The sequence below is a fragment of the Lactuca virosa genome, chromosome 3 (assembly GCF_052849685.1).
Source record: "Lactuca virosa cultivar CGN04683 chromosome 3, Lactuca_virosa_CGN04683_v6, whole genome shotgun sequence".
Lineage (NCBI taxonomy): Eukaryota > Viridiplantae > Streptophyta > Magnoliopsida > Asterales > Asteraceae > Lactuca > Lactuca virosa.
In genome coordinates, this window is record NC_136428.1 from 286,626,229 (window position 1) to 286,698,317 (window position 72,089).

Genomic DNA, 72,089 nt, shown 5'->3' on the forward strand with positions numbered 1-72,089 from the left:
GCGCTCATCCTCTCATCAAGGACCTCTAAAATGCCCTCCTTGATCGTACCGAAGATCACCAGAGTCTGGTCAATGATACTGCGTGTAATCTCAGCTGGAATAAATTTCCTCATCTGATCATCGAGCTGTCCGGCTCCAGAGTCCGAGCCTGATCCCTTGCCGGCACCAGAACTGCCATCTGGTAGCGTCATCATGTTGGAAACATACCATAACAACCATCCGAATACTCATCTAATATCGAGGGATCACATATGCACTACAAGTTTCCTGGTCTCATCGTAACCCTCCTTGAATCGAGTACGGATCCTCTGCTTTAGTAGTATGGACCCATAATACCTTCCACATCTATCCGTACTTTCCTCAAGAATTGCCTTGACTCCACCAAGCCCCTTTCACTACTACCGTTCTCTGCACTATTCTCATCCTAGGCTTACCCTAGGGTAATCTCCAACCCACTCTCCGCTATCAGCTACATAAGAAGTCCCTGCTACCTTTCCCTAACTAGCTCGCAAATACCATTACATATTACTAAGACCATATAATTCTTCAAATGAGTGGTCCTACCCAACAACGGTTAGACTCAGACGAGAGCTGCGCAATAGGGCTAAACCTAACCTTCTGAAATTATTTAGTCCCCGTAATATGTAACTTAGCGTATTCGTTTACTAGTTAGTTAAAGATAACTAGAACTCCGAAAAGCACAAAGCAAGAAGCATTCGAGCATTAAGTAACTCAAAACCAAGCATATCCTAATCAGGCCATCATATTACTGACCAATCAATACTAGCATGCAGTTCAATAAGCTCATACAGTAGGCATACAAGGCATCCTTCCTAGATCCTTAGCCCTAATCTAGCATGCAGTTCTCATAATCATATCATACATCATAACAAACATGTATGGTATCTTGGGGAAACTTACTTGAGCTCGGCCGATTACACGCATCACACTCCTTGTTCTTTCTCAAAAGCCTTAATTTTAAATTTTAGAAAAGTTATTTTTTCTTGTAAAAACCTTTCAAATTCTTAATTTGAGTACATACACCCCCGAAAGTGTGTCTGAATCCCTCAAACCAAGGGTCTGATACCAACTTGTAACATCCCAAAATTTAGAACCAGAAATTTCATTTTTAAATAAGTAATTATAACAACCAGTAGTCTAAAAACATCGATAGTGTCATCCCATATCATAATCAAAACCAATACATCAATAACCAAAACATGTCATAAGAAAACAATATCATAGTACAACTCCCAAAGATCTCACATGCAGAAAACATAGTGTGATGCGTTGCGATCATGTTGGCTCCTTTCCTTTTGAAGAATAAGTACCTAAAACCAAAAATGAAAATCGTAAGCATGAAGCTTAGTGAAATCCTCCTCATACCACATACCATACAATACACATATTGTCTATCATATTTGGGTGTTGGCCTACCCTTTTGGTCTCTTTCAACCGGATACTGTCGAGCATATCTGCGTGTTGGCCTACCCCTTCGGTCTCTTTCAATCGGTAACCGCCTAGCATATTAGGGTGCTGGCCTACCCCTTCGGTCTCTTTCAACCGGTAACTGCCTAACATATCTGGGTGTTGGCCTACCCCTTCGGTCTCTTTCAACCGGTAACTGCCTAGCATATCTGAGTTCCGCCCTACCCCTTCGGTCTCTTTCAACCGGTTATAGCCTAGAATATTTGGGTGTTGGCCTACCCCTTTGGTCTCTTTCAACCACTTACGGGGTCTATTTCGCCCCTACCACTACCACATAACAGCATACATAATCATACATAAACATATTGTCAGGCATATTTGGGTGCCCGAACTACCCCTTCGGTCTTATCAACCGGATACGGGGTGTATTTCACCCCTACCACTACCACATAACAGCATACATAATCATACATAAACATACTGTCAGACATATATGGGTGCCCGACCTACCCCTTCGGTCTTATCAACCGGATACGGGGTCTATTTCACCCCTACCACTACCACATAATATCATAGCATACTAGCATATAAATCATAACAGAGAGTGGCATACCAAACAATTATCACAAAGACAATCATCTAACTACAAACTCCTACTAGTGCGCCGGCCTTGGTGCCTTAGACCCACTACTACCAGGAAGGTAACTCACCTCACACTGTTGGAGTTCACTACAAGAAATCCTTAGTTGCTGCCCTGGTAACTCCGCGAACTATCAATACCAAGATATCACCCAATTAGCAATTGGGTCACAAACCATGATCCATAATCCATACTTGGGGTAAAATGACCATTTTACCCCTGGCCCAACAAGATTCATAACTAAGGCCCAAGCCCAAAACCAAACAAGTCCAAAACTCCAAAATCCATATAAGCCCACTAATGGCCTAATTTTCCAAATTGTGCCTAAACACTTGCATGGGCCTTACCCCTAAGCCCAATAACTTATTCCTAATCCAAACATACATCCTTAGCTGGTCCAACAAAATTCATGCACTTACAAGCCCATAAGAACGCCCGAACCCAAAATGGCCCACCAGACCTAATAAGGCCCAAATCCATTATGGACCTAACCCAAGAAGGCCCAATGTCCAAAAAGGCCTGAAATACAGAATGGTCAACCCTAGTCAACTCCTCGTCCAAGGTCCAAAACCAAAAGGTCAACAATCCAAGAAAGCCCAACCTGGTCGAGTAAGTCCTGCGTACTCATCTGGTACGCTAAGCGTACACCTGTTGGGGCTAGTACGCACCGCGTACCAGGTGGTTACGCCCAGCGTACTCCCCTGTACTCCAAACTTCTCCAATAAGCACTTAATCACTTCAACCCTTGCTCCAACTCTCCAGTCTGACTCCTTAAGGTGACTTTTCAAGTAAAGTTGGCAACTTTACTAGCATGCATGGCTCAATGGGACTCTAGAGCTCAAAAGATCTTAATGGATGGTCTTAATTCATGATTCAACTCAAAATCTCCACAAATCTTGCACCTTTATGAGAGAGCGAACCTTAGAATGTCCTGATCTACAAGATTGAGCCCCTAAAACGACCCTAGCTCATCAAGACCAAGCAAAAGGGGCTAAAATGGCCAAAAACCAACCCAAAAGTAGATATATGAAATGAATAGCCAAGGTAGAGACTTTATACCTTTAAAGTCTTGAAATGGAGATATTAGTACTGGATCTCCAAGCTCTTCTCCAGAGGTTGAGTCTTTCACCTCCTTCTCCTCTTGCACAAACCACCAAAAGTTTTCTTTCAAGCTCCAAGCTTCATCCAAGGCAATCTAGGGTTTTATGGTCGTAAGAAGGGGTGGTGGATGACTTAAAATGACCTTACCATTGGTTTAATGTTGCTTATATAGGGTAGGAACCCTGAAATTAAGGTTTTGGTGTGAAGGGAGTACGCCCCGCGTACCCCTTTGTACGCCCGACGTACTCATGAGCCAACCACGACCAATCACCTTTATACGTTGGGAGTACCCCAACTTACGATGGGTGTACCCAGCCAAGCACGTGCATGCATCCTTGCATCCATGGGACTGATGTGCAAGCTTTTCCCTCCAAGGGTCAATTCTGTCAATAACTTCAAAATACCATAACTCACTCATCCTAAGTTCGTTTCCAACGAACCATATATCCATGAAAAGGTGGCGAGAAGTCCTACGCTCCTAACAACACCCCCAAACCTTAAAACCCTCCGAATAAAATCCAAAACTCGTAAAAGACCGAGATATCTATTTACAGTCATACCCTTGGCTTCCAAAGACACAATCGAGTACATGGATCACTTAAACCATGACAACTATATCCGAATTGGGCCAAATCCTTCATTTCCGGAAGCCATTAACTCCATGACAACTGATGATTGGGTCGCAGCCCCAAGCAACAAGGCAAATCTGAAACCGAGTGTTACAATATATATATATATATATATATATATATATATATATATATATATATATATAATTAAACTTTTAATTTTATAATAGTATAAGGGTGTATTTTAAACTTTTAAAATACTAGGGTTCTAGAATTTAATATTTCAAAATTAAACTTTTAATTAAATTTGAAATTCCGAAACCAAAGGGGTATTTTAAAAACTTTTCAAAAATACTAGATCAAATTTTAAATAATTAAATTAATAAATTAATTTTGTCTTTATCTTAGAATTTGACCAAATCACTTAATTTGATAAGGATATATATTTACCTTTTCAGAAAATTCAATTTTAAGCAACATAAACGAATTTAGGTAATTATTCTAATTAAATCAAGATATCAAAATCGAAAAATCAGGGATCTGACGAGTCAAGTCGTCGAGTCAGGCAGTGAACTCGTCGAGTTGAGCCAACTCGTCGAGTTCCAGTATGAACTCGTCGAGTTTGTTGAACAGATTGACAAATCTGCTCCCTTCTCCTTTGGACAATTCACTATGGCATCAAATTCAACTGAAAAACATCCTAGTCTCTGATACCACTGATGGGTTTTGAGCATAACTACAACCCATGTGTTCATGCAACCCTAATTGCTTTGGAGCTAAGTTTTTCACTAGTTGAACATGCAAATCGAATACCAAAGAAAAACCCTAGATCTAGCATATATAAATCAAATCTATATATGATTAGGGTTTAGAAGTTTACCTCACTTGTTATGTAGCAAAAACAAGAAACCTTGCAGATCCTTGACTCTTGAAAGCAAGTGCCTCAAATGTTGCACCTCTAATGACTTACAAACAGTACTAGCAAAAGGATGAGAGAAGAGAGAGGAGGTAATGCACTTGGAATTTTGGCTAGGGTTCACTAATGCAGGCATTGGCCGAAATCCCTAAGTGGTGGGGTTTTATATAGCTGTGGGCTGCTAGGGTTTGTTGGAGAAAACCCTAATTTTCTGCTTAAGGCTTAAGCAGCCCATGGACTCTTATTAAGAAGTCTTGGATGAAATCTATAGGGCCTCCCTATAGTTTTCGTCCACTCCCAACTAAGGAGTCCAGTAGCCCAGTTTCACAACTATCAATGATTTGCAAAACAGCCCTGTTCCTTTAATCCCAAAATTAATTCCAAATTAATTTTTTATTAAATACTAATTAAATAACATGATTTCTAATTAATATATTATTCTCATAATACATTAATAAATCATTTATCAACCTCTCTCTCCTAAAGTCATCCTGATAAGTTGCTAAAGTAAAGGCAACCCAAAAGGACTATGCTACTATCAAATCAAGTACATACCAATTATAATTATGGGCTTAGACACCTAATCCAACAGATGCATCATCCCATTCTGACTTGAGGTCTTTAGCAGTGTGAGGAGAATCAGCGTTAAGGATCCCAACGCTGTCATGTGAAGTGTCAGTGTAAGATTCAACAATATGAGCCATGAGACACTTAACTTCATTGTCTGAAGAGCTTTTTCTATTTCAAAAAGCGGATGATAGAGTGATCATCATCTCTTGAGCAGTTGAGTAGTTTTGAACCAAATGATAGACGTAAAAAGGGAGTGAGTTCCCAATAACACTTCTAGCCTTTACATTGAGATTCAAAATCCTTTTTTCTTGCTTGTTATAACTGGGAATAGATTTCCCTTTCAGCTTACTGCTAGATGCACCATCATTGGATGATTTATGCATAACAACTATAGGACCTTTGTTGACGACATCAAGCATACCGAAATCCATGAACTTTAAAACTTCCATGGACTTTGATTTCCAATCAGAGAGGTTGTGTTTGTCAACCGGAGGGATCTTGTTACAGATAGTTGACATTGGAATGAAAGAGGTCGACATGATTACTTGAGTGTATCAAAAACCAGCTCTGATACCAATTGAAGATTTGTATCGATCAGATACACTTCAAGTATGAATAATAAACGTAAAACTAATATAAGAAAAATAATAAATAGAAAGTAAAAGACACAGAAGTTCTCCAAATTGTTCTTTCATCAAGAAAGAGTTGTGTCTTCACCAAGAAGACGACGGTTGACACAAAGCCACGATCACAACATTAGGGTTTGCCCTAATGTTGTATATATACTAATCTATACATGTAAATGAAGGGTTTTGAGCATTCTAACACTCTTATGGTGTACATGCAACCCTAGATGCCTTGGATCTATATTTTCTCTATTATACATGCAAACTTTTAATTTTCCAAGGCATCATCCTAACTAGCATACTATGGACTATATACACTACAAAAATCTAGTTAGATGACTTACCTTTGTTGTAGCTTTGAAACCTTAAGCCTTCAAGAGCCTAGCACCCCAAGTGTGATGCTTCAAATGATTCACACAACACCACCAACAATGGAGAACTTGAGAAGAGATTGTCTTGCACACACAAAATCGGCTAGCCCTCTTGTATCTCACTTAAGTGCCGATTTTGGTAGCCATGAGGTTTCTTATATAGTGTGACACAACTAGCGTTACACCATGTAAACCCTAATGTGAATGACTTTCCACATTCCTTAGGCTCCATGGGTTTTAACCTCCATGGAGTATCCATGGGTCACCACATGGGTTTAGCCCAACATAAAGAACTATGGATCATAAGCCCACTTTATAAGAATGAATGATTTACACAATCAATCCCCATATATTTAATTAGTCTCTTTTGATCACAAAATTAATTCCGAATTAATTTTTGATCAATACTAATTAAATAATGTGAATTCATATTAATATATTAGAACTTATAATATATATTAATAAATCATAAATGTCCTCTTCTCAAAAGTCCACCCTTACAAATTGTTCCAATGCCATGCAACCCAAATGGACCATGCTACTCTTGGGTCAAGTACATACCAATTATAGTTATGGGCTTAGACACTAAATCCAACAGTCTCCCACTTGGATACGTCTAATAACTATAACTGCAAGTACGACTTAAAACGTCGACTAGCAATCGTGGCTCTTAAAAGCCTCTGTCGAACTGAGACGCTCCATTTTAGATAAGTGATCATATAATCATCTGTTCTTAAGATATCAGCCAGACAAATACATGGAACAACGTCATACTTATTGTCCAGCAGTTTGTTTCCCGATTTCCGATTTGTTTGACATAGAACTTAATCGAACACATCAATTTAGTTCTGACCGATCCCGACCCATAAGTCAAAACAAAATCATCGAGGGGCCAAAGATATCGCTTTTAATCCTCCAAGGACTAAAAGGAACAGATAAACTTCGACTCATATGCTTATACTAACTACTCATCAAATTGTACACAACTGCACGTTTTATAGCATCAAGTTACTGAAGTGGTTTCGTACTATCAATGCACAACCAACTCATAGTCAACAACTCATATCTCTTGGTTTGAAGACTTATATGATATTATTGTCTCACGATCACTCGAGATAAATTCCATGAAGTGATACAAGTGAGCGCGGGTTTAATCCAATACTCAGACCTTATGAGCACTCATGAATGTTGCAACAAACTTTGCTATGTATAACACAATTCAGACAAATCTACAAGCCAAATTCATGACAGTGTTGATTCAACACCTACTTCTAACGTATGATCGACTGTGGATAGTTTGAATAATATAATTATTCGGGAAGTCAAAACATGCAAAATGAAACAATAGTAAATGGTTGACACAAGACAATACCATACTAGTAAATAAAAAGCACCTTTTATTTAAGCATCAAATGTCAATTACATTTCAACGATTACAAGTTTTGAAAGCTATCTAATCATTAAAACTAATATCGTCCTTCAACCCGATGCGCCTCGCATGCTGTAGATGCTTAACCCTACTCAGTCCCTTCGTGAGGGGATCTGTTGCATTCTCATCAAACGATACCCTCTTTGCCACGATGAGTCCTTCTTCTATTCGATGTCTTATGAAGTGGTATTTTCTGTTGATGTGCCTGGATCTGCCATGATCCCTTGGTTCCTTGGCTAAGGCAACTGCACTCTCGCTGTCACAGAAAATCTCAATAGGCTCCTTTATAGCTGGTACAACTCCAAGGTCTCCAATGAAGTTCTTCAGCCATATTGCCTCCTTCGCCGCCTCGCTTACTGCTATGTACTCTAATTCGCAATTTGAATCAGCTATTGTCTCCTGCTTGGCACTTTTCCAAGTTATTGCTCTGCCATTCAGGGTAAAGACCCAGCCCGAATGAGAGCGGAAATTATCTCTGTTGGTCTGAAAGCTAGCGTCACTATACCCCACCACTCTCAAGTCATCACTCCCACCGAGGGTAAGGACCCAGTCCTTAGTCCTCCGCATGTACTTGAGAATGTTCTTTATCGCAGTCCAGTGAGCCTTGCCAGGATTCCCTTGATATCTGATGACTATGCTCAAAGCAAAGGCCACATCGGGGCGAGTACAAGTCATATCATACATGATCGAGCCAACAGCGGAAGCATATGGTATTCAACACATCTCAGCTATCTCAGCCTCTATTCTCGGACTCTGAGCTTTACTCAGTTTGGCATTGCACTGCATCGGTAAATCACCTTTCTTGGAATCCTGCATGCTAACTCTTTTCAACACCTTATCCAAGTAGGTACTCTGACTAAGTCCTATTAGTCTCTTACTCCTGTCTCTCAGTATCCTTATCCCCATAATATAGGCAGCTTCTCCGAGGTCCTTCATAGCGAAACACTTCCCAAGCCAGGACTTAACCTCCTGCAAGGTTGGGATGTCATTTCCTATAAGTAGAATGCCATCCACATACAATACCAAAAACCTAACTATGCTCCCACTAGCTTTGACATATACACAGGACTCATCCTCGCTTCTCGAAAATCCAAACTCTTTGACTTTTTCATCGAAACAAAGATTCCATCTGCGAGATGCTTGTTTCAATCCATAAATGGATTTCTCAAGCTTACACACTCTATTAGGGTACTTTGCATCAACAAAACCCTCTGGCTGACTCATGTTAACATCCTCAACCAACTTTCCATTAAGGAAAGCGGTTTTGACATCCTGTTAGGGTGCAAAGTCACTCTTGGATGTAGTGTTTTAGGCTTACCCTCTTGTATGTGTAAATGGGTTGAGTCTTTCCTATAAATAGGAAGTGAGTGACTCCCATTATGTAAGAAACCATTTGGAGTGTTAGACTAGAGAGAGAAATTGTGTACAAACCAATTTGTATATCCTTTCTAGATCTAATATGAGCTTACAAAGATTTACTTACTCCTTGTGTTCTTGAATTTATATGATGATTTACTAGATCTTTTCTAATTCCGCACATGCCATCATAATCAACACCACTACAATTGGTATCAGAGCGGGTGTTCTTGATTTCATCAAGAATTGATCCATGGTGGAAATCTTGATTTGGTGATTCATTTTTTGATCTTTGATCTTCATGTTTTAGAGAGTTTTTGGATTCTAGAAATCGAATTCATCTTTGATTCTATTCATAATTCGATTTTCTTCACTAGAATTCAAGTGATTTTTACTTTCTCTCTCTAGAAAACCCATTTACAATCACTTTCTCTCTCTAGAAAATTTCAAGGTTTTGTGATCATGGTGGATTTGCCATATGATTATTGGATTGTGATCGTTGAAGATATCAAATACAAAGTCAATGAAGATCAATTTTATGGGTTGGTGTTAAGCAAATTGATTTCATGGGGTAATTTGGTTTCTTATGGAGATTTGAAAGATGATAATGGAAGCTTGCTTTTTCAACCACTTTGTAAGATTGTATGGTTGAATAAAATTGCATTGTCCATATTAGTTCGTAGTAGAAATCAAAAGGAAGGAGAAGAAAGAGATTTGTTCAATACGAAATACATTTCTCTAATTGAAAACCCAAATGATCTTCGTGCTCTTAAGGTTGTTGAAGTTGTTAACAATGGAGTTCAATGTGATGTTCTTGATGTTCTTGAAGTTCATGATAAGAAGATTCAAGTTGATTCTCAAGATGAAAAAGTTTTTTGCTCGATTGGAGTTCAAACCGATGATATTTTGTGTTCTTGTGATTCGTTTGAAGGAATGATTCCTTATCGGAAGCCGGTGATCCAAGAAATTCACAAGTATCAAACTCCAAAAGATTTGATTCAAACTCATAAAGTTGAAGTTGTGGAAAGTGGGTTTGTTCATGAAATCAAGTCTTCACGATGCACAAAGATGAGAAAGAAAAAGAAGAAGAAAATTAATCGGAAAAACAAGCGGGTTTACTCACAAAAATTGTCAAATATTGAGAAGCTGAAATCCGTGAAGCAAATTTGGGTTCCAAAGCAACAATCTCCAAGTGTTGCATTGAATTTGAAGTCAAAATCCAAAAGTGTTGGTGGTTCTTTTGAAGATGTTCTTGGATCGTTGAAGAACACGAAGAACGAGTTGTACATCACGCATAATGGGTGGTACAATGTTCAAATTGGAGATTTTCTCGTTCCAACTAAAGAACCAAGATCTTTTAAATTTGATTCGTTTGTTGCTAATGGATCTCGATTCATCAAAAAGGTATCTCAAATTCTCAAATGGATTCCAAAACGTCCATGATTTCGATTCGTATTTTGCGTTTTTCAATTTTTGATCGATTTGCCTCATTGGATCTAATCCGTTTCGAACCCCTTTGTTGATCCAATTAATTTTTGTTTAGATCAAATTCAAACCAAAAAGAAAATAAATTTTATTGTTCATCACATTGAATTCAAAAGCCCAAACAAATGTTTTAATCAATGTTTGTTACTGTTCATAAATCCAAATTTAAGTCCAAATCTGAAAAAAAAAAAAAAAAAACTCGTTACTGTTCATAAATATGAAAATTTAGCCCATAAAATTTTCAATACTGTTCATCAGCGACCCAAATTAGTTTCAATAATATGTTCTAATTCATAGTTTCTTGATTATCCGATCTAATCTTGATACCTGATCTCATCTTAATATTTTCTATATCACTTTGTCGATTAACTTGTAGTCGAGTATCCTACAATTTCTTAATGTTGAAATCGTTCTATGATCAATCTCATAGACAGTTTAGATCTAATCGAATTGATGAAGTGAAATAAAAAGTCCAGTAAAAGTCAAAATCGACTTTTGACCATGTGATTTTGACTCAGTTGAAATTCGATTCATGTTGTTTGAAATTAGAATTGAAAATCGGGTGTGTTACTGGTTATTGAACTCGAATATATTTGGATTATAGTCGAGTGTTCAAATCGACTGGTATAATTCGAAATCAATTTCAATCATAGTGATTTTGATTATGATCTTTCGCATCTGATAATAGTAATGGGAATGAAATCGAGTATGTATGATAGTCTGCTGAGAGTCGATTTTGAATGGATTGTTTGGGAATCAATTTCGAAATATTGATGCTTTCGCATCTGATTTTGGAGCAGTTCGAATTTTGTACTGATGGTGAATTGTAAAGATGAATTTGATTGAGAGTGAGAACTTTGATTTGAAAAGGAATCATTCGATAGTAGCAGATCGATTGAATGGTCAAAGATGAATTTTTTTTTTAGGTCAACGTCGAATGATCAAGATGATGAACAGATTCGAAGGATTGATTTGGAGTCAAGTACTGAGGATCGATTGGGTGTTCAATGGTTGTTCGATGGTTTGGGTATCTGTAATCCTCATTGTATTCAATTGTTTTGAAAATGAGTGAAGATTTTGGTTTGGGAAGAACTGTAAGAACGAAGGTTGAGAATCATGATTTGGGATCGATTGACGAATTGACAAGGTTAATAGCTTGATGTCGACTTTGGATTCAATGTTCGAAGGATTAATGAGTCGTTGTTGATGATGTAGCTTCGAAGATCTGTGATTTGGGAATGAATATTTCAATGATTGTGGGTTTGGACTAAAAAGCGAAGGGTGATTGATGATTTGGGTTGATCACTGAAATACAAAGGATTTTGGAATCGTTTGTTACTGGATTCACGATTCGTTAATGAACAAGTGAAGGTTGTTTGCTGTTGATAATTTTGATTTGGAAAGAATTTGGGGTGAATGTACGAAGGGTCTCTGTGTTTGGATTTTGAAGATACTATGGGTCGATTCAGAGGTTGGATGATTAAGAGGTTACTGTTCATTAAGAGGCTTCGAATTCGTGTGTTTGGGAAAATTTTCGTATGAAGAGGAGAGAAAAATTTTGGGGAAGATGATTTTCATACGAAGGGGAGAAAGAAGAACAAAATTTCATATGTTTGGATGCAAAATTTTTGTATGTTTGGAATGGAGAAGAAAAATTTTCGAATGTAGTCCCTCAAATTTCGAATGGTTGACAATTGGAAAAAGGCTTCGTATGATCGATCAAAATTTCGTATGTTTTGATCAAAAAGCAGATTTTTCGAATTCAGCCCCTGAACTTTCGAATATTTGGCAACCTCCACAATTAATTGAAGTTTCGAATGTTTGACACTTTTTACCCAAATTCGAAAATTTTCTGAATTTTCGAATGTTTGGGTCAACTCTTCGTATGTTTGGTGCACAATGGCAGAATTTTCGAAAATAGTCCCTGAGGCTTCGAATGTTTGGCGGTTCATACCCATTTTCGAAAAAGGACTGTTTTTGCTGAAAATTGAAGAAAATACATTTCAGGCCCCTGCAGTTTGTGCAAATTGACGCTTTCTACCCAGCTTTGGAAAAGGGGGAGAGTTTTGCATATTTGGCTGTTTTGGGCGCAACGGGTCCCTACAGAATTCAGAAAGTGACGATTTTTACCCGGTTTTTGAAAAATCTTGCAACTTTCACCCAAAAAGTCAAAAATTTTCATAAATTGGAAAAAAAATTTTGGTTTTTTCGTGATTGTTTTTCCGTGCAAGATTTTTGGTGATTCATTTTTGGTACATGTCAAGGGGGAGTATTGTATTGTTCATTCCCCGAGCGCTTCTCACCCTTAATGGGTTTTATAATCATTTTTTGTTTATAAAAAGGGGGAGAATGATGGGTATTCGAAGCGGGTTTCTCGGATATTCGTTTGCGGATTTGAAGACCGGTGTTACTTCGAGGGGGAGTTTGGTCTTGATCGCGCTAGCTCGTTGAAGATTGAAGTCTGACATCCAATCCTAACTTTGAGGGGGAGAATGTTAGGGTGCAAAGTCACTCTTGGATGTAGTGTTTTAGGCTTACCCTCTTGTATGTGTAAATGGGTTGAGTCTTTCCTATAAATAGGAAGTGAGTGACTCCCATTATGAAAGGAACCATTTGGAGTGTTAGACTAGAGAGAGAAATTGTGTACAAACCAATTTGTATATCCTTTCTAGATCTAATATGAGCTTACAAAGATTTACTTACTCCTTGTGTTCTTGAATTTGTATGATGATTTACTAGATCTTTTCTAATTCCGCACATGCCATCATAATCAACACCACTACACATCCATTTGCCATATTTCATAGTCATGAAATGCAGCTCTGGCTAGCATAACCCTAATAGACTTAATCTTCGCTACTGGAGAGAAGGTCTCATCATAGTCAACTCCCGGAGATTGAGTAAAGCCCTCCGCAACCAATCGCGCCTTATAAGTGTGTACCTTACCATCCATGTCGGTCTTCTTCTTGAAGATCCATTTGCACCCGACTGTCTTACGACCTGGTACATTGTCAACCAAGTTCCAAACTTGATTGTCATACATGGACTGAATCTCGCTGTCCATAGCCTCTTTCCATTTAGCAGACTCGGGGCCTGCCATGGCTTCCTTGTAGTTGTTAGGTTCATCCAAATTTACCAGTGTGCTATCACTGATAAATGTATCACCTTCAGTAGTAATATGGAAACCATAAAACTCAGGTGTATTTCTAACTCTACTGGAACGCCTCAGAGGTATAGACTCGTAAATTGGATCGACAAGAGTTTCCTCCTCAAGTTGATCGCTAGTGTTTGAGGTTCCTTCACCGCTTGACTCTTGAAGTTCTTCAAGGTAAATTTGCCTCCCACCGTCTCCTTGGCCTATGAGCTCTCTCTCGCGAAAGACTCCTATCCTCGCAACGAAGACAACATTGTCACTCGGTCTGTAGAAGAGATAACCAAAGGATTTTTATGGGTAGTTGATGAAAATACACCGCTCACTTCGAGGTTCGAGCTTATCGTGAGTCTCACGCCTCACGAAAGCCTCGCAACCCCAAACCTTGATGTGGTCTAATGTGGGAACCTTCCCAGTCCACATCTCGTGAGGTGTTTTGGCAACCTTCTTAGTTGGGACTAGATTAAGGATATGGGCGGCAGTCTCAAAGGCATACCCCCAAAATGAGATAGGTAACGAAGCTCGACTCATCATGGAACGAACCATGTCTAACAAGGTTTGATTGCGCCTCTCAGCCACACCATTGAGCTGTGGTGTCCTAGTTGGCGTCAATTATGAGACAATCCCACATTCCTTAAGATAGTCTAGGAACTCGATACTAAGATACTCACCACCCTGATCGGATCGGAGCATCTTTATCTTCCTGCCCAGCTGATTCTCCAATTCTTGCTTAAACTCTTTGAATTTCTCAAAGGTTTTTGACTTATGCTTGATTAAGTAGACATACCCATATCTATTGTAATCATCAGTAAAAGTCACATAGAAGCGGTTAGCATCCCTTGTGGCGGTTCTGAAGGACCCACACACATCGGTGTGTATGAGATCCAACAAACCTTCACCCCTTTCACAAGTACTAGTGAAGGGTGATTTAGTCATCTTTCCAAGCAAGAAAGATTCACAAGTGTCATCCGACCTTAAGTCGAATGACTCCAAAACTCTAGCCTTTTGGAGTTGGCCTATGCGCTTCTTGCTGACATGTCCAAGACGACAATGCCACAAACATGATTTATCCAATTCATTGGAAGAATCAATGTGCAAAACATTATTTCCTAAGTTGTCAATAACCATCACAGTTTCATATACACCATTACAAGGTAATGCTTTAAAATAAAAGACATCATTATAATAAGCATTAATAGCACCACATTCATTATCAAATGAAAAACTAAACCCTTGTTTGTACAAACCATGAAAGGAAATAACATTTCTCGCCATTTCAGACGAGTAGCAACAATTATTCAAATCTATTTCTAACCCACTACTAAGTAATAAAGAGTAAACTCCAATCTTGGTGACAGGTGAAACCTTCTTGTTCCCCATGATCAAGTTTATCTTCCCGTGCTCCATATCCTTACTTCTTTTTAGTCCCTACAAATCAGAACAAATGTGAATTCCACAACCTGTATCAAGGACCCAAGAACAAGAATGTGATGAGTTATTATATAGAATAGTATAAATACCTGCATGGGTGGCCTTAATCTTCCCATCTTTGACATCTTGCAAGTATTTGGGGCAGCTTCACTTCCAGTGCCCTTTATCGTGACAATAGAAACACTCTGCTTCCTTAGGAATGGAAGAGGGAGCAGCAAAACCAACTTTGGTCCCACTTGAAGAGGATCCATCAAGAGACTTTCCCTTGAGGCTCTTTGAGGGAGCCTTCCTCTTCTTCCTTTTTCCTTGCCCAATTGCCAGAACAGGGGCGGTGGTAGGAGTAGTAACAACCGATTTACCTTTGAGACCACTTTCGACAGTCCTCAAAAGCCCTTGAAGTTTGCTAAGTGTGACCTCCTCCTTGTTCATATGACAGGTCATGCGGAACTGATCATAACATGGAGGTAAAGAGTGTAGAATGATATCTATAGCCAGCTCCTCAGGGAAGTTCACATTCAACTTTAGCAATCGGTCCACAAACCTTTGCATTTTCTGCAAGTGGCCCGTGATGGGTTCACCATCCTTCATCCTGGTTGTTATCATGGAAGAGATGATTTCATACCTCTCTTGACGAGCACTCTGATGGTATCTTTCCATCAGGTCCTACTGCATCTCAAAAGGGTAGAAGTCCTCATAAGACTTTTGGAGTTCAGCTGTCATGGTGGCCAACATGATACAAGACACCTTGGTGGCATCCTTCTCATGAGTCCTAAAGTCAGTGATATCCTCAGGAGTAGCATAAGATTCATCGATTTCCTTAAGCTCCTTGTCTAGGACATATTCCTTGTTCTCATAGCGAGTGACCATCCTGATGTTCCTAATCCAATCATTGAAGTTGGAACCATCAAAGATGACTCTCCCACAAAGGTTCATGAGAGAGAAAGAGCCAGTAGGGTTTGAGCCAGAAGCAGTGTTGGAAGATATCTGAAAAAGAAGAGAACAAAGTTTAGATTAGATAAAGAGTCCTCAATATAACACCCAAAATGAAATATTAAGGCTAGGACCCAACACAATATTTTACAAATTGGAAAAGGGATGCCGTAATCCAACTTGCAAAATATTTGAAGGTAGGTAAATGACGATTTACCAATTTCCACCATGAAAAACGAAATTGTTGTTAAGTTTTAATTGGATTGAAATTCCTAGATCCTTTGAGATTCATTGAACAATTCAATGACATGTTTAAATCTCGATTATGCCCTTCAGGTTTATGACTGGGATACCGAGGATCACAAACAAGGTGTGAATAACCATGCAAAATGTGCTTGGTACTCTCGACTTTATCACCCAATCAATGTGACGGTCAACCACACACGCTCCATTGATCTTATGATAAACATCGAACCACCCTTTTCCATCCTTACCAGTCGTAGTTAATGTGCCGGTTAACCACACATGCTCCATCAACGACTTGGCAAGGTGCAAAGTGCAATTTTCAAGGATTAGCATCAATTTCACATTTTTCTAAAGTAACTAAGATTTGGAATTTATAAAAGGTTTAGTTACTTTATTACTATCATTATACTTAATGAGAATTATAGTCATATCCTACCCGTTCGACTAACGAACCTCCACCAGTCAAGGAAGCGGTGGGTGAGAGTGGACACCCATTAAACTGCCATTTTATAGGCAGTAACCTTATACCCCCCTTATAGACCGGCTTCGTGAATGAGGCCTACTAACGGTAAGACTGACTTGATCTTACATATATATATATATATATATATATATATATATATATATATTATTAACATATAATACTATAAAGTATAAGGGTTGAATTTTAAACTTTTAAAATTCTAAGGTTTGGAATTAAAGTATGCAAAAGTGTAACTTTACAAATTCCAAAACTCGAGGGCAAGTTTTGAAACATGTCAAAACTTTTCATTTCCATAACATATGAGTTTAATGATCTCTTAAAAGAAAAACCTTTCATTTTCCATAACTTGAGGACAAGTAATGGAGTCAATTAAAAGCATTTAACCAATAATTTTAATTAACACAATAATCAAATAATTCATACATAATTCAATTAAACTTATATGAACAAGATAATTCATATCAAACAAATTTCATGAAATTAGCCTAATCATATAAACTAATACAAAACATGAAACTTTGACAATTATCTTTGAAATTGGATAAGTACAATCATTACCACGTCAAAAAACAGGTTTATTTGTTCAAAAACAGTTTAGGGTAATGATTCTAGTCAAATTTTGGCTTTAAGACTCGAAATTCTACATTTTGGAGCACCAACTCGTCGAGTGCATGAACTGACTCGGCGAGTTGGTCAGTTTTTTAGGGTGGACTCGGCGAGTCTGTCAGTGGACTCGGCGACTTCACTGTCCACAAAGCAGAAAATCGATTTTTTCAAGCATTGAAAACAAGTAGCATCAAGTATAATGGAAAACAAGCCTATGCTCTGATACCACTAAAGGGTTTTGAGCATTCTAACACTCCTATGGTGTACATGCAACCCCCTAGATGCATTGGATCTATGTTTTCTCTATTATACATGCAAACTTTCAATTTACCAAGGCATCATCCTAACTAGCATACTATGGAGTATATACACTACAAAAATCTAGTTAGATGACTTACCTTTGTTGTAGCTTTGAAACCTTAAGCCTTCAAGAGCCTAGCACCCCAAGTTTGATGCCTCAAATGCTTCACACAACACCACCAACAATGGAGAACTTGAGAAGAGATTGTCTTGCACACACAAAATCGGCTATCCCTCTTGTATCTCACTTAAGTGCCGATTTTGGTAGCCATGAGGTTTCTTATATAGTGTGACACAACTAGGCACCATGTAAACCCTAATGTGCATGACTTTCCACATTCCTTAGGCTCCATGGGTTTTAACCTCCATGGAGTATCCATGGGTCACCACATGGGTTTAGCCAAACATAAAGAACTATGGATCATAAGCCCACTTTATAAAAATGAATGATTTACACAATCAATCCCCATATATTTAATTAGTCTCTTTTGATCACAAAATTAATTCCAAATTAATTCTTGATCAATACTAATTAAATAATGCGATTTCATATTAATATATTACAACTTATAATATATTAATAAATCATAAATGTCCTCTTCTCAAAAGTCCATCCTTACAAATTGTTCTGGTGCCATGCAACACAAATGGACCATGCTACTCTCGGGTCAAGTACATACCAATTATAGTTATGGGCTTAGACAATAAATCCAACAGTAAATCCCTTGATTCAAGGGATTACATCTAATATATAGTATATACTAAGAACCGATCTTATCACAAAGATACCAGATTTGTGATATATTCTATGCTTATCTATATCATTACCTAATATACAAAGATATCTTCTTAATATACAAAGTATTACAATCAGATAACTAAACTGTAAGCTAACGCTGATAAGCTTGATATGTTGGCGATGTCGATGTTGTAGTCGCTAACGCTAATCTATCAGTGTGTCGTGTGTTAGACTCATCAGATCATAAGGTGTGACCTTACAATACATCCTTAAAATAGTGGGATCCCCGTTTCTATAATCGTATATATTGTACCAATAGGGTTAAACCCTAATAGAGCTTGGTGTCTCGCTTTGTGCGACTATTCTCTTTGTGATAACCTTTTCTTAGTGAAAGTATCTTTTTTATCATCCTTGTTCTTCTATTTCTGTTTACTTTTGTTTTGTTTGTTTGTTCTTTTTTATTCATACTTGAGTGTATGCAATCGATACAAACCTTCAGTACCCTTTGTATGCGTCCAAGAAGCACTTCCACTTGATGCCTTCCATGGATTCTACTTTTTGGTCTATTCTGGGCAACAGAGAACAGTCCTTTAGGCACACTTTGTTCAGGTCCGTGTAGTCAATGCATATCCGCCAGAAACCGTCGTGTTTTTTCAATACGACGGGGTTGTCTATCCATGAGGGGAAGATTGATTCTCGGAGAATCTCGACTTAAACATGTTTTGTTACTTCGTTGTTGATGGCTTTGTTATGTTCCCCTACTTGCCCTCACCTTTTTTTTATTATGGTGCTTCTAGGTGAGATGTAGTGGTCGTGTTCGATTATCTATGTATCGAATCCTACCATGTTTGTTGGTTCTCATGCAAAGATGTGTTCGATTATCTATGTATCAACATTGTTGCCTTTGTAGGTATTTATAGCTATTTCCTTGATTCTTGGAGATGGTCTTTACAATCTAGTAAAGATAGTTGCCATTTTCGTTAAGGCAATCTGGAACAACACCACCAAACCACAAGATCTCCCTACAACAAAACAGATCCTAGGTAAGATTCAACTTTAATTTCCAATGTGCTATCAACCTTTTCTTTTTATCATTCAAGTGTATATATTTGGAAACCTGTGGAAAAAGCTCCATAACCTTATCAATAAGCTAAATACGTTTTAAATACCCTAAAATTTTCTTTCTAGACTCCGAAAAAACCAAATCACAACTAGAGGAACAAAAAAGAGACGTCGTGTTCCTAAAACACAGTATCCCATCATGGTTGGCAGCCTCAGGCTACGTAGCCCAAGTCGCAATATCCATGGCCACAATGCCTTTAATCTTCCCACCTCTAAAATGGTACCTCGTCCTTGCCTCATACATCATCGCCCCCGCCCTCGCCTTCTGCAACTCATACGGAACCGGTCTCACAGACTGGAGCCTCGCGTCCACGTACGGCAAAATCGGCCTCTTCATCATCGCGTCAATCGTCGAATCCGACGGCGACATCATCACCGGATTAGCGGCGTGCGGCGTCATGATGTCGATCGTCGCCACCGCCGTCGACCTAATGCAAGACTTCAAAACCGGTTACCTAACTTTATCATCCGCCAAATCGATGTTCATGAGTCAGTTGGTTGGCACTGCAATGGGATGTGTGATCGCGCCGTTGACTTTTTGGATGTTTTGGAGCGCGTTTGAGATCGTAACACCCGATAGTCCGTATAAAGCGCCATACGCGGTTATATATCGAGAAATGGCGATTCTTGGGGTGGAAGGGTTTTCGAAGCTTCCGAAACATTGTTTGGCGTTGTGTTGTGGGTTTTTTGTGGCGGTGTTGGTTTTGAATTTTGTTAGGGATTGGAGTCCGGCGAAGGTGGCGCAGTTTGTTCCGATTCCGATGGCGATGGCGGTGCCGTTTTATATCGATGCGTATTTTGCGATTGATATGTTTGTTGGGACGGTGATTTTGTTTGTGTGGGAAAGATTGAATAAGAAGGATGTGGAGGATTATGCGGGTGCGGTTGCTTCCGGTTTGATTTGTGGGGACGGGATTTGGACGATTCCGTCCGCGATTCTCTCGATTTTGAGGATTGATCTGCCGATTTGTATGTACTTTGGACCTTCGGTGAGCTCTTGAGGGGAATCGTTTAATTTTAGATTTGTAAATATAATTTCGGTTTCGGTTTTCATTCGGTATTTGATTGTTTAAAAGAGATGTAGATCACTAGTGTAAATGAATGTAAGTTCTGTTTATGCTTATGTTTCTGTATTGACGATGACATCCGAAATGTTTTAAAATGGATAAAAATACATTTATTTGGAAATGCTTTGATAACGTATTTATCATGTTTTTCTGGGAACAATTTACGCAACATTTTTGTTAAAAGAGGTACTCTGATTTTTATAAAGCATAAACAAAATCGGTCTTTTCTGGTCGTGAAAAATGGGGATGTCACAGTTGGTATCAGAGCATTAGTTTAAGCGAACTAGGAATAAGGATTTATTTCTAGACTTAAACTTAGAATGCTAAGCGATGATTGTGAGGAGTGTGTCTAATATATTTTAGGTAGTACACCTAAATAGACACAAGCACTAGCTTATTTAGGGAAAATGCCTAACATGCTTTTATGTGCTAAATGATTTGTGATGCTTTATGCTATCGTTTGATCGGATCTATGGTTTGTTGCCGACTAGATCTGGAAATCTTATGTGCTCAGGTTTCTAAACATTTAATTACGATATTAGAACTGACATGTAACTTTTTGGAGTAATAAGGAGGAATACGCGTGTAAATCTTCCTCTATCTATATTCTCGTCTCGATACACCGAACGCCTGCTTTGGTATATAGAATGTCATGATAAGGACTCATAGCAGACTGAGCAAATGGAGGAAATGAGAAGGCTTACGATATTGAATGATACCTATCGAAAGATATTTTAAGAGTGATATCTTGCCTTTAGAACGCGTCTAAGAAATAATATGTCTAGTACGGGAGAAGTAAACTTTTGATTAGTAGAAAGAAAGATTTTTTGTATAATCCATGAAGTTATCCCATCGTCTGACATTTCCATCACCTACCGAGTTGAAGCAGAATTGACGATCAAAGATACGCATGGAAGAAGTCCTAGTAGAGTCTAGGAAAAATTATATGATTGTTTGGACATATTTGTATGTGTTAAAATTGTTTTTGTGATAGTAACTTGGAAAGCTGCGAGACAATACTTGGGACGAGTATGAGTAGGTGTGAATGGTAGTAGAGGCCTATACTATCGGAAGCACATGACTCACACTTGGATCGGGGAAAGTCACAAGGTTACCAAGAAGCTAGTAGTTGATTCCGTTTTATTCAAGTATGTCATTACCATCGTTTCGGTAATGATTAAGAAGATGATTGTTGTTTCGACCCTAGTGGTCATATCAAATTGAGTCTGACTAAGATGAGTATGTTACGTGGTTCAGAGAACCAAGTTCGATGTATCATCTGACTTAAGCCAGAAGATTGAAGTGAAAGATAATCGAAGCGGTCAATAGAAGTATCACGCTAGTTAAAGAAGTTGGTAGCTAGAAATGCTACATGTTAAAATGTGATTATATCACATTAGAACATGAAGGAAAGTATATTCCATTCCGGAATTTGACTCTAAGAGACCTGAGTCTGAGCGTTGCAACATACGATGAGAGTTCATTGAAAGTGTGACATGAAGGTCATGATTGAAAGTGTAACAAGACATAGAGAACGGGTGCAAGATCAAGCACCGCTTGCAGTCAAGAAGACCAGGAGTTAGATATGCATTCGAAGAAACATAGAAGCTACGATTATTACCTAGGATGAAGAGATAACGTATGGAGTCATTATACAGCCCTGTTACGTTGATGATTCTGGGACGTAATCATCCTAAGGGGGAGATAATTGTAACGCCCGCACATTCGGGCTAGCCAATTTAGAGACAATAAGCATTAAAAATGAGTTATTGGTGGAATATTATTTATAAGGATTAATCTTAACCAAGTGGTAGTATATGTTAAAAGGGTTCCGTACATATAAAGAACGCCGAAATCCGATTTATAACGAAGAAGTTATGGCCCGTCGAAGTTTTACGGCAAAACCGGCACGACACCGAGAGACGTAAATAGTGAATTTACGATAGAGGACTTTTTGGCCTTAGTGATCTAAACAAAAGTTATATTATACGTTAAACTGAGATCGTGCATAAAAAGAACGCCCAAATCTGACTTCATATGAGGAAGTTATGAATTTTCAAAGATTTGGCATAGTAGTGCACGACCCGAAACTCGAATTTTAGATCGAGCGGTTTTTGGCCTACGTGACCGAAATGCGATTTGAAGATCTCATTAATAGGAAGTCAACGATAAAAAGAAAGACGAAAACGGAGTCTGTATGAAAGAGTTACGAATTTTCAGCGGTCATTTAACAGTATAATCTCCTCCTACTATTAAATTTAAGATCGGTCAAGAATTAGCCTACCGAGTCAAAATGAAAGTTGTAGATCTTATTTTTACCTACACGTGGATATAAAGAACGTCGAAAACAGAGCTCGTATGCGAAAGTTACGGGGTTTAAAAGTCGGCAGAGTGCTGCTGCAAAAGGGGTGACGTGGCACAATCTTGGCCATTGCTTTCTCCTCAAGGCTTGCCACTAGATGGTGACATGTGGTACTAATTTCAGCCATATTTCACCCTATAAATACAACCCCTTCTACCCTCATTTCTTCACACCTCCACCCATCTCTCTATACTCTCTCTCTAAACCTCCCAAAACTCCCCTAGCGCTAGAAGAAAGCCTCGGAGCGCTCGACCGCTCCGAGACGAAGAGCTTTCGGCTCGGAAGTTCTGCCCCTATAGAGCCCGACTTCTAGCCAAACCTCCTCGTATGTAAGATACGCCTACCCTATTTTAAATATAGCTTTTATTTAAATATAGTATTGTTATTAGGAACTTATAACAAATATTTAGGCTATTATTATGAGTTATATAAGTGTCGTTATAATATCTTTTTAACCACTCGCGGTACGGAGAATCTGGTTTAAAGGGCCGCATAGGGTTGTTGTATTTCAGAAGTGCTATATGCCAAAATGGTCATGCCCTCCGGTGTTTTATGTCTGGCTCCTGTCTGTACATAGTGGGTGAAGAGTATTGTTTAACGCTTATATAATAGTAATAATAGCTAGACTATTAATTAGTCTCGGTGAATATTAGACTAAACTCTAGTGGTAATGATACTAGGTTTCGTCGAAAGAAAATAAATTAATAGAAGCGAAGCGCTGTCTGAGTTCGGAATCACCACCTTAACAAGTGAGTGCATAGTTACTTTCATCTTACACATAGATATGAAGTATTTTATATAAATTACGTGGTATGTGTGCATATTATTTGAATACTTGCTTTCTATGCTGGATGAACGATTTTATACATGTTTTAAATAATTTAAAATGTATATGTATTTTATATCTACGAATATGTTGGGTAAACCATGGGTAGATGAATGATGAGAGATGAAAGATGATATGAGTGAACATTGGCAGCTATAGACTTAGTGCCTAACAAATAACATCGGCAGCTATGGACTTAGTGCATATAGAATAAACATTGGTAGCTATGGACTTAGTACCTGTTAAATAAACGTTGGTAGCTATGGATTTAGTACCTATTAGCTGAACACCGGTAGCTATGGATTTAGTACCCGATGAATGAACTTTAGCAACTGTGGAATTAGTGCTTTACGAACAAGCATTGGCAGCTATGGACTTAGTGCCTATCATATAAACCCTGGAAGCAATGGGCTTTGAAATGAACGAATGCAGGATAGATGATTCTTAGGGTAGATCCTTAAGAGTAAGGAAGATAATGGGGATGGGTAATTGGGTTGATTGCTTGATGTTTAAACATAATAATTAAATTATTGTGGGTTGAAAACCCTATGTACTCACCAGGTTTCCCAACCTGACCCACTCAAGCTTATTTGTATCATAGGTGTCGATATGAAGCTACTTTACACTGAGGGATTTAAAAGAGATGTAGATCACTAGTATAAATGAATGTAAGTTCTGTTTATGCTTATGTTTCTGTATTGACGATGACATCCCAAATGTTTTAAAATGGATAAAAATACATTTCTTCGGAAATGCTTTGATAACGTATTTATCATGTTTTTCTGGGAACAAATTCCGCAACATTTTTATTAAAAGAGGTACTCTGATTTTTATAAAGCATAAACAAAATCGGTCTTTTCTGGCCGTGAAAAATGGGGATGTCACAAAAAATAATAAATAGAAAGTAAAAGACACAAAAGTTCTCTAAGTTGTTCTTTCATCAAGAAAGAGTTTTGTCTTCACCAAGAAGACGACGATTGACACAAAGCCACGATCACAACATTAGGGTTTGCCCTAATGTTGTATATATACTAATCTATACATGTAAATCCCTTGATTGAAGGGATTACATCTAATATACTACTAAGAACCGATCTTATCACAAAGATACCAGATTTGTAATCTATTCTATTCTTATCTATATCATTACCTAATATACAAAGATATCTTCTTAATATACAAAGTATTATAATCGGATAACTAAACTGTAAGCTAACTCGGATAAGCTTGATATGTTGGCAATGCCGATGTTGTAGTCGTTGACGCTGATCTATCAGCGTGTCGTGTGTTTGACTCATCAGATCATAAGGTGTGACCTTACAATACATCCTTAAAATAGTGGGATCTCCGTTTCTATAATCGTATATATTGTACCAATAGGGTTAAACCCTAATAGAGCTTGGTGCCTCGCTTTGTGCGACTATTCTCTTTGTGATAACCTTTTCTTAATGAAAGTATCTTTTTGATCATCATTGTTCTTCTATTTCTGTTTACTTTTGTTTTGTTTGTTTGTTCTTTTTTATTCATACCTGAGTGTATCCAATCGATACAAACCTTCGGTACCCTTTGTATGCGTCCAAGAAGCACTTCCACTTGAAGCCTTCCATGGATTCTACTTTTTGGTCTATTTTGGGCAACGAATAACAGTCCTTTGGGCACACTTTGTTCAGGTCCGTGTAGTCAATGCATATCCGCCAGAAGTCGTCGTGTTTTTTCAATACGACGGGGTTGTCTATCAATGAGGGGAAGATTGCTTCTCGGAGAATCTCGACTTAAACATGTTTTGTTACTTCATTGTTGATGGCTTTGTTGTGTTCCCCTGCTTGCCCTCACCTTTTTTGTTTTATTATGGTGCTGCCAGGTGAGATGTAGTGGTCGTGTTCGATTATATATGTATCGACTCCTACCATGTTTGTTGGTTCTCATGCAAAGATGTGTTTGTATTTTTTTCAACAATGCCACGAACTTTATTATTCTTGTTTCTTCCAGGGTTTTCCCAATGCAGATTGTTCACTATGGGAATTTCTCATGGATCACTTCTTTTACTTTGGGTTCAACTTTTATTAGATGCTTCTTCCCCTCGTGATTTCTTTTGGCTTGAAGACTTGTTTGCATTCTGTTCTTCATGGTGCTTCTGCAACTATGGTGACGATTCCTTCATCTGTATAGAGTTTCATTAGGTTGTAGATCGTGGATACAATTGCTCCGTATTGTAATATAGCTCATCGCCCGAGTATGATGTTATGTTCCGACGGTGCCCTAACGATCATGAATTCCAAAACTGTTGCCTACTTCCTTTTATTCCGTTCATCCCATATAGTGAGTGGTAAATGGAGTATACAGATTGGCCAGATGTTTTGCTATGCGAATCCTGTCAACCTTTCTGGTGCTGGTTTGAGTCCTTCTTTCCAGGTGTGCGGTAGTTGCTGGAAATAGTGTCCGTACATAATTTTTGTTGCGCTACCGTTATCGATGTATACCCTGTGTATTTTTGTATTGCCGATGTGAGCTTGGATTATCAGCGGGGTTTCTCCTTCCCATTATGGCGGTGTAGGGTCATCCGGAGAAAAATATAGTTTGTTTATGGTTATCTTATGGTTGGTGAGTCGCTAGGTTGCTGCTTTCGCTCGTCGGTAGTATGACGCTCGTATGGCTAGGCTGCTGCTTTCGCTCGTCGGTAGTATGACGCTCGCTCATCGGTAGTATGGTGCTCGTATGTCCTTCTGTCTTTACTTTCTGGAGTGGTGTGTGTCGACATTCGGTCAGATTCTTTTTCCAGTTTCCGCAAGTTTTCCTTTCATCATTCGTTCCTCTATTTTTTTAGGACGACGCAATCTGTTGTGTGGTGTCCTTGCTTTCTATGGTACTCATAATATTTGTTTTTGTTTGGGAATTGGTGTGTGTTGCGACGTTGGGGTTGTGGTTTGTCAAATACCACTAGGATGTCCGACCTTTTATATCTCTTGTCGTCGCGTGTGTAGGGCTGGAATTGCCTATTTTTCCCGTGTGTATTGATGTTGTTCCTCTGGGGTCTTTGGGGAAACGAGTGTGGTTCCTTCTAGTTATGTACTGACCTTGCTATGCGGAGGAAGGCTTTTTTAGTTGTTGTGCATTCTTCTTGTCTTAGGTATCACTCTACCCTTTGTTTCAGTTCCTATCTGGTTGTAGGTTTTTTCCCGAGGAATTTCCATGGCAACAGTCTTGGCAGCAGACCGTACGTGAATGCCCGATGATTAGCTTTTCGTATTGGCCAATATGTTTAGCGTTGTTTCATTGAATATTTTGAGATTTCAAACTATACATACCATCAAATACTCCGAAATGTACGTTCTCAAATTTCAGATTTCAAACTATACATACCATCAAATACTCCGGAATGAATAGTACTTCTCTATAATGCCTTATGTTAAAAATAGTGGTTATTTTTCTAAATTAAAAAAAATAAAAAATAAAACTAGTTATTATTAATAAGTTATTTATTTATACTAACCTAACGGTATCAGGTGTTTGATCTATCTTTTAAGGTCGATGGTTGAAGTCTCATTGTGGATATAGATGAAATTAAGTATTACATTAGGAATATATTAGATTTACGGGTTAAAAAAATAATTTAGTTAATTTAGATTTGATTATGAGATATATTTATACATAACAATTTTTCTCCGAGAAAATGACAAAAATAGCTAATTATCCTAATCACTTTCCAGAAAATAGCCAAAAAAAATCGAAATTGCAAAAATGGCCTTCAAAATCGCAGATGGGAATGGTCCATCTGCGATTTGACTTTTCCATCTGTGAATGTACAAGTACCTAAAGCACAGTTGTGCTTTAGGTACTTGTACATTCGCAGATGGAAAAGTCCATCTGCGATTTTCACTATATACCTGCGATTTTTCGCAGGAAATTCTATAAAAGGATTTTTTTTCCCTCATTTTTCACTCTTCAATATAGAAAAACTTTCTCTCTCTTGGGGATTCCTTTTGACGATTTCTTGAAGAAAATGGACGATTACTTCAACAATCCCGAAAATATGGTTAGATTTTAACTCTTTTTATGTTTATTATTTTATTATTTATTGTATTAGTTAGTGTAAAAAAATAAATTATATTGTTTGTGATAGGTTAATTTTGTTGTATTTGATAGTTTTAATATTTTCTATTACTAAACTTGAAGTTGAAATGCTATTTTGTTAGTGGTTGTATAAATGTACAAGTAGAGACTGCGTAGAGTGTGCATCGGGTAGTTGTACATTTAGTCAAATGGTTAGAATATGCTTATTTTTTTTAAGTTAGTAGTTAAATAAATTGTTAGAATAATGTTTACAATATGTTTGGTTAGTGGTTTACAATATATTTGGTTAGAATATGTTATTTTATATAATTTGAAACTTAAAAATTGTTTGTATATTTCTCGTATAAGTTGAAAATTTGTTAGTTTAGTTGTCGTTTTAGTTGAAAATTGTTTGTTCTTCTTTATATGGTTAGAAAATGTTATTTGATATAATTAGAAAGATAAAAATCGTTTGTATATTTGTCGTATTACTTGGGAATTTGTTTATATAGTTACCGTTTACGTTGAAAAATTGTTATAGTATGTTATTGTTTTTTAGCGTAAATATATAAATTATTTATTAAATATTTGTATTTGCATTGTTATTATGTTATTATTGCATTTAATAATAAAATATTTTAAAATGAAATAGTTGTTTAGTTTTCTAATATGTTATTGTGTTTTTTGCAGCATAATTCTAATTATTTCGATGTGAAAGCTATTGTAAACTTAAAGGGATCGGGGTGTAACATATGGGAAGTGTTTGAAGTGTTAGATGGTGTGAGACGTGAAATATTTAGAGATACAGTATTTGGTTATTTGTTGGACGTCCCTCGTTTACAAGGGGACGGATTGTTGTTCCACAAAATGTTCCTTCATCAGATACGGCCGGACGCTGTTTTATCTCCAGATGGAATAAAACGGTTATATTTTAGAGTAGCCGATACGAAATTGGTATATGGGCCGGAAGAGTTTTGTTTGATAACCGGGTTGAAATTTGCGGAGTATCCAAAAAACATCAGGAAAAAAGTGTCAGAAAAAATAGTTAGTACTAAAAAAAGATGTTTATTGCGTGAGCGGCTATTTCCGAACCATACAAATAGTTCGGTGAAAACCGGTGACCTGAAAAGTTTTATTTTAAATCAACCATTCTTAGAAGTTGACGATGCCGATGCAGTTAGAGTATGTTTGATTTACATTTTATGTGAAGGTTTTTTGGGAAAAAAAATAAATGATCGCGTGCCACAAGATTGGTTTTTTTTGGCTGAGAATTTGGATGTTTGGAACAGGTATTTTTCTTTACTTTGATACTTTTATATTATTAATGTTAAGTTATATTATAACTAAATTTTTTTTGTTTTGTTAATTTCGCTTGGGGTAGCTATTTATGGGATTTTACGTATGATGACCTTGAGGATACATGGAACAAGATAAATAAATATTTATCACTTCCTGAGCGTCGTCAAACTTTAAAATACACTGTCTCAGGATTTACGGCTCCAATTAGGGTATAAAAATTTACTTATATTTAAATGGTTTTATTGTTATGATAGTTTTTTTAATTTTAAATTTTATTACTATAATTGTAAAAATTGTAGATATGGATATATGAGATGCTTCCGGCTGTTCGTGCGTGTGGATTTGTATTGAGAAAAAATAGAGACATGCCTCGGATGAAACGATGGAGTGGGACAAAAAAATTGAAATGGGTTGATGTGAACAAGATTTTTTCAAAGATACAGGTTTATAAATTTTTTTTAATTATTAATAAAATTCATTATTATACTTTTATATGCAGTTTTAATATGTTCTATTTTTTAGGAGGGACAACCACCAAGAAATAAAATGTCACCGAGTGATGATGAGATGACATCTTTTTATTATATGTCATTTCAAGAGTATGTATATGGTGAACGGAAATCAGTTCCATCCCAGTACGGGACCATTTTAGGAGACAAGACGAATCTTCGTCTAGTATGTCGTCTAGTGGTCGCTCTCATGGTAGAGGTGGGCGCAGCGGAAAACCCAACCTAGAGGAGGTGTTGAAACGGCTACATGCACTGGAGCAACATGTGTTTACGAACCGAGAACCTACAGATGTGTTTGTTGAAGAAGTAAATAATGAAGATCTATGGAATAACATAAGTTTTGAGGAGTCTGCAGTATTCCAAACAAAATTTGATGAACGGGTTAGTTACACGCTACATTATTTTTTTTAATTTATTAACATATATTAATATTTGTGTTCATATTTTATATTTGCAAATTTAGGTTGTAGAAGATGAAGTGATGAATAAAAATAATACAAATGAATATATTTTTGGTGATATTGAAGACGACAAGGTTATTATAGATATTACATTTACGATTTTAATAATTTATTTTTAATGTTTCTTTCGTTAATAACTATAATGTGTTAATTTTAATGTAGGAGTTGGAGGAGAGGAATGAGAATGCGGGTTGTAGTAGGAACAAATTTGATGATGATGTGTTTGATGTAAATGATAATGAAGCTAAAGAGGTTGTTATACTTACATTTATTTTAATATTTATTTAGTAGATTGAAACATGTTTAATTAGAGATTTTTGCTTATTAATTTAGGTGTCGGAGGAAGATGAAATACAAATTACGGGAAATGTAGATTATTATGATGCTTATGGTTTTGATGGCAAAGAAGTTACACCCGATAAACCGAGGGTTCGAAATCCATCAAAGTATTTGTGCCCTCCGTACACCGAGGTATTCGTTTAATTTAAAAACTTATATCGTAATAATAGAATTTTTTCTATGTGAATTATTTGAAAGATAGAGATGTAAACATTTCAATATTGTTTTAGCTGCACACAACACCGAAACAAAAAAGAAGAGCAAAAAAGAAGGTTGATATGAAATCAAGAAGCCCCGTTCCTCCTCCAGCATTTGCTGTTGCTCACGACTTCTCCGTGTTGCGCCTGCAGCCTTACGTAGCAGGCGGTGAGGTTGTGATCCAGAATTATTTATTTCATTCATATGACGTGCAGCATAGTTTGTTTAATTTGGTGTTAGATAGAGAATTTTGGAGCGCCTTGCTTGGGCATACACACGACGGATGGTTGGAGTCAGCGGTAAAATAATACTTAATTTATTTTTTTAAAAGTATTTTCTTTTTTAGTTATTAACAAAAGTATCATAATTTTGTGCAGCATATCACCCTTTGGTATAGAATACTGTTGGAGAGACGTTTTGATAACGACCGACATACAATAATGCCGACAAATTTTTTTGTTTGCCATGCTGTGGAGGAAGGGCAGGATTGGAGGGCGTTTATGGCTGTTATTGCTAAATACCCCAACTTCATGGTTGCTTGGTGGGATGTCGATACGGTAAACTAAATTTTATTTTTTAAAATATTATCGTTATTGTCGTTATGTTTTGGTATTCTTATTTCTAAACAAAATTTATTTCTTTTTTATCCTTATACAGGTCCTATTACCGATTCATTCAGCCCCTAATCACTGGTTATTTGGGGAACTTCGATTGGCGAATATGGAAGTCCATATTTATGACAGTCTCGGTAGAGTGGCTTATGAAAATTTCAAGCGTGATGGAACCTTTACCAAATTTTGAGGCTCGGGTGGCAAATTATTTAGACAAGATTAACTATTGGGCCCGGAGGAACATCCCAAGGATTCCATTGAATATGCAATTCATATTTGAAACAAATGTTCCCCAACAAAGTAGCCATTTGGGAAATTGCGGTGTATTTGTTTATATGTTTATGGAACAATTAGTTTCAGGCCAACCAATACGTGAACTTATTGACCCAAGGAACGCAACTTTAGAGTTTCGCCAACGGATGGCAAAAATTTATTGGGGGTCGAGTCTTGGTCCTATGTAGTTGGATCTTATATTTGTATATGTAATTGTATGTTGAATTTAATGACCTAGTAATAACTTAAATACTTGCAACATAAGAACGACACCACCATTTGTTTTAAAGTAACAAGTACAATGCTCTAAACATAACAACAAATACAACAATTTATTGATGTAACAAATACTAAAAAGCTTACAACTTGTAAATAATAATTGCCAAAAACATCACCCAACTACAAACCAAGGCTATCTTTAACTGCTTATTTTCTGATTGAAAGAGCTTGTTCCTGTTAGCTATTTTAGCTATTATGATAGATGATTGGTCCTTATCTTCATCAACCCAACTGATAAACCCGCATTTTGGTCCCTGTAAATTTAAACATTGACAATAAAAATTGTTGCTATATAATGATTAGAGTGTAAATATGAATGAGGTTAAGAACATGATACCAAATATGGGCAAGCGTAAAATAATCTTCCTGGGTTTTTAGTTGTACCCGAAATCCTAATGATACGTTCACCTCCGCAGTTACAGTATGCCATTCGCCTTTTTTAGTCTATCTAATATGAATTAATTTCACATATAAATTTAATGGAGTTACATTACACCCATTTATAGAAGAAATTTTATTACAAAAAAGTATCTTTGACTATGAAATGAATTGGTTTGACTACGAATTTAAAAAGTTGAACTATGAACTGCATACAAGTACATTGTATTGTCTTGTCGGTCAGTGATGTTTGACTATGAAATGAACTGGTTTGACTACGAATTTAAAAAGTTGAACTATGAACTGCATACAAGTACATTGTCTTATCTTGTCGGTCAGTGATGTTTGACTATGAAATGAACTGGTTTGACTACGAATTTAAAAAGTTGAACTATGAAATATGAACTGTAGAGAAACACCAATTTGTATATAATTAAAATTGTATTTGTGTGATGATTATAATACACTTTCATTGCTTGTGAAAATGAGTACTTACACCGAAAGAAGCTTTACTTAGCTACCAATGTTCCTGCATAATCTACAAAGAACAAATCCTAATACCTTCACAGCCATCAAGAAAACGGATACCAACCGCTTTCAATTCTGTTTTGTGGCTTTAGGTTGCGTGGTATAACATAATAGTTTTATTGACTTAATTAAGATTTCTTGCTAATGTATCTCGTGTACTCTTTACTTATCAGTAATTTATGTTTGTTTTTTTATGCAAATTCGTACCTTTCTTAGGTACATGATACCGTTGATATATGTGGGTTATTTACCCCTTCTTGGGAGCTATCTGACAACAATGTACTTCGCAGTGGCTTTAGATGGAAATCATGAACCCCTACTCTTAGCAATTGGTTTGGGAACCTTAGAGTGTGAAGAATCATGGAGATGGTTCATGATGAGGTTAAAAGATTGTTTAGGTGAGGATACAGAGGTTGGTTTCATAAGCAACCTATGTGATAAAATAGACTTTGGTGTTCAGAGTGCCTACCCGGATTCGTATCATGGATATTTTCCTAAAGATATAGCTCGAAAAATACGTGAGTCTGTCGGACATAACGATACGGAAGTCGAATCGTTGTTTTGGAAGTCATGCAATGCATATAGCGTTCATGATTTTTACTTGTGTCTGGAAAGGTTGCAAAGTGCATGTAGGAAAACCACCTTTCTGCACCTTGCTTAGGAGTCCAATTTACTGGCTTGACGATATAGCAATTTCAAAATGGACACGAGCATTTTTCCCAAAAGTACGTTACAATGTTAAATCGATTGACGTCCCTGAAATTTTGCAAATTATATCCACACGTGAGTTTCCTATAACAACGATAATTGAGTTAATCAATACGTCGATACAATCAAAGTATGGTGAACGGGCTGAAGTGGCGGGTAAGGGAGATTGTTATATTTAGTTTTTTTCTTGTGTTATTATTTTTCTAAAATTATCAAATTTTCCAGGGAGGTTGTCTGGTGGGTTGACCCCTTATGTTGACAGTAAGGTTCAAAAACGTGTCAACAAGTCTTATAATTGGATGGCAAGACGTTTGTATAGGGATACATTTGAAGTCGATGACAATTTTGCCACCACCAACGTACAACTTGAACGAAGGGTATGTAGTTGTGGGAAATGGCAAAAAAGCGGTATACCATGTGGCCACGCTATAACATGTCTAAGAACCCGTACGTCTGAAGCCATTCACGAAATGGTTGATTACAAGTTCACTAATTTCGTGTATCGACTTGCATATGGATCTGAGTTGGTGAATACTATACCATCACATGTGCTTTGGGAAATACCAAATGAAACGATGGTCCTGTTACCTCCCTCAATGCAGTAGTTATTCATGTACCCCGTTTATATTTTATGTCGTATTATGTATTAGTTATTTATGTACCCCGTTTTTATTTTATGTCGTGTTATGTATTAGTTATTCATGTACCCCGTCTATATTTTATGTCGTATTATATATTAGTTATTTATTTTATGTCGTTGTATTAACGATTGAGGAAACAACATACATTAAAAGTAAGGGACATTTATTAAATAGTAACAAAACACACATACAACAACAAGCAACTTAACTAACGAAAAACAATTAACTTAACCAACATGCATATTAAAAATGAGGGACATTCTTTAAAAGATTCCATGCATCTAAGTGGGTAAACTCGCTACCATCATATTCAAAACGGTATAGTTCCAAAGCCACCTGTCGCAGAATGTCTTCATCCGTATTTTCATGTTCATTATCCAACTCGTTATAAATACGTTGAAATTGTTTCACCTTTATTTTCAAATCCAGAAACTTCACTTTGACATCTCTTCTTCTTCGATATTGAGTACACCCCATTAAATGGTGAAACAAATGATAGACACGAGACCAAAATGATCCAGCGCGAACTTGCGGGGGACCCGGTGGAAAATCCTCCTCTACAGTTATAATCCAAGCTTGAACCAAAGCGACCTCCTCTTCGTTCCTCCATATATGTGGTACAGGTGAGTCCATAATTGCAAGGGGGGAAGTAATACGATACAATTAAACTGGATATTAACAACTATTTATAGCGACTCCTTATTTTCCAGGTGCAATGGCTTGTCAACTCAAGTAGCAGTGTATTGTGTTGTCATTCGACGGGGATGACTTGTCAACTCAAACAGTGATCTGTTGTGTTATAAGTATAGTACACTGTGTTCGTCAGTTAATTTTGACTATGAATTGCAGACATATTAGAAGATTGGACTGCGATTTTGTGTATAAACTACTATAAATGGACATTAAGTTAAATAAATAGTTTACTAAACAACCAATACAGCTGTTCAAATATTGTTTTTTGAGATTTGACTCTCTTTGTTTCAATCAAAATGAGTTCTATATCATGGAGCAATGAAGAGTTCTTGGTTCTTACATGTGCTTATATTCATGTGTACGAGACAAGCAAGTTGAACGATCCAATGTTTTGGAGCCGTTTAACCAATATTTTCAACGCTGAAAACCGAATGACTACAAGAAACGATCGTGACGAACTAGACATCTTAGCAAGATGGTATGAAATGAAAACCGAAGTTCTATTATTCAATGATCTTTATACCAAAATTGACGACACCCGTTTAAATGCTATTGAGGAGGTCATCTTGGAAGCTGCTAAGGAGGAATACAAGTCATTAAGTGACGGGTTGGAATTCCAGTTTGAAGCCCCTTGGAATATTTTGAAATATATCCCGTTTGTTTGAAATCTATTTCAGTTTATTATGTGAGTACTAGGTTATTTTCATGTATTTCGTATGTATTGGATGCATCTCCTATGTTTAATTTCAATTAATAAATGTCCATTGCATTAGTTTTCACAATACATTAGAATACATTACTAACAAGAATTCCATGAACCATTACAAACATTACAACAATTACATGAAAAACAACGACATACTACAAACAAAGCATTAAAATAAAAAACAAGTCCATGGGTTATTATTAACGGAAATTAGAGCGGTCTACATGAAATACTGATTATTTTTTACAACCTTCCAAACTTCCTCATATTCGAAGTCTCTGCCGTCACGCTCACAGATGTAAAAATCTGTAACAACTTCCAAGAACTCTTCTTCGTCTCGACAACGAAGTTTGGTACTTTTCGCATAATTACACGCTCGATTGAACCATGTCACTTCTTCCTTTACATCCATCCATTTCGTAACAACATCTGATTGTTCTCGTTGTTGTCCTTCTCCCATCTCATGGTTGAACAAAGCTGTTATGCGAGTCCATTCATCACCTACTAGGCAATGCGGGGGAGCAAGTAACGATACACCATCCTTAACACTTAGCCAGCATCGTGTAAGAACCAACACCTCGTTTGTCGTCCATGGCCTTTCTGAATTGGAACCAGGTACTTCATTCGAAGAACTTGCTACATTCGACGACATTTCTAAATATGGGAGTTCGTTTCGTTTAGGTGATTTGGGTGTTTGGTTTTTAGATCTTAAACATCTATTTATATAAATAAATACAGGACTATGAATTATAACTTTGACTACGAAATGGTTGCATTTGGACTACGATTTTCAGCTTTCTGCAGTGACTTATCATGTCAAACAGTCATTTATGTCTTGTGACTTAAGAGTTTGACTACGATTTGCAGGTTACTGCAGTGACTTGTCATTAATGTCTAGTCATTTCAAAGTTGGACTATGAATTAGAACTCTGACTACGAAATGGTAGCATTTAGACTAGTATGTAAAATACCACTTATAGCACCAGTTTATTATAATGTCGACTTTATTATGAGTTCCTCACACAAATTCGAAGTTTGCTCATGCAACGAAGTAGATTGTTACTACTGTGATTCAGTTGACCCTTTTTTTACACCCTCTTCAGCCGGGCCATATATGTCAGATGAAAATTTTGAAGAATTGAAGAAGGCTGAAGAACAACAAGAAGAGGACAAAGAGTCATCCCGACCTCTCACTCAACGTGGTAATGATATTGCATCGGAATGCAAACAAGCTCAAGAATGGATAGACCTCAATAAAAACAAAATCAAAGAGCATGAAGATTGGATTAAAAAATACTAAGAAGGCAATCAAAATGACTGAAAAATGGCTTGCTGAGAAGGACGAGCAGTTGATACACATTATGGTGCAAAAGGATCGTTTGGAAGACAAAATGAGAATTAGGGATGACTATATAACAATGGAGAAAGAGAAGTACCCATTGCAGTTCCCTGAGTTTAAAAATTAGTTACAAAATTGTTGTAATATTATCATGATACAGATTAGGTTGCAAAAGGATCGTTTGTTGTTTTTTTAAATAACATGTTGTAATTGTTATAATCTGCAAACTAAATTTTATAATATAAAAGCTTCATTAATTGTTATAATCTACAAACTAAACTAAAATATGAAAGCATAGCAATGTCTTGTAAGATTTAATAAAAAAATTACAATATATAATAAGTTAACAACTCTTCATTTCAAGGTTGTTTTATATCAAAATCAGCATCATAGGTTTGTGAGCAACTCGCTGAACCACCAATATTAAATGCCATTTCTGCAGTAGAAATTGTGTGACGTGCTCCACTACCGGACGCCCTTCCAGTACAATTGTTTCTCATGTGTCCTAGTTGACCACATGTAGAACACTCTTTTCTAATTGGACCCTCGCCTTGGGATGGAATGCGGTCTGTGTTTCTTGGTCTGCCTGGCTGATGTTTATCCATTATAGGTGGCTTAACAATCATCAAATCATCGGGGATATCCCATTCGGATGGCTTTGGCAAAGGATTTATTGATTCCTCATACGTTTTCCTCAATGTTTCGGTAAAGTAAGCATTTAATGCATACCTCGAGCAGTCTTGGTAATTGTTCACTGTTAAACATCGTATGACATGACCACAAGGTATCCCATCAAGTTGCCAATGCCTACATGTACATGTCATATGTTGGAAATCAACAATCACATTTTGTGCCCCCTTTTTGACCTCGCATTTCGTATTTGAGATCATGCGAACATCCCACTTAGTAAAAGTTTTTTTGTTTTCTTTTACAATTTCATTGGCCCAAGGGGTAAGTATTGTTGTTGCTTCCGCTAAAAAAACAGGCAAAATGAAGAAGTTAAGATCAATAACATCAAAATTAATAAAACATTAATATTAAAAATTTACTTAATACCTACAAAGTTACGTCTTTGAAACCACCATTGTTGTATTGTTGCACGGAAAAAATCGATCAACATAAGTATTGGCACCTTACGTGTGTGTCTAGATAATGCATTTATAGACTTCGCACTGTTGGACGACATAAGATTGTATCGATTCCCTTTAAAATGTGCCCTTGACCAAGTTTCTGGATTTATACTTTTTAAGTACTCCCATACTGGTTCTTTTGTCTTTTTCATAACATCCATGGCAGCGTCAAAAACATCAACTGTGTACGCCCTACAAGCCTCCCAAAAAATTCATTTAACTGTGTTACTCTTCCCGAATCTAGATACTATGTTGAAATACAAATGGACACCACATATTCCATGATGAGCGTGAGGAAAAATGTTGGCAACGGATGTTGCTATAGATGGAGACCTATCAGATATAATTGTAAGCTCCTGCATATTTCCTATGCAATCACATAGTTTTTGAAAAAACCATGTCCAAGAATCGGTACACTCATTTTTGCATATACCATATGCAACCGGTAATATTTGGTTTTGTTCGTCCTTAGTAACTGCAAGTAACATGGTACATTTGAACTCGCCCTTTAGGTGGGCTCCATCTACTACTAGGGTCGGTTTGCAAAATTTGACAAAAGCGCGTACCTACAATACATTGTATATCTATTCAAATACACCAAAATAAAAATGAAAAAATTAATAAAATATTATAATACTAACCGAGCAACCGAGTGCGACGTACAAAAACTCAAAGCGATCATCACCATCTGTTTTAATATGTGTCACCGTACCCGGATTATGTTTGACCAAATTGTGACAATACGCCGGAAGTTTGGTAAAAGAATCCTCTTTCGTACCCCTTAACAACAACAATGCATATTGCTTCGCACGCCATGCCTGATGGTATGAGATATTGATATTCAATTGAGCATTCATATCATTAATAATATCTTTTCCCCGATAAACTCTACTATAGTCTTCAGCCAAAACATCAGCAAGATATTCACCCAAAACATATTTGTTTGCTTGTCGATGATTAGGTTGCAAAATTGTTGAAGAACATGTGTGTACATCAACAAATTTATTCACTTGGAAAAGTCCATCAGAATTTTTAATTGCTTTTGCTCTTAGTAACCAAGAACAATTTTTCGAAACACACACAACTTCATACCTTGATTTGGTGGATCTACTTGTCCTCGTCTGAAAACCTTCTCGAAGACATTTTTTACCAATACACCACTTTAAAAGTTCTTTGTTCTTAAATATACTCTCACATTCAATCTTTTGAAGATTCATGTCTACCATCTATGTTGGGATATCTTCATTAATATCAACTGGGCATGCTGGTACAGGGGGCATACCGTAAAAAAGGTTATCGGGAAACTTAGCTTTAACTTTATCACCCAACTCATCTCTATCTGAATTGCTTTGTAGGTCGGTTATATCTAAATGTACATCAGCAACATCAACATAATCCCCCGTAAACATGCTTTTTTCAATTTTTTTGACTCGAATTTTTTTTCTTTTTACTTTTATCTACCACACGCCTATTCATAACTTAAACTTCTTGTTCGACAACATCATCACAACGACCACCCACATCATTAAGATATGTACCAACATCATCATCACCAACATACTTGTAATTCTCAGGATCCACATAGTTAATAGGTGAATAACTAACATTAACATTTTCAGCAACACTGTGAAACTGAGGTACACTAGGAGTATTGAAAGTACCTATCGGATCGTTGCTCCCTTTATAGCTGCATAAATTACCAACCGGCTGATTTCCACTGTGACCACCCTCATTAACCTCATCTACTTCATCAACCACCACAAACACTTTCACAGCCCTTCCTCCACTACATTTGATTACATTTATCAACATTCTAATATCCATGTCTTCAACTATAGCTATATAATAATTTAATTTAGGATGATGGAAACGAAGACTAATTCTATATTTGTCTAACAAACCAATTTTGCTTCTCACCAAAGATACAAAATCACTATAACTAATATACTCAGAAAATATCAAAGCAAATTCAGAAATACCTCCCTGTGGACATACGTATTATAGATTTGTTTCAATAACTTCCCATCTCCTACCGGTTACAAGACAAACCAAATATTCAATCATTTTTTTAGAGAGATTTTAGAGAAATTTCCTAAACAAATAGCAACTAAACTGATAATTTTTTACAAAAGTTTATATATAGTAACATTATTTTGTAGTCAAACCAATTGATTTCATAGTCAAATTAAAAATTTTTTTTTTAAAAAAACGCAAATTCGCAGATGGAATACAGAGAAAATCGCAGATGGACACAGTCCATCTGCGATTTTAACCCTGAAATGCCCTATATATATAAAAAAAAAATTAAAAAAAATTCAATCCACCTGCGAATGTACAAGTGACTAAAGCACACTTATGCTTTAGCCACTTGTACATTCGCAGATGGAATGTGCAAATCGCAAATGGACAATTCCCATCTGCGATTTTCATGGGCATTTTTGCAAATTCGATTTTTTTTTGTTATTTTCCGCAAAATGATTAGGATAATTGACTATTTTTGTCATTTTTTCTTTTTCTCCAAACACTATATTTTAAAATGTTAGTGTGTTTGTGTACGAATCTAACAATTTAATTGTCTAGATTAAATTGAACTGCTGTTTACTCTCCTTATCCGATTGACATTCCCAATGGGTGCCAAAATAATAGTCACAAAAAACAAAAAATAAGCATCAAAGATCGAGGCACAATTTTACTACGCCAAGCAAGCTAGCGAGCTTTCAGGGGTATTCGTCACTCCATCTTCGAGTTTCGTCAATGCCTTTCTTCCTACTCCCTCAATAAACTACTACCAACTCATCTCATCTCATCTCCATCTCGTCAACTCATCTCTGAAAAAAATGGGAACAGAGAACCACAGATCGTCCGTTGAAATATCGGAACCCTTGCTTCACGAATCAAATCAGGAGAAACCCATCGAATTGGATCTAGAAACGATTCCGGAATGGAAAGATCAGATCACGTTAAGGGGTTTAGTTGTGAGTGCTTTACTGGGAACACTTTTTTGTATCATCACCCACAAGCTCAATCTCACCGTCGGGATCATCCCTTCGTTAAACGTCGCCGCCGGTTTGCTGGGGTTTTTCTTTGTCAAATCATGGACTACTTTCCTCGATAAGTTGGGGTTTTTTGTCAAGCCGTTCACGAAGCAGGAGAACACTGTTATTCAGACTTGCGTTGTTGCTTGCTATGGCCTTGCTTTCAGCGGTAATCCTTTTCTTTTGTTACTTAATTGCAGAGTTAATCGTTGTGCTTTTTGACAGTGATTACCAATATTTATTTCTGTTATTTATCTGTGCTTGAATATTTACTTTAGAAAGGAACAATCATAATTTTCGTCTATTTGAAATTGGGCAAATTGCAATAGATGACATAGCACTTTCATTTCATTTGTTAATTTGGTTACTTGAGTCAAAAAAGCCATCCAACTTTTTAAATCCATTACATAAACCATCTAAATGAAAACAAGTTAGGAAATAGTGAGAAAAGTTTCATTTTCCTGACTTTCTTTATTAAGTCTAAAAGAAACACAGCATATATAGCTTACCAAAATAAATCCTGTCCCCATCAAATCCATCAAGTCAAAAAAGAAGCTAACACCTAAGAGACTGCTTTGCGGAAAATTTTCTAGTTTTCCATGAAAATTTTGAAAACGCATTTGTTTGATTTAATTTTCAAAAAATTTCCAAGAAAATGAAAATTTTCTGTTTTCCAAATTGTACGTAATTTAGAAAAGTGATTTTTATAATTTTCCAAAGTTTTCTAAATTTCTAAGATGGAAAATGAGAACTCCACCTGTTCCAACCAAACGTGTTTTCTAAAATTTTCATTGAAAACCGAAAATGAAAACTCAACTCTATTTTCCAAAAACATTTTTCTAGAAAATGAAAACAGTTTTCTACAATTTTCTTGGAAATTTTTTGAAAACTGAATCAACCAAACTCGTTTTCAAAATTTTCATTTCCATTTTCAACTAGAAAATTTCTGCAACCAAACGCATTTTAAGCCTTTATTTCAGAATTGGAACTAGTGAGGAGGGCATTCACGTCTTTTTGCAATTTTGGTCTCCGTTTCAAATGCAATACAACTTATTCTAAAGGCATGAGATATCTTTTTGCATATGAAAGAGATTTGTATAGCTTTTACCATGTTGTGATACTGTTTGCTTGTTTAAATCATTTGTTTAATGTGTGTGTGTATGTATGTATACAGGTGGATTTGGGTCATATCTACTTTCAATGGATGAAAGAACATACAATTTGATTGGTGCTGATTACCCTGGAAATCGGGCTGAAGATGTTAAGAACCCGGGATTATTATGGATGATGGGTTTCATTTTTGTTGTCAGTTTTCTTGGCCTTTTCAGTCTTGTACCACTTCGCAAGGTAATAAATAATAACTTGTTCTTTTTTGCTTTGATTTTGCATGTTAATTGTTAAGGTATAACAAGTTTTGTTTGGATAAATAATGTTTAGTAGAATTATTTGTTTGGAGGGAAAAAACTAAAATGGGTGTGAATTTGTAAAATGTTTGGATTTAATACGGAAAGCCTCATTTCTCTGTTAACTCGTTCTTTCTACATTAAGTCAAAAAGAAATATCAACAATTTATTATTTTTGTATTTTTATGGAATTTCAGGTGATGGTAATGGATTATAAACTTACATACCCCAGTGGAACAGCCACAGCAATGTTGATAAATAGTTTTCACACTACCACGGGGGCAGAGCTTGCAGGGTAATATGGTCTTTTATATTATATGATATGCTGCTTTTTTTTTTTTGAATACTTGGCAAAAAAAATCCACAGAATTAATGAAATAAAATAACATTATGATATATATATATTTCATTTCATACAGGAAACAGGTAAACTCTCTTGGCAAGTATTTGAGCATAAGTTTTGTGTGGAGTTTCTTTAAGTGGTTCTTCAGTGGTGTTGGGGATTCATGTGGTTTTGATAATTTTCCTAGTTTTGGCTTGCTGCTCTATAAGAACACGTAAGTCTTTTTTTTTTTTTTTTTTTTTTTTTTTTTTTTTTTAATGCTTTGAAAATTTCCAAGTAATAAGAATCTTACGCATTAAAAGTCATCATAAAAAGCAAAAAGTAACAACATACTTTCTTGACTCTTTATTATATCACCCCACTTTCATTTCTTTCTGTTACAACATTCTGCTTTAAAAATTGAGTTAATCTCATAAAAGACCTTATATTTTGTGTTTTTTCCGGATTAAACCTCAACTTTACTTTTTTCCTGAAAAAGACCTTATATTTTTTCTTTTTTTTTCCGAAAAAACCCTCAATTTTGTCTTTTTTCCGAAAAACCCCTCAACCTTCTAACTGTTTCCAAAAAAACCCTCAACTTTTTTAGTTTTTTTCTGAAAAAAACCCTCCAACTTTTTTTTTCTCCAAAAAAAGCCCGCATCCTTCTAACTATTTTCGAAAAAACCCTTAACTTTTTAGTTTTTTCCGAAAAAAACTCTCACATTTTACAACTTTTTTCAGAAACCAGATAGAAAAAAATGGAAAAATACAAGGTCTTTTTCAAGAAAAAAATAAAATTGAGGTTTAATCCGGAAAAAAACACAAAATATAAGGTCTTTTATGAGATCAACCCTTAAAAAATCGACCCAGTTATATCAATCCCACCCAAATACAAAGCAATTTTCACTGCTATAACTGCATAGAAAGAATTGGAAGGTGGATGCTATAATACACAAATAAGTGAAAGTAGGTTGCTACTTATTTTTGATATTTGGTTTTACTTGTTTATGCAGATTTTACTTTGACTTTAGTCCAACTTATGTTGGATGTGGACTTATTTGCCCTCACATAGTCAACTGTTCGGTGCTTTTTGGAGCTATTGTCTCATGGGGATTTCTTTGGCCGTACATTACTACACGTGCAGGCGATTGGTATCCAGCTGATCTTGGCACCAATGACTTCAAAGGTCTCTACGGTTACAAGGTAAATATTTTTCCACCTATGTGATTTCTTTTATTATAAAAGTGTCAAAAAATGGACCAGAAGCGGTAAATATTGACATCCAGAGGGACCATTTTTGTAACTTAGCCAAAAAAACAATATATTTACAAGTACAATGTATAATTTGATAGCTATTTCAAAGTATAATGCATAAATAAGAAAAAAAATGGAAGTACAATGTCATAATAAAAAAAAAGTAGGATGCTATAATACACAAATAAACAAAAGTACATTGCTCTTGCATTTAGCCCATGATAACACATCATCAACATTGTTGCTTTTGCAGGTATTTATAGCTATTTCCTTGATTCTTGGAGATGGTCTTTACAATCTAGTAAAGATAGTTGCTATTTCCGTTAAGGCAATATGGAACAACACCACCAAACCACAAGATCTCCCTACAACAAAACAGCTCCTAGGTAACATTCAACTTTTATTTCCAATGTCATATAAACCTCTTCCTTTTATCATGCAAGTGTATATATTTGGAAACTTGTGGAAAAAGCTCCATAACCTTATCAATAAGCTAAATACGATTTAAATACCCTAAAATTTTTCTTTCTAGATTCCGAAAAAACCAAAGCACAACTAGAGGAACAAAAAAGAGACGCCGTGTTCCTAAAAGACAGTATCCCAACATGGTTGGCAGCCTCAGGCTACGTAGCCCTAGTCGCAATATCCATGGCCACAATGCCTTTAATCTTCCCACCTCTAAAATGGTACCTCGTCCTCGCCTCATACATCATCGCCCCCGCCCTCGCCTTCTGCAACTCATACGGAACCGGTCTCACAGACTGGAGCCTCGCGTCCACGTACGGCAAAATCGGCCTCTTCATCATCGCGTCAATCGTCGGATCCGACGGCGGCGTCATCGCCGGATTAGCGGCGTGCGGCGTCATGATGTCGATCGTCGCCACCGCCGCCGACCTAATGCAAGATTTCAAAACCGGTTACCTAACTTTATCATCGGCCAAATCGATGTTCGTGAGTCAGTTGGTTGGCACTGCAATGGGGTGTGTGATCGCGCCGTTGACTTTTTGGATGTTTTGGAGCGCATTTGAGATCGGGACACCCGATAGTCCGTATAAAGCGCCGTACGCGGTTATATATCGAGAAATGGCGATTCTTGGAGTGGAAGGGTTTTCGGAGCTTCCGAAACATTGTTTGGCGTTGTGTTGTGGGTTTTTTGTGGCGGCGTTGGTTTTGAATTTGGTTAGGGATTGGAGTCCGGCGAAGGTGGCGCAGTTTGTTCCGATTCCGATGGCGATGGCGGTGCCGTTTTATATCGGTGCGTATTTTGCGATTGATATGTTTGTTGGGACGGTGATTTTGTTTGTGTGGGAAAGAGTGAATAAGAAGGATGCGGAGGATTATGCGGGTGCGGTTGCTTCCGGTTTGATTTGTGGGGACGGGATTTGGACGATTCCGTCCGCGATTCTCTCGATTTTGAGGATTGATCCGCCAATTTGTATGTACTTTGGACCTTCGGTGAGCTCTTGAGGGGAATCGTGTAACTTAGATTTGTAAATATAATCTTGGTTTCGGTTTTCATTCGGTATTTGATTATTGAAACTAATTGTGTGTATTGTTTCATGATTTCATTGTTGTGTTGGCGCATTGACAATTTATTTAACTGGTTTCTTTAATTTTATAATTGATTAAGGAAGTTGAAGATGGTTATAGTTATTCTTACAAGAATGATATTAATGTTTTTGAATAAAAGAAATTTAGGAGGTTTTAAATGGTTTATGTTTGGCGACTAGATTCTGTTGCAAGACAAGAATACTTGTGTAATAATGCATCACCTTTTTGAGGTATAAAAGAAACAGGTGTTATTGACACTATTGACACTACTTTGCCAGGGTATAAAATACTGGAGGCTGTATTTTTGAACGCATGTTTTTGTTAATATGTTTTATACAAACTTCTTAGATTTTGAAATTTGTGCTTATTTATTACATCTTTAATTTTAATGAAAGTTAAAAACTATAAGAAAAATGTTACACATTAGTTCTCTTTTTTTTTTTTTTTTTAAAGAATGGCTGAGATTTTGTTAGCGGCTAAAATACAGGATAAACAAGTATACAATCACCACAGATACAGTTCAAAAACCCATCATTTAACCATGAGCAACACCAAACTCGAATGAGGCCTCCACCGTAATAGCAACAGACTTTTAGATGTTATGAAGGCAAAAGAGAAGCGCTGACCAACACCAATTTGATAAGAAATTTACGGTAATAGCAACAAACTTTGATATATATATATATATATATATATATATATATATATATGGAAAAGGAACTTCCCTAACGAGGGTTTCGGGTCCGCTTTCACGCACCGACTAATCCTTGTTGCGAACATGAGGCTAAATGCAGACGAACCTCCATGGCCACAAAGGCTGAGTAATGTCATGATTTGAACATGAATCAATGAGTTACTCGTGACATCTTCCACATGCCTTACCTAGTCACCACAACCCAAGTATCAACGAGATACAAAAATGTAATAAACAAAGCAACAATGGGATACATGCAAAAGATATGTCGCACAGAAAAGAATATGCCCATATCAAAGATATACAAACAAAAAATCCATGTCACACAAAGAAATTCCACAAATGTTAATAGACACCCCTTTGTTATACGTCCAAATCCCATCACTGAATGCGATCTCACCCTTTAACATACACTTACTGAAAATGGTGGTTAAAGTATATCAGAATCACATACACTAGCCTCGATTTTCCCATGTATATATATAAGTACCCAGTAGAAAAAGACAAGCATTTGTCCATTTTTTTACATTGGATAATAAGGATTATTGCAAGACGTGCATTTTTATAGTTTAAACACACACACACACACACACCATTAAAGTGCTTCTAACCCAACAATATCAGGTGTTGCCCTTCCTCCTTGAGCTCGAAAGTTCAAGTCTCGTCTGGGACGTAGGTGGATTCACGAGTAGATTAGATTTGCGGTTAAAAAAACATACTCACACCAAAACGTACTTGGAAAGACCTATACCAAAATACATCGTTATTGTAACATCCTACATTTTTAACCAAAATTTTCTTTTTATAAACATAAATATAACATTCTTTTTCTATACATACAGAATACCATTAGTTAATGCCACAAAACCATTCATAAAAACAATATATCAAAAAACAATGAAAATCAAACCATAATCATCTGTGATGTACATGTCGTTAGTCAGCCTGGCTGCTTTCTCCGATTAGAGGAACTACCTGAAAAACATTAATCAACAATTGGTGTCTTAGACTCGCTAAACATGGTGAAGAAACTCACCTCACACTGCTGAATCTCACAGATAAATCTCTGGCTGATGGCCCGCTAAAATTCTCGAGCTATAAATCACAAAATAATTATCCGATCAATAATTGAATCCCAACTCATACTAAGAGTCTAAACTAGGGTAAAAGACCTTTTTACCCTTTACCCAACTTTGCCCAAATCCTAGGCCCAATCCAATTGTCCAAAAGCCCAAAATTCCAAAATAATCATTCCAAGCCCAATTATGGCCATATTTTCCAAATTGGGCCCAAATCTCTTTCGTGGGCTTTCAACCAAAAGTCTGCTAAAATACCAACAGCCATCACTAGAATTCTAATGGCCCAACAAGGCCCAAGACAACAATGGCCCAAGACCGAGAATCCAATAACACCGAAGCCCACTGCTGAGTACGCGAGGCGTACTCGGCTTGTACGCTAATCATACTCGCTTTAGGGCTTGTATGCTGCCCGTACCGGCTTGTACGCCCAGCGTACTCGACTAGTTTGGCCAACCTTCTCATTTAGCTCTTAAACAGTTAAGACTTCACTCCAAAACTTAGATCTGACTTCCTTGAGGTGGTTTATCACGTAAAGTTGTGAACTTTACGTGCATGCATGGCTTAATGAGGCTCTTAGAGCTTAAAAGAGCTTAATAAATGACTTAATGCATGCATGAGACCACCAATATCACCAAACTTGCATTTTTATGGACAAGAGGACCCTAAAATGCTCAGATCTACAAGGTTAGGCTTCTAAAACGACCCTAGCTCACAAGGACCAACCAAAAGGGACTAAATTGGCCATAAACAAGTCCAAAAGAGGATCCATAAGAGAACTAGTCAAGATAAGATCTTTATACCTCAAACGACTTGCAAAAGGAGTGATGATTCTAGATCTTTAAGCTTCACACCAAGTAATAAACCTTTAATCTTCTTCTATCCCTTCAAAATGAGTAACAAAACTCCAACTTTTCTTCTCAAGAGCTCAAAGACACAAAATGAAGGCTAAGGGTCGAAATTTAGGGTTTTAGGACAATGGAGGCTAATAAATAGGCTAGCTCTTGGGACTTAAGGTGAATATATAGGGTGTAACACCCCAAAATCAGGGTTTCATAAAACCCCTCGTACGCCCAGCGTAACCCTCGTACGTCCAACGTATGAGGTTCGAACCCGCGATCAACCCCTCGCTAGTACGCTAAGCGTACACTATGGTACGCCCCGCGTACTAGCCATAAGGACCAAAAATGCAATAATTTAAATACAAATGGTTAAAAGGAAACATACCCAATTCAAGTGTTACAACCATCCGCCGAAACCACATCCGTTTCCCTCACCCTTAACCCCATCTCTCATTTATTAACCTGATAAAAGTTCACAAACAACCACCACACCATGGTTTGCCACCACTATCAGCCGCCATCCACCCCATCCCCACTGTCCTCTCTCCCCCTGTCTCGTCGGTAACCACTAACAAAGCTGAAAACCACCATTAGCATATTCCTTTCTTGCCTAGATCTAAACCAAGTGCCCAAAAACGATGCAAGGGGTGCTTAAGCCTAAAAATTAAACCCCACCCCCAACATCCTCTCTACCTTATCTCACCGGAAACCACTGACAACCGTCATTCTTTGCTGAAACCACCACCAATATCATCATTATCATTAGGCAACCATCATATAAAACCAGTGGAGTCGTCCTTACCCTTCACTGGCGTCATCAGCTAGCCAAAGCACCTTCACCGTCATCGAATGACCTTCATCACCTCCACAACCTCTATCACCATTTGTTACACGAGCATAAACCTTCATCGAGCCTCTTTATTCACCATATGTTGTCATCATCGGGCCTCTTTTTAGCGATTAGGGTTTTCAGCACCACTACTTACATTTGAACTCCGATAATCTTCAATCCGAACCGAGAAGGGTACACCCTACATCTGGATTCCGACAAGAAGATATCATTATTGAAGAAGGGAAAACCTAAGGTTTTCTTTGCCTCTTTGTCTCATTCTTTTGTTGGTACAACCACGTACCGAAGAAGACGAAGGGAACGGTGGTGGTCTAATAATGACGGTGATGGTGTCCGACAAGTGGGTTTGATGGTGGTGGATCTTGAGAGAGACGATTTGTGGTTACTGGATGATTCTTGTCTCTTGGAATGCATGGTGGTTTTTTTTACAGGAGATAAAGGTAGACGAGAAGAGATAATAGGGGTGGGTGGGTGAGATTTTTATTTTTTTTATTTATATTTAATTACAATAATAATAAAATAGTTAAAAGAAAAAAAAAGAATAATTTAAGGGCATATTCGTCATTTCAGGTAGTTCATGGACCAAAACCACAACAAATGTGAACCATAGGGACCAAAATCACACAAGGTATTCAAAATTGGACTGCACCACCAAATTTTTTTGAACTAAAGTCAATTTTGACAACCACAAGGACCATTTGTGCAATTTTTTCTTATGGAAAACATTTTTGTTTGAGAGAATCGGGTTTGGGGTTAATTCCGCATATATGCTAAAGTTCAAGGCCCGAAGTTGCCAAAATCCGAAAGTTGATTGTCTTCTTCTCCTTACAGCGACGCATCAGCGCATGCTGTTTCTTTTCCAACTTTAGACCTGCAAAACTCGATTTCTTGGAAAGTATTTGGATCCTTACCCTTAATACACCCACCCATCGACCATATGAAGCCTTTCTACATCCTTTTTAGCTTCGAATCCCAAGAGAAAACAAGAGAGAAAGAAGAGGTGCCGAATTAGGGTTTCAAGGGAAAAAAGAAGCTTTTTAAGATCGTTTCTTGAGCCATCCCGGTCACTACGAGAAGGTATGAGTTCCATTTCCCAAGTATCATTCCCGACTCATCTCGCCCGTTGTGGAGGCCGGAGTCGCCTCCGGCAGCCCTTAAACCACCGGAAAACGCCATTGTCGGGTTTTACTGGTTGCATTTGGTTCTGTCGGGTTTAAGAAAGCTTTGGATTGTATTAATCATTTTTTTAGGATGCTACCTAGTCCCTTAAACAACTGATATCGAGTTTTTCTGAAATGTTGCTATGCAATTATGCTGTTAATTGCTGAAATATATTGTTGCTGTTTTTTCTGATAATATGTTCTGAAAATTTATGAAATCACGTTTTTTTTTTTTTTTTTTTTAATGATGCTGTGAAATTTTGCTGGAAATTTGTTTAATAAAACAATGATTTCTTATGTTATATGATTTTTTGCTGATATGAAATAATGTTGTTTTTGGGTGAAAATTTCTTGTTTATTGCTCGTATAAATAAAAACATTGAATTCACCAAAAAATAACAAAAATTGTCATTTTTATTATTTAGCACTGCAATTTAGCAATCTAGTGGATGTTTGGGAGTGTTTTTCAAATTAAGTTTATTTGCTTTTCAAGAAACTAATAAGCTAAAAAAGTGTTTGTATTGTCCAAAAATGCTTTTCAAACAACTTTTCAAAAAGCTACAAAATCTTAACTTTTTGATGACTTTTTAGCTTTTTACCTCTAAGCCAATAAGTCAAAAAGTCATAAGCCAATAAGTACTTTTACCAAATGCACTTTTGAGATTAAAAAGCATTCCCAAACATACCATTAGATGTTCCAACCAAATAGCATTTAAAAATTTAGATCTTAAAAATTCAGACTCTATTAGACTTGGAAATTCCGTTGTTTTAGAAATCCTGATCCTGCCAAATAGCTCAATTATCAGATTAATTATTTTAATATTATCTTGGATCTTTATGCCTTAAGATTTTACAATTGGTAGGACAAGGAGAAAATGTATTTCTTTTCTATTCCATGATGTTGTATTTTCTTATTTTGATTCTTATGTTGTGATTTTACTATTTTTCATTTAATATTGTGAAAATATGAAGTTCTGTGTGAATAATGGTATTCTTTTGTAAACTAGAAAATAAAATAAATGTAGCAATAGATGCTAAAGCTGAAGCCTACTCAAACTAAAGAAATGGTCCATGTAACAAAAATACATAAATTAGTAAACAATGGGTACTTACGATCTCTTTATATTTTATCATACTCCTATTTGAGTTAACTAGAAAATATATATTTTATTAACATGGATTATTGGGTATAAAGGGATTAAAGCATTTTGCTATTTATTTATATGTTTTTATAGATTTGAAGTTTAATCTGATGCATGTGTATGTTTTGATTACTTCAGTCCATTCTAACTTTATTTTCTGCATAACTATGTTTTAGTGTCTGTGGCCTAAATCTTCTGGCCAGGGCCGGTCCAGACAGTGGGCAACCTGGTCGACTGCCCAGGGCCCACGTCTCCAGGGGGCCCAAGATTTATGGGCTATGTAGTGTATTTATATAAAAAAAATTATTACCTAAATGATTTTTAGAGCCTAAAGTCGATTCAAACTCAAATTAGCTCAAAAGATAAACAATTTGGTTTGCTTGTTATTGCTAATTGAACACGTCTATATTGAAGAATAAATGATCCTTTTTTTAATCTTTATTATATTTGTCTTTGAGGGGCTTTTTTATTTTCTTTTCGTCCCGGGCCCCATATACGTTTGGACCGGACCTGCTTCTGGCATCTTTTTCCAAATTTTTTTCCTTATAATCTAACTTGCTTATGTTTTTAAAATTTTATAAATGAAAGAAACAGAAGTGGGATGCTTTGATACACAAATAAATAAAAATATGTTATGGCTCCAAATAATTTTAGGGTTGAATTCAAACATAGCAACATACTTTTGTTGATTGATCACACTATCATCATTATGGTTATTAATATTATTGTTTTTTGTGAAATAGCTTTGATCCGCAACCTGCAGACTTAAAACCCTTGTTCTAAACAAAAAAAAGTTGTTTAATTTAAAAGTTAAACAAAAGAAATTGTTATTTTTTTTTTTCAAAATATATGGAAGCTAAATTTAGGGTTTTTGGTTTACGCTTTTCAATTTTCTTAAACTCCCTCCACTAAGTGTTAAGAATTATAGTTTCCTAGTTTACTTTAGTTTCTAATCAAAGACCGCTTGTTTTAATTGTTTGATTTTCTAATTTTCTGTTGATTAATTATTTAATTTCTTACCAATTAGCTATTTTAATTTTTTCATAACTATCTCATATCTAAATTACGTATGTATTAGGTATTCATAAGCTATTGGAACGGGTGGTCTCGGAAATGTAAAGAAATGTCGGGCCTCCTGGTAAAATCTCTTAATTTACTTGGAACTTCATATTATTGGGTTGTTGTTTTGCTTATATGAAAGTAAGTATTGTATTTGAATACTTTACGAAATATCTTCACCAAAAGACATACACCATAAGTTTTACACAAATATAATAGGGAGGTATATTAATGTATATTAACATACAATCCTTAATTTGTTTGTGTCTTTATTTTCGATTATCCCATTTGATTTTCTTTATATAACCACCATATCTTGAATGCTATTGTTGAACCCAACAAAGTTGCATATTGTGACTATCGGTTTAGATGGAATATTGTTTGATTTTTTTGTATCATTTTTTGGAATTTATTTGATCTCTCTTTGTCTGAGTTTTTACCAACAATTTTTTAGATCTAGCATGTTATATTATTTGAACACCCTAATCATTAGATTTCATTTTTTTGTAGTCATCGTTTAGATGAACAATCAAGGAAAGACTTGATACCAAACAAAAGGAAAACAGAAAGAAAAAAAGAAATCATCAGAGTTTAATCTTGTAGGTGTTAAAACCAAAGTTCATAAGTATAAGGCCGGTGATACTTCTCGCTCTAATCATGAGAAGTTCTGCCGTCATCTTCAATGTTTAAAACAACATATGATAGGTGCTGGGTATGTGGCCGAGACTGAATCAGTAGTTCATGATGTGAACATTGAAGCTAAAGAAAAATCTCTTTTTAGCATGTTATATTATTTGAACACCCTAATCATTAGATTTCATTTTTTTGTAGTCATCGTTTAGATGAACAATCAAGGAAAGACTTGATACCAAACAAAAGGAAAACAGAAAGAAAAAAAGAAATCATCAGAGTTTAATCTTGTAGGTGTTAAAACCAAAGTTCATAAGTATAAGGCCGGTGATACTTCTCGCTCTAATCATGAGAAGTTCTGCCGTCATCTTCAATGTTTAAAACAACATATGATAGGTGCTGGGTATGTGGCCGAGACTGAATCAGTAGTTCATGATGTGAACATTGAAGCTAAAGAAGAATCTCTTTTAATACATAGTGAAAGACTTTATCTAGTGGAAGCTCTTTTGACTAGTCCATCTCGTGCACGATTATTAATATATAAAAATCTTCGTGTTTGTGCTGATTGCCATAAAGCACTCAAGATTATTTCGAAGGTGGTTGGAAGAGAGATCATTGCACATGATGCAAAGAGGTTTCATCATGCAAAAAATGGAGTATGTTCTTGTCGAGATTATTGGTGATAATTTAGCTTTTATAGTTAATATGTTTTGGTAATCCTATAAATAGTTAGTGTTTTGTTCACCATGTATCCATCGATTATCTCAACATTTTTCTGAATGGATCCCATGCATCATTTGTCTGAGCGAGTCATATTTTTATCACTAAGAATCATTTTACATTTTTTTTTCCCATTGAGTGTTGTATGGATAAACGATGTATGTATGCTCTATAAACAAAGAATGTTTTGTTTTTGAAATAAAATGAACCATCTTAATGATTTTTACATTATGTGTAGCAGTGATACCCACTAAAAAATGTCTCCCTAAGAACAATGGTTGGTTGGGGATAAAGGCTTGGAAGAAGGGGAAAAAAGAAGCCCCTTGCTTGTGGGTGAACAGTGGGTGAACAAGTAAAAAACAATGTCTTTATTAAGTGCATCAAACAAAAAAGAAATAACACCTTTATCCAGTATAATATATGTTGGTGCTTTTTCTTACTTACTTGAGAAGCCTTTATAACATTGCTCTTGGATATTAATCAAATTATTTAGATAGGAGTATTATGGGAAATCATCATAATAAAGAGCATCTTATTAGTAGGAGGGGAATTTTGGGTTCTTTATTATATTTAGTTTGTTACAACAGATTATTATAAGAGGGTAGTTGGAAGGAGACAAGATTATCTTTTCTGAAATCTGGTCCTTTGGCAGAGAACTAGACTCTCGAAATTTCAGTAAACATTAGGGTTTCTTGTGTTGTTTTTGAATATTTTCAATCAATACAGGAAGTTATTGATTATTGTTTTTTGTTGTTGATATCTACTTAAAAGTCAGGGTCATTGCACCTTCAAAAACAAAATATGGTAAGAGAATGGGATCTCAGACACCTTTACATGGTAATATGATCGTGGATACTGAAAGATGCTTAATCCATCAAAGAAAACATGAAAGCAATAACAACAGATTTTCATATATATATATATATATATATATATATATATATATATATATATATATATATATATATATATATATATATATATATTGGGATTGAGGAGTTGCGTCATATGGGCTTATTGTTATAGTTTTGATTATCCGGTTTGGGCCTGTCCAATCGTGATTTATGCATTAGGGTTAGCGTATATAATATGCATGCATGTATAGTTTTGAGGTTAATGTTTTCATTAATTACAATAGCATTGTAACCCTAGCTCGCCTTTACAGTGGAAGTTCTTGATCGAGCTCTGCTGAGGCGTGACTATTCTTGAATCATTAAGCTATATTTTGATTCTATCCTGTGTTCTTAGTGTTTGTTTGTTTGTTTACCTGATTAACCTGTTGAAGATCTAATCGATCTAAGAGTTTTCAACTCATCAATTGGTATTAGAGCAGGAGACTGTGTAATCCATACACATCTCTTCTGTTGAAGAAGATCTTAGGGTTTTTCCACTTTGATCGATATTGTTAGAGCCATCATCTGCTATTGACGTAGTTCTTTAATAGTTGATCTTACCCTAACGTTAGTTACAAGTCTGATCTTAAACAGGTTTTTGAACAAACATCATCATGTCCATGGAAGATTCTCAGACAAACCCAATCAATATCTCCAACAGTATAGGATCGACGACAAGGATTCCTATATTATACACTCAAGATTATGAGGGCTGGACGCATCATTTTGTAGACTACGTGATTGGTTCAGAAGACAATGGACACTTGATCTGGGAGGCGATTACTGTAGGTCCATTCGCTCATTCAAGTACTTTAAGAATTGTTAAAACCCAAAAGGAGTACAATCAACTCGTTAATGATGTAAAAGACATACCCCAAGATGAGAAGGAAAAGTTTCAGTGCAATATCAAAGCTTTAAGGATGATAAGGTTCGCCTTACAGTCGGATACGTTTCGGTTGGTAAGCTCATGCACAACGGCGAAAGAAATATGGGACAGGTTGAAGGAGCTGTATTCTACGAATGAAGATCTTGAGCATTCAATCCAAACTTTGTTGCTCTCAGAATTTGGTGACTTCAAGCAGAAGCCTGAAGAGAAGCTTATTCAAGCCTTCGATCGCTTTAATCATCTTCTTAGTAAGATGATAAAACATGGGATTAAAAGGAAAGTCATTGAACAGAAGGTCACATTCATGAATGGCCTTAGACCCGAATGGATGGCTGTGGTGTCTACTGTGAAGGCCCACGAACAATTCAAGGCTTATTCTCTGGAAAAACTGGTGGGAATATTAAAGTCACATGAGAGTGCAGTGACTAAAGAAACGAATGTGCTTTCTGGCATGGGGTCCTTGGCTCTAATCTCCAAAGGAAAGAATGCTGCTGGAGAAGAAGAAGATTTAGATCTTTCTGAATATGATCTAACAAGTGAAGATTATGCTTTGATGGTGTCAAATCCCAAGAAGTTCATCAGAAGAAGGTTCCCAGCTAATAAGAACCGAAACTGGCAGGGAAGCTACATTGCAGAGAAAGCGAAGGAGGAACCGAAGAGTGTCTCTCAGACCGAAGAACCAAAGAAGGAAGCAAAACTTGGTGGTGACTCAGGTTTTAATTGTCACTACTATGGAGGCAAAAATCACTTCGCTAAAGATTTTATGTTGAGAAAGACATCAGAAAAGAATGACGATGATGACGATGAAGCAAACCTCATACAACGATTGGAGGAAATCAAGAAGAAGAAAGCTGGATCTAATAACACTATGAATGCTCTTATTGTGCAGGGAAATAATGTTGATGATGAGTTCAGAGGTGTTGAAGTTTGCTCTACAGACTCTGAAGATGAAGAAGTGAGGAAGCCCACTCATGGCAGGGCTTTGTTGGTGAAAGAAAAGAACGTTGCAGGAAAGTGTCTAATGGTGACCTCTGAGGTGTCACAAATGAGAGGCTATACCACTGATGGGGGACTAGACGAAGCGAAAGAGCGAGAAGACAGGTGTTTTGCAGCGAAACCTGTCAGTGAGCAGATCAACGAATGCGATGAGTTGATCAAGAAGGTACAATCCATTCTTGTTTCTTTACATATCCCCATCACAAACTATGAAAAAGAACTTAATGGATTAAAATCTAAATTTTCTAGTATAAGTGGTAGTTTAACTCAAACTCGCGTCACAAACTCTAACCTAACTGATCAAATCAGCAGGATAATTTAAAGCTTTTAAAACAACGAAATGTTTTTTGTTTGATTGCTAAACGATTATATTCCAACATTACTCAATTGCATCTTGATTGTGATATAGGGAGGAAGATACATCGTATGATTTTACCCATCCTTGAGTTAAAGGAGGATGAAATCGATGTCAATGCATATAACTGTGAAAACGTTGTTTCTTCTGATGATATATCTCCCGCTTACAAAATTGGTCTTGACAAAATAGAGTCCTTCATAAAATCAAAAGACCATAAGGACATGCTCACAAATTTGTTGGATGAAAATGACAAACTAAAAATCAAAACCAAAACTGTACTGAAATTTGAATCCTTGAATGCCAAGTTGAGTTCAGAAAATAAAATTGATACTGAAAACACTTCTGAATTCAATGAGGATGATGATATGAGTGAAATATCTGTAGAAGATGAGGTGGACTGTTATGAATTTGTCAAGAGCGAACCTGAAACCAACAAAAATCTTATTTCAGAAAATTCTGTTGAGTTTGCTCGTTTATCCAAAAACAAGACTAAAGTCCTCAAGGAAAAGGCTGTTGTATATCAAAAGGTCCAAACAACTCCAAATCAAGTTTATACAGTTAAGGGAGTTACTCGGCAACAGACAGCCGAACTGACAGCTTTAGTAGAAGAAGATAATGCTGATGGCTGTGATGAGTTCTTCTGGTCAGCACCGATTGATAACGCTGATGAAACAGAAGGTCTATCTAAGAAAACATCATGGAGGGTGAAAGGTAGGTATGTGGCAGAACCACTTAATGAACCTACACGATTTGATGTGCCAAGCACAAGTGGTACCAAAATTGCTTTAGGCGAACCGGTCAGGGTGTCAAGCGAAACCTCTTCGCTAAAGAGCGAAACTCATGCTCAAAGACCGAAGCAAAAGGCCAACATCCACAAAACTCCAAAACAGGTGTTAGAGAGAAAGAATCAACATAATTTGAGATACAAGAAGAATCTCACTGAAAGGAAACAGTTTTGGCGATCTCAAAACCCTAATTAGGTTCGCTATGAAAAGACTTTTAAGTCAAAGGAAGAAGCAAAAGCAAACTCAGCTTCTCGTGTTCAACACAATCAAGACAACTGAAAACAGAGTTTCGGTCCTCAAAGGCATAGCAACCAAAAGAGAAGTTTCGGTCCTCAAGATGAGAGAAACCGAAAGGATGGTTTTGGTCCTAGATCAACCAATGAGAGGAACCGAAGGGAAAGTAGTTTCAGCTCTCAACCAAGTAAGAGCAATGATCAAAAGTTTGAGTCTGCTCCCAAGTCTCATCTTTCTCATTTTCACTCTCACTCACAGAATGATAGAAAGGGAAAAGGAAAGCTCTTTCCAGAGAACGAAAAGAAGACGACGTTTAAACCCAAAGTAGAGAACCGAAAGTCTGCTAACGTCAAATTCACAAATCCAAAAACTAAACCTAAAGTACTCAAATCTAATAAAATCAAAGTTTTCACCATAAAAAGAAAAGATGAAACAACATTAATAAAAAGAACCTTTTTAGTTGATGTTTCTCTTACAATTCCCTGTATTGTAAAAGGCTCACAAGGACCCAAGAAACTTTGGGTTCCTAAATCTGCTCAATTTTTGCAGGTTATGTGTGACGAGCAGTTCGACGATGAATGGTACATAGACAGTGGCTGCTCGCGTCACATGATAGGAAGAAAGGAAGAGCTGAGGGAATTTCGGTCCCTTCAAGATGGTGGAAGTGTCAAGTATGGTAATAATTCTTTTGGCACGATCAAAGGTTATGGTATGATCACCAATGGTGATTTCTCGATACGAAAAGTGGCGTACGTTGAAGGTTTACAACACAACCTTATTAGTGTTTCTCAATTAGTGGTTGGCACCGGGTTAAAAGTTTCGTTTGATGACGATGGCTCTGAGATTATTAAAAAAAGACGAACAATATCTTGCTGAAATCGAAGCGAAAAGGAGAGATGTACCCTCTGAATCTCAATCCCATACGAGGGAAACCAGCAGTTTGCTTGCTAACAAAGGCTCATTCAGACGAAAGCTGGCTTTGGCACCGAAGACTTTCCCATCTCAATTTCAAAGACATCAACAAGCTAGTGCTTGGGGATCATGTTCTAGGACTTCCAGTTCTGAAGTTCGATAAAGAACGCTTGTGTGCTGCGTGTGAAATGGGAAAACAAAGTCGACAGAATCATCTTTCTCGAATCAATACAAAAATTATTGAACCACTAGAATTACTACACGTTGATCTATGTGGTCCATCTTCAATTGAGAGCATTGGTGGTAGCAGGTATATACTTGTAATAGTGGATGACTTCTCTCGATTTACCTGTGTGTTCTTTTTGAGGCAGAAATCAGAGGCCACTCCCAAGCTTAGACTCTTTATCAAGCAGGTAGAAGTTCAACTACGAAAGGTAGTTTGAAACATAATAAGCGACAACGGGTTGGAGTTTAAGAACAAAGACTTTGAATATTTTCTTGCAGAGAAGGGGAAAACTCACAACTTCTCGGCTCCATATACTCCACAACAGAATGAAATTGTCGAAAGGCGAAACTGATCTTTATGTGAAGCAGCCCGAACCATGCTTAGCTTCGCTTCACTACCTCTATATTTCTGGGCGGATGCCATTGCTGCCGCTTGCTACACGCAGAACATATCTTATCTCAACAAACGATTCTCCATCACTCCTTATGAGATCTTGAACAACCGAAAGCCTAGTGTAAAGTTTTTCCATGTGTTCGGTTCAAGATGCTTTATCTTCAATTCAAAGGAGAACCGGAACAAGTTTGATGTCAAAGTAAGTATTGTATTTGAATACTTTATGAAATATCTTCACCAAAAGAAATACATCTTAAGTTTTACACATAAATATTATAGGGAGGTAGATTAATGTGTATTAACATATAATCCTTAATTTGTTTGTGTCTTTATTTTCGATTATCCCATTTGATTTTCTTTATATAACAACCAAATCTCGAATGTTATTGTTGAACCCAACAAAGTTGCATATTGTGACTATCGGTTTAGATGGAATATTGTTTGATTTTTTGTATCATATTTGGAATTTATTTGATCTCTCTTTGTCTGCTTTTTACAAACATTTTTTAAAATCTAGTATGTTATATTATTTGAACACCCTAATCATTAGATTTCATTTTGTTAATGTTGCTTTTCAGAAATATGAGTAATCCAACCGGGGGGGTCCGGGCGAGAAGAGAAGAGGTCTCGGGGAGAGACCCAAAGTGCTTGGTTTAACGAGGTTTGTTTAACTGATTTTGTTTATTTTCTTGTTTTAAAGATGAATTTTGTGAATGCTTGTGGTTTGTTTCACCATCTGTTTGTGTAAATGTCTCAAAGAGCCGGGCCTTATCCAAATAAATATTGTTCTTTTAAAGACCAAAATACAAAAATGTTTTTTTTTTCATTTTATCAGGAGTTTGTTTGTTTGTTGACTAAACTGCACAAATGGTCCCTGTGGTTTGCTCAAAATTGCCACTTTGGTCCAAAAAGGTTTGGACTAGCACCAGAGGTCCAAAGTTTTCATTTTGTTGCTTGTTTGGTCCAATCTGTTTTGATTTTTTTCAAAATGACGAATTTGCCCCTGTTAATATGATTTTCTTTTTTTTTCTTATTTTTTTTTCTGATTTCCAGATTTACAAAAATAAAAAATAAAAAATAAAAATAAAATAAATCTCTCTCTCTCTCTCTCATATTTATTTTTCTGATTTTCAGATTTAAAAAAAATAAATAATAATAATAATAATAAATCTCTCTTTCTCTCTCTCTCTCTCTCTCTCTCTCTCTCTCTCCCTCTCTATCTCTCTCTCTCTCTCTCTCTCTCTCTCTCTCTCTCTCTCTCCCCCCCCCTCTCCCTCTCCCTCTCCCTCTCCCTCTTCCTCTCCCCCCCTCTCTCTCTCTCTCTCCCTCTCTGGAAAACCCTCCGTTCAAACCATGGTTTCTTCTTCTTTCTCGATGACAAGCAACCCAAACACCCTCATACTTATTGTTACTGCCTCCCTTCTTCTTCTTCTTCTTCTTCTGTTTTAATCGAGAAAACCTCCACCGGAGGTGGGGTTTTTCGGCTGTCAAGAGGGCAACAACCCCCTCCCGTTTTCCTTGTGCTTATCGTTGGCTTCATAGTAACCCAAATGCCCCCACCTATTGGAGTCGTCGATCTAGAAACCCTTCGATCTGGAAACCCTTCGTCGGAGTTGTTACCACAACCACTGGTCCACACCGCCTCTGCTGTTGAACCTCTATGAAAACCCTTTGATCTTGAAAACCCTCTGATTTGATAGCCTTCGTCAACCAGAGAAGAATCGATGGAGAAGAACGAAGATATGAAAGATCTAGGGTTTTCTGAGGAAGATAGAGAAGGAGAGAGAGACAGATTTTCCTTTGATGGTTTTCACATTTTCGTTAGGGTTTCAAGACAGTGGTTGCAACACTTGTGGTTCAGGGTTTCTTTGTGGGGAATATGACGATGATGATAGGAACGGCTAGATCTGGGCAGACATATTGGTTGTCATACATCGGAGTCGTTGAACACATTCTCGTGCTGGACATCAGAGTCGCCAGATTCACCACTATTTTCTCTGTTCGTCTTCTCCGGTGGCCGTTTTTTGTTCTCCGATGGTTATTTCAAGTAAAGACTAGGTTTTCTGTGGAAAATTTGATGGATTTGAGAGAGAGAGAGAGAGAGAGATTTTTTTTTTATTTTTTTTAAATCTATTGATTAAAGAGCTTACTTTTCTTTCTAATGGGACAGTTGGTGCTGAATGATGTGTGTATATATATATATATATATATATATATATATATATATATATATATATATATATATATATATATATATATATATATATATATATATATATATATATATATATATATGGTCCGGTTCCGGTGAATGCTCTTTTTTGGTAAAGACACCTTAAAAAATTGAAAAAAAAAATACAAATCATAAAATCGAGCATAATACTATATTGGAGAAAAAAAATTGAAAATTTTTTTGGATCATTAAAATTGAATCATGGATCATAAAAATGATCCATGATTCAATTTTAATGATCAATTTTTTTTCTCTCCAATATAGTACTATGCTCGATTTTATGATTTGTATTTTTTAAAATTTTTATTTTCAATTTTTTTAAAGTGTCGTCACGAGTCCTCACCGAAAAAAAAACAAAAATATTTTCTCTAGCTTTTATGGTTTCATTACTTTTTCACTTTTTCTTTAAAGCATACAATTCTTTTAAAAACTTAGCATAAAGAAGGATTTGTTTAGTAATATCAAGTAATGAGATATTTACATCCACCTTTCGGAACGTGTCCATAATCTCGTTGTCTTCTCGTTCGCGCTTTGTGCGCTTCAGTCATGACGGGAATGGTGGAACCTGCTTGTACTCCTTGAGAACTTGTAAGTCCCCAAATCTGGAACCAACTAGTGATCAAACACAAGAACAAACAATAATCAATGAGAACAAGAAGGAGTAGAAGCAAGAATGATCCAAATTGCACACGTTTCTATTCAAACGTCTGGTACAATGGACACACACATACAACCGTACCCTACTTTTGACAACACTGACACTATATATAGGGAACATGAACCGTAAACGATTTCACGACCGCAAACATTCTTGCAAACCGTAAACACCAGCTGAACCGAAAACATCTTGTTTTCGGTTCACCCAAGCGCAAACTCTAAACACCCCAAACAAAGACTAACAAGACCTTCCCATTGCCCCTAGCCACATCTTCTTTTCAATAATCTCAGCGATCATGCTTGTAAATTCTTTAGCAACAGCCTCTAGAATCTCAAGCTTGCATATGATTTGATGTTGAGCCAAAGTGTGAATATCCCGTTCACCAAACTATACCAAATCCTTCTTATCAACGATACGAAAGACACCATCCGGGAATTTGATGACAGCAGAGGCTGTGGCTTCATCAAAAACCCAGTATTCCATATTGTTTAGCGATCCATCACAAAAATGCTTAACAATAGGAATATGTGTCATCTGCTTTGTAGGAGGCCACATTACATTCTTGAAGCTCTTGTTGGTCTTAGGGTCAAAAACATCTTTGGCTCTTTTCACGAAGGATTCGACTGTCTTCATTCCATCGAATTTCCTCTTTACTTGATTTTCTAATAAGAGTTTGAAATCCATTCCTCGTGGATCATGAGCTGGGTTTGAAAATTGAGGATCGGCAAGTTCAGTGAGGTCCACCTTCGTCCAAGAAGAAAAGTCATTTTTGTGTCTGTAATACTTCACGTTTCCGCTCTTGTGCTTTACCAACCAACAATTTAATTTTTCATGAAAACCCCACATTAGAATTCCTGACCGGTCACCATACTTATCTCTGAATCGCTTCTTTCCGAGCTCAGTCACAGTCAGTTGGGGGTGGTCTCCACGAACATTTTGATCTGAATTTTTCATGAAGAGCCACTTCCCCCTCTTTTGTGAAGATACCTGTTTCTGAGCTCGTTTGAGAATAACTCTTGGATTGGCTTGAGCCGGTTCTTTCTCAAATCGGTCAACAATTCTTGTGGTTCTGACAGGTTGATCAACAGGAGGATCTTGAACAGCTTGGGAAGGAGCATAATGAGAAGGTTCTGATGCATTTGGTTCAGCGAACGGTGTCTTGAATTTGTCGCCAAATTCACTGATTAGCTTGTTTTTCAGGTCGAAGTACCCAACAGATAATGCACCCAGATTTAGCTGCAAGTCGGAGATCTGTTTTGATTTTTGAATATTTTCCTCTTCAAGCTCGGAAACTCTGACGTCAAGATTTCCTATCAAAACTGTTGGATTAATGTCTAAGTCCATAACTATAATTGGTAAGACTTGACCCGACCCAGCATGGTCCATTTGGGTTACATGGCATCATGCATTTGGATAGACTAAAATGAGAGAAATAACACTTAAGGTTTATTAATATATTATAAGTTCTAATATATTAATAAGATTATTTAATTAGTATTGATCAAGAATTAATCTAGAATTAATTAAGTGATCAAAAGAAGACTAATTAAAATATATGGGTTGATTGTGTAAATCATCCATACTTATATAATGGGCTAATGCTCCATGGATTATCAAGTTGGGCTAAAACCCATAGGATGCTCCATGGATGCTCCATGGTGTATTTGAACCCATGGATCCAAGGAAATGGAAAACCATGACAATTAGGGTTTACCCTAATTGTGACTAACTATATAATGATCTTATTATTGAAGAAATCAGTGACTTGGGGAAACAAGTGGAGGGCAAGCCGATTTCATGAAGTGATGATTTCTCTCATGGTTATTCCAAGTGTTCATGATGTTGTGTGAACCATTTTAGGTGTCACACTTGGGGCACTAGGCTCTCAAGCTACATGGAATCAAGCACCAACAAAGAGGTATGTCATTTTACTAGATTTTATATTATTTGTACTTCATAATATGCTAGTTAGGATAAATACCTTGGAAATTGATATTTGCATTGATAATAGAGAAAACATAGATCCAAGGTATTTAGGGTTGCATGTACACCATAGGAGTGTTAGATTGCTCAAAACCCAACAGTGGTATCAGAGCCTAGGCTTGTTTTCACTTATACTTGATGCAAATTGGCTGAAAATCGAATTTTGGTGCTGTCTGCACAGCAGACTCGCTGAGTCCATGAAGGGACTCGACGAGTCCAAGTGTAAACTCATCCAACTCGTCGAGTTTGTTCATGCACTCAACGAGTTGGACCCCCAAACAGCATATCTTTGTGTTTTGGTGCTGGAATTGGTCTAGAATCATTACCTTTAATTGTTTTGGACTTATAAAACCTATTTTTTAAATGGTAATGATGATTATGCTAAACCAATTTCAATGCTATAATCAAAGTTTCAAGTTTTATATGTGTTTATGAAATTCTTGAAAAATGTTGATTATGAATGTTCATGCTTATGAGTTTTGGTAGATCATAGGAATTATGTGCAAATTGTTTGTTAGTATAATTCTTGATCTCAATGAAATTGTATGGAGTCCATAACTTGTCCTCAAATTATGGATTACCATGAGTTTTATGTTTCCTTGATTTATGAGTTAGTTTAGATTAATATATATATATATATATATATATATATATATATATATATATATATATATATATATATATATATATATTGTGTTTTAGTTGTTTTCAATCCAAATTAATCTAGAAATAGTTCATAAAGTATGTTTTTGTAACTTGTCTTCAAGTTATATGAAAAGTCATATTTATGAATCTTAAAACTCATAAAAGGTGTCATAGGTTACATAAAAATGAAGAGTCTTTTTCATTAAATGGTTTTATGACTCCATAACTTGTCCTCAAGTTATGGATGTTGAAAAGTCACTTCTTTAAAATTGTCATTAAAGAATGAGAGGTTACATAAAAATGAAGAGTCTTCATTTTAATGAACCATTAAACTCATAAGTTATGAATTGAAGAGTCTTGAAATAGTTTCAAAACTTGCCCTCAAGTTTTGGAATTTGTAAAGTTACCCCCTCATGTATACTTTAATTCCAAATTGAACCTTAGAATTTTAAAAGGTTTAAAATTCAACACTTATACTATTATTATAATTTTAATTATATGGATATGTATAAGATAAAGTCAATCTTACCATTAGTAGGCCTCATTCACGAAGCCGGTCTATAAGGGGGTATAAGGTTACTGCCTATAAAATGGCAGTTTAATGGGTGTCCACTCTCACCCACCGCTTCCTTGACTGGTGGAGGGTCGTTAGCCGAACGGGTAGGAAATGACTATAATTCTCCCTTCATTAAAAGTATAATGATAAATACTAAGTAACTAAACACTTATAAATTCCCAATCTTAGTTACTTAGGAAAATGTGAAATGGTGCTAACCCATGAAATTACACTTTGCACCTTTGTTAAGTCGTTAGTGGAGCGTGTGTGGTTAACCGGCACACTAACATGGGACTGACAATGTGTGGCAAAGGGTGACTTAAGTTTTATCATAGATCGGTGGAGCGTGTGTGGTTAATCGGCACATCGATTAGGTGATAAAATTAAGGGTACCAAGTCAATTTGCATGGTTATTCACACCTTGTTTGTGATCCTCGGCATCCCAGTCACAAACTTGAGAGGGCACAATCGAGATTCAAACATGCCATTGAAAGTTCAATGTATCTCAAAAGATCTAGGAGTTTCAAATCCAATTAAAACTTAATTCAATTTTATTTTTTATGGTGGAAATTGGTAAATCGTCATTTACCTACCTTCAAATATTCTATAGCTTGGATTACGGCATCCCTCTTCCAAGTTATAAAATAGTTTGTTGGGTCCTAGCCTTAATATTTCATATTGGGTGTTATGTTAAGGACTTTAAATCAACTAACTTGAATTTCTCCCTTATAGATGTCTCCTTCAGACAACTATGGTCTTCCCAAATCTTTAGGAACAAGCTATCCTAATGAAGATGATATCCCAAATGGCAATCAAGGTGAAAGATCAATACCTTTGTTGTGCATTAGTGGGACTAGAAATCATACTTCACTTCCTCCACCTCCTCCAATAAATCTCCCTATCCCACAAGTTTCAAGACTTGATAAGTTCGAAGTCACTAAATCCCTGTTGGCAAGCAAAGTCTATATGTGCTTACATCTTAGAGGTTAATTCACATATTGACAAGCCGGGAGAGTCGGGTGTCGAAGTCTCGAGGTAGCTGGATGTTGACTTGGTTCTTTAGTCACTCCCTGATGACAGATCACGACATGACTCTTTAATGATCTTTTCTATTTGCTTGGTGCTGCTGAATCAGCAATGATTTGGAACACTGGTAAAGCAAATTTGATTAGAAGATCAACTTCCCAAAACTTCATGGACATTGACAATGGTGACACTGGAAATCCAGAAAAGCTTTCTCTTCCCAATGGAAAGGGATCGGCCATGGTCAAGTCACTTGACCTAATGGTAAAGAGAATGGCTAAGTCTGTGATAGTCCCGTACACCATTTCCAAAGAGTCCATATATTTCTTTTGCCAATAAAAGGGATATTGGTTGCGAAGCTGCCCAATTTACCTGAAATTTCATAAGGTTGGTAAAAGTCAAAAGTTTGACTTTGCTTCAGGTAAAGTCCACTATCTAACTCTATTAAGTCTCCTTTTGAGATTCTTAATACATGATGTAATGTAACTACATTTTGATGTTTTGGAAGAATCAAAAGCTTAAAGTATGGTTATGCTGATTCTGATCGCGAAGATGAATTTCGATTGCATGGTCCGATGATCAGAATTTTGAGCTGCTGCATAAGAGTTATGATATATATATTGCTTAGGAATAGACAACAAAATGTTTTTCATATGTATTTGCATTGTAAGGATAAGTTTTTTCCGCAAGTTTTAAAATAAAAGAAAATTTTGTTTTTTATTTATTTTTTTAAGTATCCTTACAATGGCATTTGTGAAAAGGTTGTTGTTTATATGTTTCCATTGATAAGAAATATTGGTAAATGGATTTGATTCTTTCATTTGTGGTAGTGTCAAAATTTACCAAATAAGGAAAGATTCTCATCACCCAAGATTTCAGTTGGATAGAAACTTGGAATCATGCAAGTTGTATTGTGTGATGAATAAAAATTTTCCTTTTTGGTAAATTAAGACTAATTCCTTGTTCACATTCGCATATGAGTCAAGCGAAGGACTAAAGGATCGGGTACATTAGGTTGTGTACTAGTCAGGTCCACCACAAAGGTTGATAAAATTATTCGTTATGATTTACAAAAGTTTAGTAAATATGATTATGCTTACAAGTTTAAGTGTAATTCTGAAACATTGGAAAAGTTTCAATGTATGGCAGAATGAATAAGAAGAATCAAATAAGGCAGAAAGATAAAAGTCTCTCTAATCTGAAGAGATGGGAGAGTACTTGTGTATCTTGTTTTATGATTATCTTAGTGATTATGGAACCATATCACAATTGATCCTCTAAGGACACCTTAGTGTATTTGTTGGCTAAGGAGAGGAATCATGAATTTTTGAAATGGTTAAATCAAAAGATGAATCATACTTCGTTCCAAAATCAAATCTTAGAGTCATACTCCAAGATTGAGCCTTGAGTGACATAATATTAAGAAATGTTTAAAACACTTGTCAAATGTAGAGTAAAATGTTTTCTTACTCTTGTACATTTGAAATTGGTAAGTTGTGATGTTTTGGATAAGACAAAGACCAATTAAGACCAATTGTGAGAAATGTTTTTCCTTGATAAGAATCCACACTAACTCTTAAATATTTGTTTTGTCGAGGTTTTGTTCTTGACAAAGAGAATCTTATATGTCAAGAGGACAGTGAGAGTCTTGAGATTGTTTCGAGAACTGATCAAGAGTATTGTTAATCACTAGCCCACGACTTAAGGTTTATAACCTATCGTGTTGACTTACTCTTGTTTCTGTGCCATTCCAGTTAAAGTTGGCTATGCTTGTGAGTTCTATGAGTTCTCAATTGTTTTCATAACAACCTGGAAGCAATGGTAGGCCCTTGTGCTGACGGGTGGCAAGAAAATGAGAATGAACAAGTTCAGTCCATTTGAGTTTGGATTTGTCACTAACCTTGTCTTTTGATTATGGTTTTGACAAATTCACATGGATAGGAACATATACACCATAAAATCTAAGTGTCATAAGGTTTCTCTTCGATTCATGAAAATGATGGTGAGGAAACGCTTTCACTAAGAAGATTTTAAGTAGATAGTAGTTGCGATACTTGCATTCTCATATAGTTAGTGGAGCGTGTGTAGTTAACCGACACACTAACTATTGAGAATTGTAAAAGGTCTAGACAAACATCTGAGCTATCTAAGGAAAGGTGTATGATTTTGATAAAGTCTTATCAAAGCATCTCGTATCAGAAATCTGAACTTTGGTAAGAAAGTCAATAAAGTCTTGCTTTTCTAGAAGTCCAGCTGATTTCTGAGTACATGTCAAAGCTAGTGGGAGCATAAGTGTTATGCTAGTAAGATAATAATCCTTATGCTAGTGGGAGCATGATGATTATGTTCCAAGTTAGCAATGTTAATTATAGAAAACAAAAGTTTTAATTCACTTTGAAAAGTTGTTTTCCTATAATTAAGGGAGATGATTTTATACTTCATTCAAATTCTACAAGCTTAGATTGAGATTTTAATCAACTTTAGTCAAGGATATATATGAATGTTATGTTGGAATGGTTCAACATAAGGAAATTCTATATATGTTGCGTTCTCAAAATTCGATTATGATTACGACATACCTCTTCATAGTTCGAATTATGAAAACATGGCAAATAATTTTTTTTATAGTATGAATCGTGTCCCATATGCTTCAGATATAGGATCGATTGCATGTGCTATAATATTTATCCATTCTAAATTTTCCTAATGCTTAGGGCATTAAGAGGGGAAAAGGGATTAGAACTGGATATGACTAAAATGATTAAGCAATGGTTGAGGACAAATTGAGGTTTACCAAAGATTGGTTACTCACGGACAATTGGAAGTATAGAGTAAGGACCATATTGACATATTTTGAAAAAAGACAACTCTTGTTCAAAAGTGATGGTCAAAATGGGAATATGGAATTGTTTCCATAGGTGGAAGTTATTCTTTGAATCTATGTAAGATTAAAGAACTTAATGCAAAGAAGGATGTTCAAAGGAATGTACTTTGAATTTGAGACTTCATTTCCATGGAATTGCTTTCCATTGGAATACTCTGTAATGTCTGTTGCCAAGTCTTTGTGACTTTGTGCATAGTCATTACAAAGGGATCATTGCATATAAGTTTAAAATCTAACAGATTATAGTAAATGGCAAGAGTTTGGTATTCTTACATTTACAATAAGGATTGGAATTGTGAAATAAACGTCATTGAAATATTGTCAATTGATCTATTTCACAAAGAGAAGACCATATGTAAACATAGTGTGCATACTTGAAGTATAACATAACTATTTTTTGGACGAACATAGTATGCATGCTTGGTGCTTGGCATGACTATTGTTTCAATTCAAGTATTAAGTTGATAAATTGAAACAATGAATAATGAGTAATCAATATGGTGCTTAGATAAAAGGGTTTTTATTTACACTCAAGAGTTTGGGACCATATAGGATTAAGTGTTATTCTTGTGTTTCACTTTGCATGTTTTGACTTCCAGAATAATTATTTTATTCAAACCATCCACAGTCGGTCATATGTTGGAAGTAGATATGAATCATGACTGTCATGAATCTGGCTAGTAAGATTTGTCTAAGGTGCATTAGACATAGCAATGGTTGCTACAACATTCATGAGTGCTCATAAGTTCTGAGTATTGGATTCAACCCACGCTCATTTGAATCACTTCATGGATTTTATCACGAGTGAATCATGAGACGATAATATCTCATATTCTTCAAACCTAGAGATATGAGTTGTTGACTATGAGTTGGTTATACATTGATTGCATGAAAACGCATTGGTAACTCGATGTTATAAAACGTGCCTTTGTGTATGATTCAACAAGTAGTCAGTACAAGCATATGAGTCGAAGTTTATCCATTCCTTTTATCCTTAATGGGATAAAAGCGATATCTGTGGGCCCCTCGATGATTTAGTGATGACAAAATGTAAGTGCTCGGCCGGGACTGGACTGATTTGATTTGTTCAATTAGTCAGTCGTCATAAATCGGAAATCAGGAAACAACAAATGGACAGAGAGAATGATTATAATCCATGTCTCAGTCCATATGATATCTAGAATGGAGGAATATATGATCACTTATCTAATGGACGTGTCATTGATTTGTTTAGAGTTCGACATCGGCTTTTGAGAGCTACGATTGCTAGTCGGGTTATGAAGTCGTACTTGCAATAATAGTTTTAGACTTATCCAAGTGGGAGACTGTTGGATTAATGTCTAATTCCATAACTATAATTGGTAAGACTTGACCCGACCCGACATGGTCCATTTGGGTTGCATGGCATCATGCATTTGGATAGACTAAAATGAGAGAAACAACACTTAAGGTTTATTAATATATTATAAGTTCTAATATATTAATAAGATTATTTAATTAGTATTGATCAATAATTAATCTAGAATCAATTAAGTGATCAAAAGAAGACTAATTAAAATATATGGGTTGATTGTGTAAATCATCCATACTTATATAGTGGGCTAATGCTCCATGGATTATCAAGTTGGGCTAAAACCCATAGGATGCTCCATGGATGCTCCATGGTGTATTTGAACCCATGGATCCAAGGAAATTGAAAGCCATGACAATTAGGGTTTACCCTAATTGTGACTAACTATATAATGATCTTATTATTGAAGAAATCGGTGACTAGGGGAAACAAGTGGAGGGCAAGCCGATTTCATGAAGTGATGATTTCTCTCATGGTTATTCCAAGTGTTCATGATGTTGTGTGAACCATTTGAGGTGTCACACTTGGGGCACTAGGCTCTTAAGCTACATGGAATCAAGCACCAACAAAGAGGTATGTCATTCTACTAGATTTTATATTATTTGTACTTCATAATATGCTAGTTAGGATAAATACCTTGGAAATTGATATTTGCATGTATAATAGAGAAAACATAGATCCAAGGTATTTAGGGTTGCATGTACACCATAGGAGTGTTAGATTGCTCAAAACCCAACAAAAACATCCTTCTCGATAAGCTTTTGATTTAGAATTCCGATCTCCTCCTTGAGCTCAAAAATTCATTGGTCCGCTCCCCCTGAACTTCCTTCACCTATAGATATCCCTTTGCCTCGGGGCGAAGGGTCGGAATCTTATTGAGCCAAGAACCTGGAAAGCCTCTCGGAGGCAGCATCATGCGCAGGTTGTGGTGGAGAGGAACCCCCAAGAATTGAAGAACTCCCGGCTTCATACGAAGATCGATCATCACTTGGTCCTTCTTTCAAAACATGGGCTTGTTGGGTCGGTGTAGTAGTTGCAAAAGATTGTTGGGCCGACGGAGCTTGTTCCCTAATCAGCACTTCCGACCTTGGATCGGTTCTTCTCCTTTTGAGTGGAGGCTGGGAGGCTTGTGTCATACTAAGATCACCTTCAGATGGAAAAGTGGATGGAGTAGCAACTGAAAGGGGAGGAATCCTTCTAGTTGAATCCAGATTAGCTGAAGTGTCGGCCATCTGATCCGTAGTTAGAGGCGTCACCTTGAGAACATTACTAACTCCCTCAGTCTCCATTGTAGGTTGTATAACATCATGGACATCATCAAAGAACGCATTGAGTTCCTCATTACTTGGCCTGAAATCATCACCCTGCTCGAAGTAGAAGAATAAGTTATCACCATCAAATCCGGATAGATCACCACCTTGATCCATATCAGCTGCAT

The 72,089-nt window shown here is 36.4% G+C and overlaps 3 protein-coding genes, 2 long non-coding RNA genes and 1 pseudogene across 6 annotated transcripts; 5 read left to right on the forward strand and 1 right to left on the reverse strand.

Annotated features, from left to right (window-relative positions):
• Nucleotides 1–19,644: 19,644 nt before the first annotated feature.
• On the forward strand, nt 19,645–20,512 carry LOC145162996 (putative metal-nicotianamine transporter YSL6 pseudogene; annotated as a pseudogene).
• A 9,450-nt stretch (nt 20,513–29,962) lies between these two features.
• LOC145163164 (uncharacterized) lies at nt 29,963–30,439 on the forward strand. The gene is made up of 3 exons (XR_013739615.1): nt 29,963–29,994; nt 30,237–30,326; nt 30,408–30,439. It is a non-coding gene; the product is annotated as an uncharacterized LOC145163164 (long non-coding RNA).
• A 2,518-nt stretch (nt 30,440–32,957) lies between these two features.
• Nucleotides 32,958–33,993, forward strand: LOC145164645 (uncharacterized). The gene is made up of 3 exons (XM_079083356.1): nt 32,958–33,198; nt 33,296–33,544; nt 33,614–33,993. The coding sequence occupies exons 1-3, from the start codon at nt 32,958–32,960 to the stop codon at nt 33,991–33,993; spliced, it is 870 nt and encodes a 289-aa protein (XP_078939482.1).
• Nucleotides 33,994–37,126: 3,133 nt separating this feature from the next.
• On the reverse strand, nt 37,127–38,058 carry LOC145164646 (uncharacterized). Its single transcript, XM_079083358.1, has 2 exons — nt 37,824–38,058; nt 37,127–37,740 (listed from the first exon to the last, which is right to left on the reverse strand). Exons 1-2 carry the CDS (start codon nt 38,056–38,058, stop codon nt 37,127–37,129), a joined length of 849 nt encoding a protein of 282 aa, XP_078939484.1.
• Nucleotides 38,059–40,539: 2,481 nt separating this feature from the next.
• LOC145167248 (putative metal-nicotianamine transporter YSL6) lies at nt 40,540–45,544 on the forward strand. The gene is made up of 7 exons (XM_079086383.1): nt 40,540–41,101; nt 42,107–42,279; nt 42,533–42,630; nt 42,755–42,892; nt 43,671–43,860; nt 44,165–44,297; nt 44,444–45,544. The coding sequence occupies exons 1-7, from the start codon at nt 40,735–40,737 to the stop codon at nt 45,376–45,378; spliced, it is 2,034 nt and encodes a 677-aa protein (XP_078942509.1). The 5' UTR covers nt 40,540–40,734; the 3' UTR covers nt 45,379–45,544.
• A 4,243-nt stretch (nt 45,545–49,787) lies between these two features.
• Nucleotides 49,788–53,724, forward strand: LOC145167249 (uncharacterized). Of its 2 annotated transcripts, XR_013741024.1 has the most exons (4): nt 49,788–50,001; nt 52,305–52,364; nt 52,796–52,997; nt 53,117–53,724. It is a non-coding gene; the product is annotated as an uncharacterized LOC145167249 (long non-coding RNA). The 2 variants fall into 2 exon arrangements; XR_013741023.1 differs by having other exon boundaries at nt 52,796–53,724.
• The last annotated feature ends 18,365 nt before the right edge of the window (nt 53,725–72,089 follow it).

What these genes read in the sequence shown, in the direction of transcription:
- LOC145164645 (XM_079083356.1), top strand. Translation starts at nt 32,958, where the DNA reads ATGTACTTCGCAGTGGCTTTAGATGGAAATCATGAACCCCTACTCTTA. An exon ending in AGATATAGCTCGAAAAATAC is followed by an intron (nt 33,199 to 33,295) that starts GTGAGTCTGTCG and finishes GTGTCTGGAAAG; the next exon opens with GTTGCAAAGTGCATGTAGGA. An exon ending in TGAACGGGCTGAAGTGGCGG is followed by an intron (nt 33,545 to 33,613) that starts GTAAGGGAGATT and finishes CAAATTTTCCAG; the next exon opens with GGAGGTTGTCTGGTGGGTTG.
- LOC145164646 (XM_079083358.1), bottom strand. Translation starts at nt 38,058, where the DNA reads ATGGATGTTATGAAAAAGACAAAAGAACCAGTATGGGAGTACTTAAAA. An exon ending in TCAAAGACGTAACTTTGTAG is followed by an intron (nt 37,741 to 37,823) that starts GTATTAAGTAAA and finishes CTGTTTTTTTAG; the next exon opens with CGGAAGCAACAACAATACTT.
- LOC145167248 (XM_079086383.1), top strand. Translation starts at nt 40,735, where the DNA reads ATGGGAACAGAGAACCACAGATCGTCCGTTGAAATATCGGAACCCTTG. An exon ending in TTGCTGCTCTATAAGAACAC is followed by an intron (nt 42,893 to 43,670) that starts GTAAGTCTTTTT and finishes TTGTTTATGCAG; the next exon opens with ATTTTACTTTGACTTTAGTC. An exon ending in AAGGTCTCTACGGTTACAAG is followed by an intron (nt 43,861 to 44,164) that starts GTAAATATTTTT and finishes TTGCTTTTGCAG; the next exon opens with GTATTTATAGCTATTTCCTT.